We start from the raw sequence: 68,331 nt of genomic DNA, 5'->3' as shown, positions 1-68,331 counted from the left end.
GATGTGTCTGTCCTTTTCCCATAGAATGTCCATAAAATTCCCAGAGGCCCCTGAGTCTATCATGATGTGGACCTCCTGTACTCTGTCGTTCCACGAGAGCAAGGCCTTCAGAAAGAAATGGCGATTACAACCCTCAAACGTTTCTAAAGAGGAGACAACTAACCCTGAATTACCCGAGGACCCTGTCTCTCTAGGCCTCGGGTTCTTTAGTTTTCCGCATTCTTTGTTTGCTTAGGCTTCACTGGACACTCTCTAATAAAATGGCCTTGTTTGCCACAATACAGGCACAACTTGTTGTCTCTTCTTCTCTGCCTTTCTTCTGCACTTAAAGGTCCTCTCAAAGTACCGATTTGCATAGGTTCGGGGTCATCGCTACTCTTTTCAGGATCTGCCTTTCGCTCTTTATACATGACCAGCTTAGTGTCGCCTTTACCCCTTTCTCGTCGCCTCTCACTGATTCGGTGATCCAATTTAACTACTAAATCAATTAAGGCTGGACATGATTCTGGTGGATCTACTACCTGAGATAAGGCATCTTTCAAGTCATCCCTGAGGCCTTTATAAAACAGGGCACTTCTTTTCTCTTCAGGCCAACCCGCTTCTGCAATTAACCTATGAAATGATGTATGCCGTTATATCCTTTGTCCCTTGTTTTAAGGTCAGGAGTTCAGTGTCTGCCGAGTGCGTGAAAGTATGCCTATCAGATAGTTTTCTACGAAAGGCACTATAATCGTGTAGGAGGGGGTCGTTTCGTTCAATAAGAGGAATGGTCCAATTGGCTGCTGAACCACCCAAAAAAGAGATAACAAAAGCCACCTTGGCTTGTTCTGTAGGGAAACAGGCTGCTTTACACATAAAATGTAATTGGCATTGGCTGATGAATACGGCGAATTTAGCGGAATCCCCTAAGAACCTTTCAGGAGGGGCTAAGGGAACTGTTTGGGGGGTGGAAACGTGGATGACTGACGAAGACGCAATTGGACCTGCTCTACTTGGAACCGCCTCCACTCTTCTCTCTCTCTGTAAGGCGTCTACTCGGGATGCTAAAGACTGAGTCTCTGCCTGCAAGTTTCCAATCATGTTAGCCAAATCGGCTAATGTTACTTGACTCAGTTCCATGACGCTCGGGCAGAATGTGTATCTTTTTCTTTGGGCTTTGCGTTCTGTTAGGATCGTACAGGTGCTCACCTGTTGGTTTCTGCAGAAGCGCCCTGGAACTGATGATTAGGTCCACTACTTCCCCAACCCCGTACTGCGCCTATCAGACTCTAGGCAGCAATATGAGGTCTGGGGAAGAAGGGAAACAAAACAAGGAAAGTAAGGTAGGGATCTCTCGGCTTATGGCACCAACCAGGAGTCCTCGCACAAATGGAACTAGAAGGAAAGAACAAACAATAAATATCTATACTCTAGGAAAGGGAATAAGTCTAGAGAAAACCCCTTTATGGAAAGATACCTTAAAGCCACCCTTCTTCCTCTTAAGACAGGACGGGCTCCACCCTACTAGGGGTCTGAACTATAAAGGGACAGAAGAACATGTAATTACTATAATGTAAATTCTTCTGGTAGTACAAATGAGATAAACAGATCTTAATGCTTACTGGACTGGGTCAATAGATCATCCATGTATTAGGAATCCTGATATAAACAAGAACGGATCTCAGGCTGCTCTTCCCTCAGAGAAGTCTGTTTTGGCATAAAATCATAACCCAACAGGATACTGGAATGCGCAAACAGAAACGATAAGGAAAATAAAGCAGCGACTACTCGCTGTTACCGTATCCCCTCTGGCAGTTGCAGTGTCCTCTTTTCGTGACTTTTCCGATAAGGGATATGCGGTGTGGAAAATCAGTGCTAAACAAATAGAATCAAGTCTCTTCCACCGAAGGTGGATATCAGGAATGTTCCGGGAACAATTATTGCGGGCTCTTGGTATATTCCATAGTCACCCACAAAGACAATTGACAGCCCCGAAATACAAGCGAGTGACACCAGGTAGTCCGACCGGTCGATGGAAATCCAATCCAGTCGACTAGTGAAACCCCTGATGCACTTTACCTATTTTCGGAACTGCCTTTCACCCCGTGGTCCAAACAACGGAAAGATACTGGAATTGCTGAAGCACTCGCTAAGAAGGGACTGAGGGCAATGGATGCAGCGGCACAGACTATCTGCACAGCGCCGTGAAATCAGAACAAGGGAACGGGGTTCTTCAAAGTCGGGGACAAGACGTCCGTTCGGGAATGCTGAAGGCACCGTAGGACTCTGTGGCTTCTGGAACCGGAAATGACGCAAAGCCCATTTCCCGGCTTAAGTCAGGCTTTTTTTGGCTGCCTGACCTCCACGCGCATGCGCGTTAGGATCCCGTTGTCTGTAGCGGAATGAAGACGGCAATCCTGACAGCCAGACACTGTGATAGCACACCAGCCTGGTTATGCAATTGCAAGAAATTACCAGGTTGGAAAGAAAGGAGGAGGTTTAACAATCATTTTCAAAGAGACCCTTGAGTGTAGGTCTATTCTTCTTGATATTACAGGTTGTGAAAGCTTGCTTTTTTTCAATTAAACTTTCACTTACATTGACCTATTCTTGTTTGCTACTATACCGTCCACTGTGGCCCGCTGCAGTGTTAGTGCAGGCCATGCCAGGAATCATAGCGCCACATAGTCTTCAGACAGCCAATTTCATGCTGCTGGGGGATTTGGACATCCATGTGGATGTCAACACATGTACACAGGCTATACAGTTTAGACAAGACTTATTAACTGTACAGCTCGCTCAATCGGTCACGCTCAACTATGACGGTGAATGCTCCTTTCATAGTTTCATGGTCAGAAGATTTGCTAGTTTATTTTTGTATCCCCAGAACAGAAGTTCCCAAACCCTACACGGCTTAAGCAAAGTCCACCAGACAATGGTCCTAATAGAATATCACAAGTTGTGAAGCAGCCCTGGACAGTTCTGCCCCTAGGATAGACGGTACAGCCTCCGCCTCCCATTTAACCTTTATGGAATGGATTAACTTGAAGCTAGAGAAGCTAATCCCTAAGAAAGATTGTAAACCTCCCCAAGCTAGATCTAGTGTCAAATGGTTCTCACCAGAGAAAATCAAGAATTTACAAGGCATGAAAGAAAATGGAGATGCCAATATGATGAGGGAAGTAAGGAACTGTATAAAAAAGCTTTTACAAGTATCAGTATGTGATCCACTGAGCCAGATTAAAAGACTTTACCAGCAGGATCAGTCAGACCTTTCATCCTTCCAAAGAAATATATGCTGTTGTCAATTCCTTCTTAAAGCCTAATATTTCAGGGGCCTGTACCCCGTCCAAGGAACTGTGTGAGCAGCTGGCCAATTACTTTCTGGGAAAGATCAGACTTACTTATGGATCTTTGTCAGGAGCATCAGATCCCCACATCAAAGCCAAAGGCAGTGCTACAGTCGAAGAGCCTGTTGCGCAAGTCTCAATTTTTTCAACATCGAGTAACAATGATATTCTGACAGTAGCGAGTACAGTAAAGTCTGGCTCTCCTTTGGACCCGGCTCCGATAGATATCCTGTTGAAAGAGGGAGAAGCCTTTTTTATCTGCTCTTATGGTCATCTACAATTTATCCTTGTAGAGTGGAAGCGTTCCTGATACATAGAAACACACGAATATTCACCCATTGCTGAAAAAACCTTCTTTTGACCCAGACCCTGCAGAGAACTATAGATCCATTTTAACTACTTCCGGGGGTCAGTACAATTTTGGCAAAACTGATAAACGGTTTTCTTTCTGATTTTTGGGGATATTAACAACTAACTGCACCATACTCAAACTGGTTTTCGATCTGGTTGCTGTACAGAGACAGCTCTCTTATTGGTCACAGAGGACCTTAAAAAGACACTGGACCAGGGCAGGTCAGATGCGCTCATTCTTCTTTATTTGAGCGCAGCTTTTGACACAGTATCCCATTCAGTAATATGTTAATGACTAGAAGTTGGAATCACAGGAATGGCACTGAAATAGCTAATAGTAGCTTTCAAGCCAGTAAAGGGCCTTTCTTTTCGGAGACACATTGACTTGATTGTGGATTGCTCGATGGTTCTTCTCTGAGTCCTATTCTCTTTAATGTGTACATCTGCCCTCTATCAGATATCATTTGTGCTTTAGGTTTTGCCATGGTGTCCTACGCGGACGACACTCAGATTTTTGTCTCTCTGTCACCGAAATCTGACTCAACTTTTGAAAGACTTACACTACCTGTCTGGAACAGGTGACCAGTTGAATGGCGACTAGCTGTCTCAAGCTAAACGGAGAAAAAACAGAAGTCATAGTGATTGGAAACAACCCCTCACTTTGGGATCAATTCCTCCGGCCCCTGTGTCTGGGGGAGTACCCTCACCCCCAAACCAGAAGTAAAGTGCCTCTGAGTCATATAGGATAAATGTCTAACCATGGCCTCCCAAGCAAAGAAAGTTACAGGTACCTGCTTTGGCCTCTTAAGATCTCTTAGGAAGACGCTCTAGTGGCTCCCTATGGAATGCCAGAGGACAGTAGTTCATGGCCTTGTATTGTCCCATTTTGATTACGACAACTCTCTCTAACTAGGCAGCCCTTCATATGTCATCAAAAAGTTGCAGGTCACCCAAAATGCCGTGGCTTGAGCACTGCTGGGTTTACCTAAAATGCAATCAGTACGCTCGGCCCTCATTAAACTCAATTAGCTAACCATAAACAAAAGGATGGAATTTAACGCCTTATGCATCAACCACAGGATAAAACACTTGCCTGGCCTACATATCCTACATCATCTTATTACCCTGTATAGAGCCCCCAGAGATCTGAGATCGAACAACGTCTCCCTTCTTGCCATCCCTTCAATCAAGAGAGGAAGAGGCGGGGTCCCTTATTTGCATATTTGGTATCCAAGCTCTGGAACTCTCTTCCCATTCATCTTAGATCAAATTCAAACCTGTTAAGTTTTCGGAAGCCATTAAAAACTCAGCTCTTCATTTAAAACAGTATATTTTCTCACTTGCTCTGTTAGCACTATGAAGCCCGTTTATGGGTAGCTGTGTGCTCTATCAACCCATTAATCAATCAATCAATCACTTATTTGTAGAGCGCACTAATCACCCGTGAGGGTCTCAAGGCACTGAGCGGGGGGTGGGAGTGCAGCTACTGCTTGTACAGCCGTGTCTTGAGAAGTCTCCCGAAGGTCAGCAGGTCCTGGGTCTGTCGCAGCTGTGTGGGAAGGATATTCCATGTCTTGGCAGCCAGGTAGGAGAAGGATCTGCCACCGGTGGAGGTCATGTGGATGCGAGGGACAGAGGCGAGGGCGAGGTCGGTGGAGCGAAGCTGGCGGTTCAGGGTGTAGAAGGTGAGACGCTTGTTGAGGTATGCTGGTCCGTCATTGTGTAGTGCTTTGTGGGCGTGGGTGAGGAGCTTGAAGGTGATCCTCTTCTTGACTGGGAGCCAGTGCAGGTCTTTCAGGTGGGCAGTGATGTGGGAGTGGCGGGGTATGTCAAGGATGAGGCGTGCGGAGGCGTTTTGTATGCGTTGAAGCCTCTTACGGAGTTTGATCGTGGTCCCTGTGTAGAGGGCGTTGCCATAGTCAAGTCTGCTGCTGACGAGGGCCTGTGTGACCACCCTTCTGGTTCTGGTGGGGATCCATCTGCAGATCTTGCAAAGCATGCAGAGGGTGTTGAAGCAGGAGGAGGAGACGGCGTTGGCTTGCTGGGTCATTGAGAGCGATGAGTCCAGGATGAACCCCAGGTTACGTGCGTGGTTGGTGGGTGTGGGTGCGGATCCCAAGGCGGCTGGCCACCAAGAGTTGTCCCAGGCGGAGGGAGTGGATTCGAGCAGAAGGACCTCTGTCTTGTCTGAGTTAAGTTTCAGGCGGCTGGTTCGCATTCAGCTGGCGCTGGCCTCCTTTCCTTCGTGGAGGTTGGTTTGGCAGTGGCGGAGTTTTTGGTGAGAGGATCAGTTGAGTGTCGTCGGCGTAGGATTGTGCGAGCGGACGATGTTGGCGAGCGGTGCCTTGTAGATGTTGAAGAGAGTGTGGCTGATGGATGATCCTTGGGGCACGCCGCAGATGATCTTGGTGGCTTTGGAACGGAAAGGGGGGAGGCGGACCCTCTGGGTTCTTTCGGTGAGGAAGGAGGTGATCCAGTCCAGGGCTTTGTCGCGTATTCCTGTGTCATGTAGGCGTGTGCGTAGGATATGGTGGCAGATGGTGTCGAAGGCGGCCGAGAGGTCCAGGAGGATGAGGGCCGCAGTTTTGCCATTGTCCATTAGGGTCCTGGTGTCTGTGGCAGCGATGAGGGCGGTTTCGGTGCTGTGATTGCTGTGGAATCCAGATTGGGACGAGTCCAGGATGTTGTTCTCCTCGAGAAAGTGAGTCCGTTGCCTTTTGACGATCTTTTCGATGACTTTCTCTGGGAACGACAGAAGGGAGATGGGCCGGAAGTTCTTGAGGTCCTTTGGGTCCACTGTGGGTTTCTTGAGTAGGGCGTTGATCTTGTCGTGCTTCCAACTTTCTGGGAAGGTGGTGGTCTCGAAGGAGCTGTTAATGATCTTCCGAAGTTGACGTGCGATGATGCGGTTTGCTTTGTTGAAGATGTGGTGAGGGCTGGGGTCGGATGGTGAGCTGGAGTGGATGGTTTTCTTGGTCTTGATGGTGTTGTCGTCATTGACGTGGGTCCAGGAGAGCAGGTGGTTGGTGAGGCTGGGGGGCGGTGAGTCTGCAGTGTTGGCAGCTGTAGGGAGGGTCTGGGTGTTGAAGCTGTCATGGATGTCTGCGGTCTTGCGGGGAAAGAAGGTGGCTAGGAAGTCGCATAGGTCTTGCGACGGCGGGATGTCGTCGGAGCTGGAGCAGGGGTTGGAGAGCTCCTTCACGATGTTGAAGAGCTCTTTGCTGTTGTGTGCATTGTTGTCGATACGTTCCTTGAAGGAGGTCCTTTTGGTGGCTCGGATGACTTGGTGGTGATTGTGACTGGTGTTCTTTAGGGCTGCGTGGTTGTCCAGTGTCTTTTTGTGGCACCACTTTTTCTCGAGTCTTCTGCAAGACCGCTTGGATTCCTGGAGTTCGGTGGTGAACTAGCTGGCCTTCTGTCGGTGTGTCTGTTTGAGGGTTTTTTGATCTGGGCGATAGTGTTGGCGTAGTCATCGATCCATTGGCTGAGGTTGCTGGCGGCTGTGTGGGTGGTGTTTGTTGGTGGGTCTCAGGCGGGAGCGGTGATGAGCTGGTCTTCCGTGATTCCTTGTTCCAGCTGCGGTAGGAGATCCGTAGTGGGTGGTGGTGCGCGGTGGGTTTCTTGAAGGTGAAGTGGATGCGGCGGTGGTTGGTCCAGTGGAGTTCGGTAGTGTGGCTGAAGGTGACGTGGTTGCTGGCTGAGAGGATGGGGTCGAGCGTGTGTCCGACGGTGTGTGTGGGGGTCGTGACGAGCTGTTTGAGTCCAAGATTGGCGAGGTTATCGAGCAGAGTGACGGAGTTGCTGTCGTCGGCATTCTCGAGGTGGAAATTCAGGTCTCCGAAGAGGATGTAGTCTGTGGACACAAGAGTGTGCGTGCTGGCGATGTCGGAGATGGCATCGATGAACTGTGGCCGGGGCCCGGGATGGGTCGGTAAACGAGTGTTCCTCTGAGGGTGGTGTTGGGGTCAGTGTGGATCTGGAAGTGCAGGTGTTATCGGCGGTGCTGGACGTGTCTGTCGTGCAGGTCGAGACTCTGAGGGTATTCCTGTAGACGATGGCGATAACTCCTCCTGGTCTGTTGGTGGAGTCCCTTCTGGTGATCTTGTATCCATCTGGGATGGCTATGGCAATGTCGGGTGCCTAGGAGGGGTTCATCCAGGTCTCTGTTAGGAAGGGCAAAGTCCGGGGAGGCTGTGTCGAGTAGGTGCCAGAGTTCGACGGCGTGCTTGTGGACGGAGCGGGTGTTGAGTAGTATGCATCTGAGGTGGTTGCGTTCTGCTCTGACGGGTGGGGTAGGGCGTGCAGGTGTTCAGTGGCTGGTGAAGCTGCAGCTACGGCAGGTGAAGGGTCCGTGGGTGAGTATCGGGCTGGCCTGGAAGCAGTTTGATGATCGGCCAGTGTTAAGTCCGTGGAGGAAGCCGGCGTCGTATCGTCGTCGGGTGTCGTGGCTCTCTTAAGGGCCAGGGGGTCTGGCGCTGGGCGCGGTCCTGGCGCGGATGGGCGCAGATGGGCCAGCGGCACAACCGCACAGTGGTCGCCATTTAAGTAGCGGAGGGGCGGGCGGCTGGGAGGCTGGGAGGCGGGAGCGGGTGGGTTGCAGCGGGAAAAATGAAATAACACAGTGGCAGCGTTATGGGCAAAAGAAGCCAAGGAGTCAGGAATTAATAAAACAAATGAACAAAAATGCGGGACCCAGCAGGTAGAGGTCTCGAACCCTGCCTATGTGGGACCGCAGGGAAGAGTGCAGACGAGCAGAGCAGCCGGGGAAGAGCTGATCAATGACCGAGGGTCAGGGATCTATAAGAACTCATTATTATTAATAATCATAATAATAAAAATAATAAACTTAACATAGAAAAACACTAATATCGATGACCAAAATATAGGTGTTGAAAATATCTATTTTTACTTAGATCAATAACACAAATGCCTGAAAAAATATTGTTTCCTTTAAATAAACCTGTGAAATGTTGAAAATATCGACTACATTATTATTGTAGAAAATAAAGCCACAAAAATACAAATTACTATATTAACTATATTTATGTCAAACAAACAATAAACAAACACTAAAAACATTAATAATACTCCAGGGTAAGCCATTTAACCAAAAGTGTTGTACACTAAAGAGGTAAGATTTACAATTCCCACTCAAAACTAAATGGTTTGCTATTCTCGCTCCAATGTAATACATTTCTGGGAAGGGTCTTGGCAGTAAAATTTCTTATTCCCACTCCAATCTAGGCCATTTAAGGGAAGGTGTTGTACACTAAAGATGTACTATTCTCACTCTAATCTAAACCAGTTAGGGAAAGGTGTTGGACACTAAAAAGGTGACATTTACTACTCCCACTCCAACCTAAGCCAATTAGGGGAAGGCATGGGACAGTAAAGAGTTAAGAAGTACTTTTCCCTCTCGAATATAAGCTATTTAGAAAAAGATTAAGGGCAGTAAAGAGGTGCCATTTACTATTCCCACTCTAATTGTTCTGCAATACCAACATATTAAATATATATGTATGTTCTTATAAGGTTTCCTAAAATGTCACATTTGTTTTTAGTTCAATTAATTGCTTAATATTTATTTCTGTTATTTGTTATCCAGATTGTAATTATTTGGGAGTTTGTGGGGGTAGTTTATGTAATTATGTTTTTTAACTTTTTTTATTTATTTTCTTTGCAAAACTATTTAAATATACATTATAATTATGCTCTTTATTGGTCAGGTTTTGTTAGTTACTATATTAAATTGTTTTGTAAATGTAATTTTTGATAATTATGGGGGTTTTGGTGTATACTTTATTCATGTAATCTAAAAAATTGTTTACTGGATCTGTCGGCGGCTCTCGACACGGGCCCACATGAGAAACTTCTTGATAGATTGAGGAACACTAGTATGGGTGGAACGGCTCTGGCCTGGATGACTTCCTTCCTGAAAGACAGATCTCAGGAAATATGTACTATCCTTGAGAATGTGTTGAAGGGATAGTTATGTAAAATAAGTGCACTGCATAGGGTCTGGATAGTACTAAAATCTATGGGCCTCACTTACAATGAAAAGGTGTAGGGCAGCTCCGCAAGTATTTTAGCTGTGCTGCCCTATGCCAATTCAAAAGGGCAGGAATGGATTGTATTTATAAGATACTGTGCATTCCTGTCCTTTCTGCCAGCACACAATTTGGTGCCTAGCGCCACACAGGCACCCTTGAATCATGGTGCAAGGGTGTATTCATAATTAGCAGGATTGTTTTTGTGCCAGAAGGCTTCCTACGCAAAAACAACCCATGGAGGCTTGTTCCCCTTTCTATGTGTGCTACACATAGAAAGAGGAAACAATTGAGGAAGAGATATTTCTCCTCGTTACGCAGCCCATGGGGCAGCGTACAGTTTTGACGCATCCTCAGGTTTACAGATCCTTGTAAACCTGGGAAACAGATCCTTATAAATCTGGGAATGTGTCAAAACTCAGAGGAAGACCCACCGCAACGCCCATGGAACACCTCCTGACGCAGTATCAGGCAACACATCAACTTGCGCTGCATTGCCCAACACCATATCTTGGAGGCCATGGCGTGGCCTCATAGATGAATGTATGATGTTACAACGCAAACATTTACAACGCATGCCTTTTCTATGCAGTTTTTACATCGCAACATCCATTACAATGCATGATTTTACAACACATGCCATCACAACGCATTTTTAGAAACTACATTTACAACACATTCCATTACAACGCATACCATTACAACGCATATTACTTTTAGGCCAGTGAGTGCAACAGTAGAGTAGGTGTTGAATAGTGTAGGGGTAAGAATTACTATTTTCACTCCAGTGAGTGCAACAGTAGGGTAAGTGTTGGATATTGTAGGGTTAAAAAATGTTATTCCCTATTACTTACCTTATAATGCATTGTAATGGCATGCATTGTAGTGACATGCATTGTAATGACATGCGTTATAGTGACATGCGTTGTAATGGCTGCGTTGTAATGGCATGCGATGTAAAGTATGTTGCATTGTAATGACTCAGTTGTAAAGGTAGTGCGTTGTAATGACTGCGTTGTAAAGGTTGTTTCCCCGTGTAGATATGGGTCTGTACTCTGTGCAACCAGAGCATCATAAAAAATTACACACCGGCAGTGCAAGGAGCTTCTATTGTTGATTATTGCTATATTTGGGTGTTAAACTGGTACTAATTACTTGCAACCACAGATTGACAGTTTCTCTGGAGAACAATTATGGTTGCCCATGGTAAGGAGTACCAGGTTTTAGAAATTTTTGTTGGAAGGCAGTCATTACGCCTTAAAACTTTTGATGGGGGGTCTCGGCATCAAAAAGTTTGAAGACCACTGCACTAAGGTGATCATCTGGCTCAAAGTGAACTAGTTGAAATGCAATCCAGATAAATCTGAGTTTGTCTTATGTTAGGCCAGCCTGGAGTGACCAATTGAAGTTTATGGTGGCCAGAGGAGTCGTCTCCCCCTCTTAGCACAAACAATGGTTACAAATTTGGGCATTTTCATTAATAGTGCTCTCTCCAGGGATTGATCGGCTCTTGTTTTGGGATACTACGAATGCTAACAAAATTTCTTCCACTTTTGTCATCAGACACTAGGAAGATAGGGGTCTAAGCCTTGGTATCAGCAAGACTGTATTACGCAAATAGCTTGTAGCTGGGCCTACCCCGCTACCTCATCCAGGGTCTGCAAGTGGTGCAAAATACCGCAGAAAGGATCAAGTTCAAAGCCCTGGTGATATTTTTCAAAGCTCTTCATTGCACAGGAGCCAGGTACCTCAATAAGCGCGTAAACTGCTATATTCCAGCACAAACCTTAAGATCTTCCTCCTCCGATCTCGTCTGCATCCCTAAAGTATGCTTGGACCGCATGGTGGGCAGCTCTTTTGGGTTTTTGGGCGCTAAAGGGTAGAATAGACTTCCTTCCACGCTGAGAACCACGACTGACCAGGTAACTTTTAATAAACATCTTAAAACTTGGCTTTTCAAGAATTAGTTGAGCTTCAGAGCCCTGCCACATGCCGAGACACTGTTGTTGAGTAGCTGTGCGCTATATTAAATCCCTTTCATTCATTCAAAATCTATGAATATTCGTTAAAAGTTTATAATTTAAAAATGTGATTATTTTGTTTATATTTCAGGTTTTGAGGATTTATAGGAGATTAGGTGGGCAGTGTATTAAACTTTTAATTGTAATTACATTTTGAAATGTTGTTTTTGTAATTTTATTTCAATGTATGATGTCTCTGTTTTAATTATGATAGTTATGTTATTTTATTTTGTTGTTTTTTTTATTTATATATGGGTTTCCATGGGTGGTGTATTACATTTTAAATTCTAATTACAGTTTTTAGTTTTGTTCTTGTATTTGTATTGTAACTTATGTTTTATTAATTTGTTATTTCTTATTTATGTTATTTATTTTGTTGAGCTGTTCAGTTTTAGAGGGGTTTTGGATAGTGTATGAAAGTGTATTATTACAAAGTAGAAAAAATATTTATAAAATTGTAGGATTCATAGGGATCGATTGATGGGTGTTTCATTGTTTAAATAATCATTTTTTAGGGTGCAGGGATGGGTATTGCATTGCTTTATTAAATAATTTCATGGTGCGTGGATGGGTGTTGGACTGGCTTACTGATTCATTTTTAGGGCGATGGTGTGTGTATTGTACTGGACTACTGATTCATTTTTCAGGTACAGGGATGAGTGTTGCACTAGATTTCTGTTTCGTTTTTAGGTCACCGATGTGGGTATCGCACAAGGCCACTGATTGATTATTAAGGCGTATTGATGGGTTTTGCACTGAGTTACTAATTCGTTTTTAGAGCACCAGTGTGGGTATAGCAACAGGTTGCTAGTAAGTTCTAGAGTGCTTGAATAGGTATTGCATTGGTTTACTGATTCGTTTTTAGGGCTCTGGGAAGGGTATTGCATTGAGTTAGTGATTAGGTTTTAGTGCCCTAGTGTGGGTATTGCACTGAGTTAGTAATTAGTTAAAGCCTGGTTATGAGTAGTGCAGTAGTTTACTAAGTAGTTTTAAGGATGCGGGGACAGTTTTTGCACTGGGTTACTGATTATTTTTTAGGGAGCAAGGATGTTGCAACAGGAAGTGACTGGTTTTTGGGCACCGGTATACATTGGACCGGGTTATTATTTGGAGAACATTCTCCCACAAAACAATTCAGAGTTCAGTCAAAAAGGTAGAGATTTTCTTCTATGACACCAAAAAGAAAAAAGGATAAAAAAAATCACAGGTTATTAGATTTACTACCTGTAATTCTAAATCTCAGGATGTGCAAAAGAATCTGTCAAAATATTGGAATCTGATAAACTCAGATACGGGGATTGGTAAGGTAAGTGAAATCCCATGTTAGTGTAACCCATAGGAAGACCAGTTCACTTGGGATTATATTAGTTTACAGTAACCTGGGACCTACATCACTTGAAGGATGGCTACACGAGGAGAGGGGGGCTTCTTTATATTTGGTCATTGCAAGGCATGTAGAGAGAGTAAAAGTACTTGTTGCTATCATACTAACTTTGGGATAGTGAACCACATAAGCAAACATTTAACTTGTGCTTCACATATTTCTGTCTATGTGTTGAAGTGCAAAAAGAACAATTGATAGAATGAATAACAATGTAATACATTCACCCCCAGTACAGAGATGTGGGCCTAAATCCATCATTTGTTTGCTCCTCATGCCATTCCAGTTTGAGCCCAGCCATATGCAAATCAGTCTTGACCCTGCGCCTCATTGGTACAGTCCAGCCCGAACTGCCAAGCCAGGTCCTCCCTGGACTGGAAACAAGCATCCTAGGACCGGTTTCGGGGTTTCACCCCTCTTCAGCCAGGATAGCTTGATTCCAGTGGCATGAAGAGCACAGGACCCACGTCTGGGCATACCCTTCCCACCCGAAGTGACAAATGCAAAAACAACAGTTGATGGACAGAATGCAGAACAATGTCATACATTCACCCCAATACAGAGATCTGGGCCTAAATCCATCGTTTTTTTGCTCACATTGCCATTCCAGTTTGAACCCAGCCATATGCAAATCAGTCTTGACCCTGCGCCCAATGGGAACAGTCCAGCCCGAACTGCCAGGTTAGCTCCTCCTAGGACCGGTTTCAGGGTTTCACCCCTCAATAGCCAGGATAGCTTGACTTCATTGGCATTGAGAGCACAGGGTCAAGACTGACTTGTATATGGCTGGGTCTGAACTGAGGTGCAGAAGTGAGCTAAAGAACGATGATGGATTCAACCCAGATCTGTGAATGAAGGTGAGTGTCTGAAAAGTTTTGACGCTCCTTCCATCATCTCTTATTGTTTGCTTAGTTCACCCTAAGTTGGCAGGGTATGCCCAGACGTGGGTCCCTTGCTCGTTTTGCTATTGGATTCAAGCTAGCCTGGAGGATGAGGGGTGTTACAACTAAACCAGTCCCAGGATGCTTGTTTCCGGTTCAGGAAAGACCTGGCTTGGCAGTTCGGGCTGGACAGTTCCCATGAGGCATAGGGTCAAGACTGATTTGCATATTACTGGGTCTGAACTGAGGTGGCAAAGTGAGCTAAAGAACGATGATGGATTTAACCCAGATCTGTGACTGGGGGTGAGTGTCTGAAAGGTTTCAGTGCTCAGTCCATCATCTCTTTGTGTTTGCTTTATGTGCTGAAGTGCCCATGTTGGTTAAATTGTATTGGGAGTGCAATTTTTTAAATCAAGGAAGATAGTAGTGGGGCACCATATGGACATAGTGCATAATGGTGTGTCATACTTTCTTGCCAGACATTTTCTTGAATTTCATGGTTACAACTTTGATGAACTAAAATTCTTTGCTATTGACATGATAGAACCATCAACACGTATTGATCACAGGGAGAGATGTTTAAGGTGATTGGAATCATGTCTCATTATTGAAGTTGAGATAAACATCTTATGGGTCTGAACATGGACAAGCACCTAAGAAGCCACATTTGTGAAAACTAATGAATGATATTTAGAGTATTGATCTGATGGGTTTATGTATTGTCTTGATGATGTTGTGGGCCGATTGTAAGATTCACAAGAGAAAAGAATAAATGTTTTTTTATGGATGTGATTGGCTATCTGAAATTGACTAATGGCATTATCTGCTCCTTCAGTTTTTCATAACCCTTCCTAATCTACCTAGCCTTTTCCTGGTTATGACCAAGCCATTTGCCAGCCAAAATCACCTAAACTGTGAATCTAGTTGAAGAATAAATAAATGATTTATTTTTGTATTAAACACCCACTGGGGTATGGAGACAACATGCAATATTTTTGTTCCATAATCCCTGTACACTGATAAATGTTAGAATCAGGGTATTAGAACTGGTACTTATGTGGCCCTTTGAGGTCATTGTTATTGATTTGGGAATCAGATAGGACATCTTCACATAGTTAAGAGAAGATAAAAGAAGAACACTGTGCACTTATTTATATACAGCATATATGTCATTGTGAGGGTGTGATAATCTTTTGGTACCAGGCCAACCTGGAATGAATATAAACAATGCCTGACACGGTTTTGCTCTTATTAGAGCTCCTCAGAGAGGTGTAGCTTCGTCCAGACACAAAGATGCACCCAGTATAATTCAAAACAATACCCTTTCAGGCTTAGAGTGCTGTAAACGTTTCGCAAAGGGAAGCAGGTAACTTAGAGCAGTTCCCACAATTTGGTGGAGCGCAGCTACTTTATAGAGCCACCTAAAATACCAGCGGCACTCTAAATTTGCTCACCTCTGCCCAGGTGCGTTTTTAAGCATATGATTAGCACGGTACCACCCATGCCGAACTGGAATTCTTTCAGCAAAGTCTTTAAGCCTAGGATATATAGAGAATATATATATAGAAAGGTAGATAGATAGATAGATAGACAGTTAGATAGATAGATAGATAGATAGATAGATAGATAGATAGATAGATAGATAGATAGATAGATAGATAGATAGATAGATAGATAGATAGATAGATAGATAGATAGATAGATAGATAGATAGATAGATAGATAGATAGATAGATAGATAGATAGATAGATAGATAGACAGACAGACAGACAGACAGACAGACAGACAGACAGACAGACAGACAGACAGACAGACAGACAGACAGACAGACAGACAGACAGACAGTAAGACAGACAGATATATTTTTGTATTTTTGAATATATTTTGGCTCATCCAGCGCTGGGAAGCATTTGGGAAGCCATGCACATTAGAAGTACGTATAGCATATTAGAACATTGGAATGTTGGGAGCTCCATTGAAGACAATGGCGTGCTCCCTGCTTCTACGGGCCAGTAAAGGCCCGCAGAGCAACATTCCAATGTTTTACCAAGGCCTCTCGTAGCTCCAGGGGTAAGCTTCGAGAAGCCTTTGTTTTATTTGTTAGAACATTCTGTCCTCTAGTGGCAGAATGTTCTAATAGCCTTATAGCCCTTTGTAGCAGGGCTATACCGGCTATTAAAGTCCCTCACCCTTGTTAAAGTCCCTCGCCTTCGGCTCGGGCCTTTAACGCAGAAGCGGGCCTTTAATAGCCGGTATAGCCCGCTACAGCGGGCTGTAAGGCTATAATATAGTATAGCATTTTGTTTTAATAGAATAATTTTGTTATTCATTTATTAATTTTTTTTAATATGTTTTAATAATATGTTTTTTAAGTTTTTGATGTTTAAAATTACTTTCAATTAACTATATTTAATATGTTTTAAATATATCAAATATATATCTATATATATAGCGAATGTATATATTGATATATATAAGGAGAGATATAGATAGATAGATAGATAGATAGATAGATAGATAGATAGATAGATAGATAGATAGATAGATAGATAGATAGATAGATAGATAGATAGATAGATAGATAGATAGATAGATTTTTTCAGAGATCATTCACCAAGAGATAAAGATGTTTCCTCATTTAATATATGTTAGTATTTTCAACTAATGTTTTTTATAGTCTTATATTTTAATTACATTCGTTTTTATTTTTTATATTAAAATGAAAGTGTGATTATATTTTTATGTAGGTATCTAATTTTTAATTTTTTAAATCTTTTATATGATGTATTTTTGTGTATTTATATATATTTTGGCTCAATCAGCGCTGGGAAGCCCTTGGGTAGAAATGCGCTTTAGAAGTCCGCATAGCATAGCATTTTTTTTTATAGAATAATTTCATTATTCAATTATTTTATTTTATAATATGTTTTATTAATATGTATATCAAGTTTTTGATGTTTAAAATTATTTACAATTAACTATTTTTAATATTTTTAAATATTTCTTTTTAAATCTATATTTTGGATTTCAGTACGGCTTTATTTTTAATGTTAACTTAAAATGTTTACATTATTATTATCTATATTTTGGGTTTTGATATTTTTAAACCTTAAATATTTTATGGAAGAATATATTGGATTCAATATTTTAGAAATTTTAATTATTTAAGTATAAGGTTGGCAATATTGTAGGTGTCAATATTTTATCTTCGAAATTGTATATATATATATCTCAATATTGGTTTTATCAATGTTCAGTAGTACAACTGTGTGATACACGTATCTGTAAGATTCTAACAACATAAAGTAACTGATATTTCCGGATCATATGCTTAAAAATGGCCTACAAGTTTGTGTAAGATTCTTATAAAATAAGGTAACTGATTTTTCCCGATCATATGCTAAAAAAATGACCTTCATTATTGAACGATGTTCTTAGCATTAGCCTTAAGGTTCTATTTAACATTGTAAGTAATAACTCCGTTTAACCATATCATCCGAAAATATTGTCATTCTCAAAAAATGTAAGTCTCACAAAAACCGGAAAAATCCTAACAATACAAATACATTGGCACCGGCTGATTGGTTGGTGGTAGGGTCTCAATTTCATCACGCACATTGCTCATTGGGTCATCGATTTGTGTTTTTCCGCGTGTTGGATGCAATATTCAGACCTGAATACACTTGAGCTGACAGTCTCATCTCTGCATGATGGTTCATGATCACTTCTAAAGACACCCTGAAGGATTGCTTTGAATAGTCCTCTGGATATTCTCTTCTTCTTTCTCCCCACGAGGAAATAGATGTAGGGGTTGGCACTGCTGTTGACAGTGGTGCAGAATATGTGAGCAAAGATGATGGTCAAGTAGTTGAAATAATTGTGTCGGATGACTCCGAAGTAGAAACACACCCCTAAAAGTCTTGTGGGAAATGTGGTCAAAAGAAAAACTACAACATTAATTAGTATAACTTGATACAGCCTCATTGATTGCCTCTTCCTCAAGCTTCTTTGTACCTTTATAATCAGAGCAAGGCTGGAAAGAATCATGACCGGACAAATAATTCCAAAGTTCAAACTCAACAAGAAGACCATCACAGCTGTACAGTGAGGGGCAGACACATAAAAATCTCTTTCTGTGCACAAAAGACACTCTATCATTGTGACTGCAATGGCAAAGATCCATAGCAAAGATGCCACAATGGTTGACAGATGCTTTGCTCTGTGGCATTTGTACCAGATGGGGTGCAGAATTGAAAGGCATCTCTCTACACTGATAGCTGTCAGAAGCAAGAGGCTGGTATTGTAGCCAAACTGGAAGAGGATCCCAATATAAAACAAGGCAACTTCATTAAAAAATAAAATTGTTTCCCCGGCTGCACTAGCCGGAATATAAACAAGAATAACTGTAGTGCAGAGGAGAAGGAAGCAGTCAGCAGCAGCCAGGTTCAGAATGTAGACAGTGAAGGGGTTCCTTTGCATCCCTAAACAGAGGAACCAAAGGACAATCCCATTGCCAGCTATCCCAAGGAGGCAAATGATCTGTGAGGGCAAGGACATTGTTAGTAGCATAGTTAAAGTAATGTCAGTTTGGTTAGTTAGTAGTCCATTGGTATCATTGAAGGGCTGAAAGTTGCTGTCCGATATCATATGGGCCACAAGAGATTCTGGTTTCTATAATGTTGCCTGTCAAGAAAAAGGAAAATTCAGCCATATTAATGCTATAGTATAATATGAACTTTCTGCATCTGGATACTGTTCACAAAGCCAATACATAGAGAACCCTAATCCCACTGGTATGGTGATCATAATCACTAATGTCAAGAGATTCAGCACAACTTCATGAGCTGCCAGTGGCTTTTAGCAGGACGTTGTGCCTCAGGGAAGTTATGACTCAGAATTGCCCAAATTCTACTATATTCTGCCAACTCTAGGAGTGACAGGCAATGTTTATTACTCACCTCCAAAGGGGAATCAATATTATCCAATTTACTATGATTTACTCGCAAAACTAAGTCATCAAACTATACATTTTCTTGCAAACTAAACAATTTCTTCTTCCTATATTATATTGTGTTATGAAATTTGTTGTGGTCCTCGGGTGCGAGAGCGCTAGCTCCTGTAGCCTATCGACAAAAAGCTGCACCCTCGCTACACTAAAGGGAAATAATCAGATTTACTACCTCGTGAAGATGTCCGGAGGCACCCGGAGTGTACTGGCAATGTGGGGTCTGGTGGTGCAAGCTAATTTGCCCGACCACTGAGGAAAACTTGTGACTTGCTCTAGCTGACGAGCTGAGGCTGCAAGCCTGGGGCTTTGATGTGGACCTGTACCCTTGCTGTCCGAAGCCTGGCTTAAGGACCCACTCTTCGTGGGCAGTGCTGGCAGAGGAAGCGCACTGCTCCTGATTAGCCAAGTGGCTCCTCATCCTGCCTTGGTGCAAGCTTGTGCAACACCACGCACCGCCTGCACCGGCGCTTGCCTCGTCTTGCTGTGGCGCCAGGGAACCAGTGTGGAATATTGGGAACCTATCACTCAGAAAACCCTGCAACCCTCGTCCTAGCAATACCAAGCTCCTTCGCTAGTTAGCTCATATCAGTTTTCAGAGGCAAACCATCTCTGCAAGAGATCCCGGGCACACTCTGCGGCTGTCACTGTTTCCCTTCCGGACATGTCACCACCTGTCACTCTCCTCTACTAAGTGAGTTTCTTATCATCTATGATGGGTAAAATAGACAACAGGCAAACTGAAGTCTAATTTGACAAGAGACAATCGGTGGCGCACAGTAAGAATCATGCTGTGACCCTACAACATATGCCTGACACTACTGTTGTGGAAATGTTTAAAGAGGTAAAAGGCAGCCTACAATCCATTGATGACAGGTCACCCCCCGAGCACACTCCCCGTGAGTGAGCCCGTCCCCTGGTGCCACCTCTGCCCTGAGCTGTGCCCTGCGCCCTCTGTTGTGCCCCGACCGCCGGATCCGCTTGGTCTGCGGATCTCCTGTGCCCCCTGCCACCAGCTTGCTTCGCCGCCTTTTCGTTTTTCCCGCCGTTTTGCCCAGCCCCCTGTGCTCCCCCCCCCCCCTCGCCCAGCCCCGGCCGCGTTTCCCGCCACCTCCCCGCCGCTGCCCCCTGCGGCCCCGCCCCCTTCCCTCGCTCGCCCTCCCCATTTGCCACCCCGCTCCCCCTCCCAGCTGCCCCTACCTCGCTTCGCCCCCCCACTCTCCTCATATGGCAGAGTGGCCAACGCGCAGCGTGCACGCGCAGCGGGCGCGCCGATTGTGCGCCGAAGGTGCACCGAAGGTGCGCCAAAGATAAGCCCGTCTGCGCCCGTCCGTGCCTGGCCCGCGCCCAGCGCCCGAACCCCTGGCCCCCGAGGACCCCAGCCCACCCGCCAGACGTACGACGCCGCCACCCTCAACGCACTCAACACCGGCCGAACCCCGGGATGCTACCAAGCCACCCCGAGACGCACCCACGGACCCTTCAGCTGCCTCGCCTGCAAGTTCACCTGCATCCGGACCTGCCCCGCACCAGCACCCGCCAAGCCGAACACCAGCAGCAACCACCTCAAGTGCATCCTGCTCAACACCCGCTCCGTCCACAGACACGCCATCGAACTCTGGAACCTCCTCGACACCACATCTCCAGACGTTGCCTTCCTCACGGAAACCTGGATGAACGACTCCTCAGCGCCCGACATCGCCATCGCCATCCCAGAGGGATACAAGATCACCCGGAGAGATCGCGACAACCAGACTGGAGGAGGCATCGCCATCGTCCACAAGAACACCATCCGCATCACGACCAACACCGACGACACCCTGACTACCGCCGAACACCTACACTTCCAGATCCACACCGACCCTAGGACCACCCTCAGAGGCACCCTGATCTACCGACCCCCGGGACCACACACACCATTCAGCGAAGACATCGCCGACTTCATCAGCCCGCACGCCCTCCCCTCCGCTGACTACATCCTCCTGGGGGTCATCAACTTCCACCTGGAGAACAACAACGACCGCAACACCACCACCCTGCTTGACAACCTCGCCAACCTCGGACTCAAGCAGCTGGTGTCCACCCCCACGCACCTCGCCGGACACACACTCGACGCCGTCTTCTCATCAAGCAAAGACATCGCCTTCAGCCACGCCACTGGACTCCACTGGACGGACCACAGCTGCGTCCACTTCACCTTCAGAAGAACCACGATCTACCACCACCGGCAACAGGATGCTCGAAGAAGCTGGAACAAGATCACAGCCGACCAGCTTGCCGCTTCCCTGAGCCAGCACCCTCCAGCCAGCTCAGCGAACCCTAGCCAGGCCGCCGACAACCTCACAAAGTGGATCAGCACCTGCGCGGACGAACTCGCCCCACTGAGGATCCTGCCCAGCAGACCCGGCAGCAAGAAGGCCCCATGGTTCACCGACGAACTCAAGAGCTCCAAGAAGAACTGCCGAGCCCTCGAGAAAGCCTGGAGAAGGGAGCCAACACCGGACAACATGACCACCCTCAAGCTCGCCACCCGGAAGCACCATCAACTAATCCACGCCACCAAGAAAACTGCATTCAAGGACCGGCTGGACAACAACGCACACAACTGCAAGGAACTCTTCAACATCGTGAAAGAGCTCTCCAACCCCAACGCCGGAAACAACGACATCACCCCATTGCAAGACCTCTGCAACTCCCTCGCCTCCTACTTCCACAACAAGATCGCTGACATACACAACAGCTTCATCCCACAAACAACGCCCCCCACGACCGCACCAACGCCCCCCACTACCACCCTCAGCGCCTGGACCCCGATCAACACAGAAGACACCATCCGCACGATGAACTCTATCCACTCCGGATCTCCGACCGACCCCTGCCCTCACCACGTATTCAAAAAGGCCGACGCTGTCATCGCACCCCACCTGCGGGACATCATCAACACCTCCTTCGACACCGCCACCTTCCCTGAGAGCTGGAAGCACGCCGAACTCAGCGCTCTACTAAAGAAACCAACAGCGGACCCCACCGAACTCAAGAATTACCGCCCCATCTCGCTCCTCCCGTTTCCAGCCAAAGTCATCGAGAAGACCGTCAACAAGCAGCTGGCCGCCTTCCTCGAGACGAATGGATCCCTCGACCCCTCACAGTCTGGCTTCCGAGCCAACCACAGCACCGAGACCGCCCTCATCGCTGCCACCGATGACATCCGAGCCCTGCTGGACAACGGAGAAACAGCGGCCCTCATCCTCCTAGACCTCTCCGCGGCATTCGACACTGTCTGCCACCGCACCCTAGTACAGCGCCTCAGCAACGTCGGAATCCAGGAGAAGGCACTGGAATGGATCATCTCCTTCCTCGACGGAAGGACACAGAGAGTCCGCCTACCACCGTACAAGTCAGAGGCCACCGAAGTCATCTGCGGCGTCCCCCAAGGATCCTCACTCAGCCCCACCCTCTTCAACGTCTACATGAGCCCCCTTGCGGCCATCGCACGCCAACACAACCTCAACATCATCTCCTACGCCGACGACACCCAGCTGATCCTCTCCCTGACCAACGACCCCGCCGCCGCCAGAGCCAACCTCCACGAAGGGATGAAAGACGTAGCCGAGTGGATGATGACCAGCCGCCTGAAACTGAACTCAGACAAGACGGAAGTCCTCATCCTGGGCTCCTCGCCCTCCGCCTGGGACGACTCCTGGTGGCCCCTCGCCCTGGGCACCGCACCCAAACCGACAGACCACGCACGAAACCTGGGCTTCATCCTGAACTCCTCCCTCTCCATGACCAGACAAGTCAAAGCCGTCTCCTCGTCCTGTTTCAACATCCTGCGCATGCTACTGAAGATCTTCCGGTGGATCCCCACCGAGACCAGGAAGACGGTCACCCAGGCCCTTGTCACCAGCCGACTGGACTACGGCAACGCCCTCTACGCCGGAACCACTGCCAAGCTCCAGAAGAGACTCCAGCGGATACAGAACGCCTCAGCCAGACTCATCCTCGACATCCCCCGAAGCAGCCACATCTCCGGACATCTGAGAGACCTGCACTGGCTCCCCGTCAACAAGAGAATCACCTTCCGTCTCCTCACCCACGCACACAAAGCCCTACACGACCAAGGCCCGAGCTACCTCAACAACCGCCTCAACTTCTACGCTCCCAAACGCCATCTCCGATCAACCAGCCACGCCCTCGCCGCCGTCCCCCGCATACGAAGAGCGACAACAGGAGGAAGGTCCTTCTTCTACCTGGCCGCCAAGACCTGGAACTCCCTCCCGACCGACCTGCGCCTGACCCAAGACCACCTCCCCTTCAGGAAGAAGCTCAAGACCTGGCTGTTCGAGCAGTAGCGGCCCCCCCCAAGCGCCTTGAGAACCTCCGGGTGAGTAGTGCGCTTTATAAATGGCTTTGATTGATTGATCGAATACTCTCACAAACCGGCTGAACAGATTCCAGGAGTGAGTCAATAGATATGACAACAGAATCTTGCAGGCTGAGGCTAGAAAATCTGATCTGGAACACACACAACAGAGATCTGACCATGCCTTAGCCACAGCCAGTTGGGAATCGAAAGTTATTAAAGCCTAAAAGGAGGATTTGGATGGCAGATCCTGTTGTAGCAATGTCCAGATAATGGGCATTCCCGAATCCACTACTGGCAGCAACGGGAAGGGCTTCGTCGAGAACGTGCTTAACACTTTGTTTAGCCGGAGCAAGGTACCTAAACCTAGATCTGGTCAAAACCCAAGACCAATTATAGTTAACTGCTGAACTACAGGGACCTCATATTGCGTTGAAACAGAGAAAGTCAGACTGTCTTTTTATTCTGATTTTCCTCCAGCAGTGCAGTAGGCCCGCACTCTTTTAAGGAGGACAAGAAAATCCTTAGACCTATTGAGATTAGGTACTCCAAGCTGTTCTCTGCCAAGCTATATCTGGAATATAAGGGTAAAACCCACTTTTCTGTACCACCGGGCCCTGCTCTTGAATTTATTGAACAATTTGATTCACCCTGAGGAGCCAGATCTTCGGAGTCTGCTGGCCCTGCCTCTACATGCAGTTGATAATTGCATGGTCCCTCCATCCTCAGCGACAACAAACGAATGACTGTTTTGTTCCTGTTCATCTGGTGCTTTATCTGAGCAGATGTGGATTGTTACATGTCATGCCTCGCTTTGTTAACATTCTCAATTTTTATGATTTGTGAATAGCTTCATGCCGTATTTCTGCAGGAATTTATGGTTGTATGCTAGCATTTTACTGTGGGTGACTTGGGGGGGTCTCTAGGCAACTCCCCCGAAGGCAGCAAAATTGATAGTCTTACTTAATTATACAGGTATGAGCTCACCTCTAAGAGCAGTGCCGGCTCCCTAGTCTCCCCCCCCCATGCGCGGAGCACACTCCTGCTATTTGTTTTAGTACGTGACTGGATTTTTAATACTTGGTCATCTTGGAAGGGGTTTTCGCTGCTGTTTGGAGTTGGCGGGGGTGGTGGGTGGTTTTGGACTGTTGTGTATTTGTTGTTGGTTTCACTTTTCAGTTTAATTTTCACAGCCATTTTGACAGCTACAAGCATTTTATACATGGCCAGCATTCAACATTGATTATTGAGGTGGTCACCATAAATGTGCACTATTACCAGAGCCTGCACTGTTTTCGACAATGGTTCCGCTTCTCTCTTGGAGCATATGCAGGGTGAATAATCCTCGCAAGGCCCCTCAGGTGCTGGCATACCTGGACCAGCATAAGATTGATGTCACCCTGCTTCAGGAGACCCACTGCTCTCCTATGGGTCATCCCTCTTTTGCCTTTTCATGGGGCACACATCGCTACTTCTCCTCATACTCAACCTATTCTCGGAGATGGATATTCACATTAGAAAGACAGTACATTTTACAGTGTTAGAACACATTGCAGATACAGCAGGAAGAGTGGTTGTAACTGCTACCGTCTAGGATGTGCAGCACTTACTACTTGTTAAAATATATATGGTCCAAAAGTTGATGATCTAGATTCTTTTGCTGAAGCCTTACGACTGTGCTCCAAATACAATAACTGGCCTATGATTTAGGGTGGTGACTTCAACTTGACATTCCCTTTGATTTATGATAGAACCTCTGTGATGGCATGACTCACATCACAAGCTAGTTCTCCACTCTCACACATAATGTGGCTCTGAGATCTTCTGGATGCCTGGAGGGCATTCTTTCTCTCATTCACTGAACATACATTTTAATCTCAAGTGGATGACATGTCTTTTGTCTTGACATGTAGTTGCTATCCTGGTCACTCAGACAAAACGTTAAAACTGTTGATATACCTCCTGCACTCTATCAAACCACTCCCCAGTGATGATGCATTTACATAACACCTGCCTCTAATACGAGCTAATGCGCCTGTAAACTAAGGCCAGCTCCAGCAATCACTGAAGGAGTGAGTACATAGATGAAGTTAAGCTCAAAATCCTATACTTAGGTTGTGGTGCCTCTATGAGACGATATCGGGAGGGTAATAGACCAGGTAAAACGCTCACCTGGATTACTAGGAATGAGAGTGAGCCTGAACAGATCACCCTCCTGAGCTGCGATGGGCTAGGGTGACATCAGATGTGAGCTTCATACTCGATGAGTGTAGGCGTTTTTATTAACACCTTTATACTCCTATGATGTCCAGAGAAAAGGAGGAAGTGGCAAGCTATCCTGACCAGGTTGCTCTTGCTTGGCTTGATGGGGAGGCCAAGGAAATTTGAAACTCTCCGATAACGCAGGAGGATACTAAAAATGCCGTATAGAGTTTCCCTATTGGGAAGCCCCACAGAGGTGATGGGCTGCTGGCAGCATTTTTAAAAATGTATTTCGATATTATCACCCGGGCCTCCTGGATATGTCTAACTTTACGATCGGTAAGGAAAGTCTTCCCCCCACCACAACGGGGGCAGCTATAATGGTGCTATTGAAGCCTAACAGAGATCCCAATATCTTCTTCATACAGATTCAATACGGATAACAACATTTTTGCAAAAATCTTTGAGCAATACTTGCAGCCACTTTAAGCATGTTTACAAAGGGAGCACAGGCACTTTACTATTGCATTTAATCTTACACCATTATTGGCTATACTTCACAAAGTTGTCTCCTAGTAGTCTGCCGTTGCTGTCCTTCTTGATGCTGAAAAAGCATTTGATTCACTAGAGTGGCCGTTCATGTTGCAGGTTGTGCCAGGGAAAATACTTCCTGTCATTTATTATTCTACCATACACAAACCCCAACTCTAGAGTTTGCATGAATAATTCCAATTCATGATTGTTGTCGGTAGAGGCACTTGTCAGGGTTGGCCACTATCCCTTGATATTTACCCTAGTAATAGAGCAACTGGCCTGCTTTGTGAAGGAACTGTACTCCTATAGAGGGATATGCCCCAGAAGCAGATCATTATCATATGTCTGTATGTGGATGATGTGATATTATATACTCAAAGGGCAGAGAAGAAACTTTCTATCATTATACATCTTTGGGGAGGCACTCTGGGCTGCATATCAGCTTGTCCAAATCCAAGGTGTTCACACTCACCGATTTTCACTCCCACCCATCAAGAATTACCCCTTACAGTGGAGTCTGGATGAGGAATAATATCTAGGCATCTGGGTAACAAATGACTACGCCGACTTGTGAGAAGGTATGGTGAGAGCATTGTCCAAGGAGATACAGTCCTCCAGTGAATTCTTTGAGAGTTGAGCATCAGAGTTACTCCAAATCCTCGACCATAAAATTAATGATGACTGCTTTATCTTATCACCTACGGGTACCAGGCCCAACTCTGAAAGGCTCATAAAAGTAGGGCATGATGGCCTCAGACCCTGCACCATAGGTTGCCACAGAGACACATTCACTCTGATAAATCTCAGTCATTTATTTGATCTGTTTGTGGCTCAGCCTTTCGTAGATGAAAACGCCATCTCCACAGCTCTTTAATATGTGAAGCCCTAGATTGATGTAAGCTCTGCCAGGTTCGGCTTTGATCAAAAGAAACCCCCAGATAATTAAAACACTTCACTCTATGGATTTCTGTCTCCCCCAAAAAGAAAGTCCTAGTTTTCACATTTCTGCTGCCTCAACTCACTGTGAAACATTTTTTAAAGTTTGTTTTAAGAATAAAACTCCCCATAAAATTATAAAATCCATCGAAAAGAAGCTGGAGACCGTTAGCGGTCCTCGCCATTAAGACTGCGTCATCCGCATACAGCAGCATGGGCAGGGCTTTTGTCTTAATACCTCGATGCACAAGCCCATTGCTTGAAATATTGGGCAACAACCCAAGTAACACCAATGCACCTATGAGTTGGGAGAGCTGTTATATATACTCAATTGATTCTGGAATTAGTCTGTTCCCCACCACACGCAGTTAGATAGGATGTGAATGTGGTGGCATTGACCTGCCACGCCTGGTCGGATTTGGCAAGGAGATTGACGCTTGAAAGGCCATGTTCACTACCACTGCCTTTGTAGGACTACCCATTCCTCCCACCCAAGGCTGTTAAGGGACTGCTGGAACAAATGGAAAAAATGGGGATTGTTACAATTGGTGACCTATTCTAGGACAGTACCTTTCTCTTGTGGCACAGCTTCTGTAAATGCTGCAGCCTTTTGATATCCTTTTTTTTTTTTTTTAAATCAATTTGTATGACTAACATAACAGCCACTCTACCGGAATCCAAAAAAGATGGGAAGACTCTTTGGGCCACCAGCTGTCTGAAAAGGTATGGGCATATTGCTTTCCACAAGTTAAGGGCACTCTTCCACCTTCTACAGTCATAAACTGATACAATTTAAATATCTGCAGCAATCTTACTACACTGCTGAGTGTATTGCCAAATGTGTTGTTGTTGTGGAAAGCACATGTATGAGGTGTGTCTTAGCAGAAGCTAATTTTATATATATGTCTTTGAATTGTCCCTCCATTTTGGCATACTGTCAGGAAGTATTTACCATTCTAGCTGAGATATTTGTGACCCCTCTTGATTCATCTCACCAGGTCGACCTACAGGGTGATATGATACCTCTGCATTACCCACTACATGCCGGGGGCTGGAGTGCATCCTACTGGCATTAGCCAAGTGGCGTGTTGCTATGGTATGGATGCAAAGAGATCTCCCGCAATAAAACAATGGCTGCTAAATATAGCCTACTGCTGTGGCATGTCGGAGCAATATGCCAAGGAAATACATACCCCTGCCTATCCAAAGGACACATGGACCCCATTCTGATCCAGTGGCGGCTCCTCCGTTATGGTGGAGGAGCGTCGCCCCACTGATCCGCAGCAAGAAACATAAAATGATAATAACTCATGTTATTATCATTTTATGTTTCCTTCTGCTGCGGCAGCTTTCTGGGTGGGGCAGTGCTGCTCCGAGGACAGAGGAGCAGGGGAGGACTGGTTTGCCCACTTATAAGTGCACATGACTGTTGGGTCAGCCCTCTCGGGCCACCCAAAACAGTCATGCACACTTCCCATATTCACCATGCCGGCTGAATTTAAACCTGCATGGAGAAATTGCCTAGGCCCCCATTTCCTGGCTGAGCGCCGATCCACGGCGCTCAGACCAGTCACAACGCTGCATTGCAGCATTGCGATTTGCTATCGTGAGCCTGTGAGCCGGGTGTTTCCTGCTGATTCATGTATCCTGCTGCAGGACCGAAGCAGGAAGAGTAGGACAGAGGAGAGGCGGCCAATGGCCAGCCATCACCAGTAAGTAGTTTATTAAAAAGTTTTTTTCACCTGCCCCCGCCCCGTCCCCCTACCCGAATCTATTAGCAGCCGCTACTGTTCTGATCCTACCTCGTGTATGTGACAAGACAGCCTACTCCCATCACTCCCTGGACTTTGAATCGACAACCTGACGTGTTTCACAGATATGGTTACTCTGTGCTCCTGATTACGACTGGTGTATATTGTATCCCCCATCTCTTTATTGCCTTGTATTCTTCCTTTATTGCACCTGATGTAATATGATGCTGAAACTAATGCTTTTTTGTTTCTCTCTGTTTTAATGTTTCATCTAAAAAACTGAATTAAAAAAATCTTATAGCTCTCATATAGTGAGTAAGCCAACTAATGACCTCCTCATGGAGGGGGGTGGTGTATTGGTGGGCTTGCCAAATATTCTCCTAAAATGGGATCACGGGTGATGGTTTTTGTGTACCGTAACATTGTTTAACATATGGTATGTAGGAAATGACCATCTTTTTTGTGATTTCCCCCAATTTTAGCCTCATCTGTTTTGTTTTTCTGGACTTAAATCTCTGTGCATTTACCCATGTTAGCCAGGAGTAAAGTGCCAGTGCTCCCCTTTTAAACATGGGTAAATTGGCTTACCCCAATTGACTTATTTAACGTGCCTACAAGTCCCTAGGTCATGATGTAATAAAATGTACCCAGGACGTGCCAGTTTGATGCAATCTGTGGACTGCAGTACTTATTGTACTATCCACAGAGTGGGCCTGGGAGCATGGCTTAAGGCCTTCCACGTGTAGCCTGACTGCAAAATAACCTTTTTGACACGCTGGAAATCTTATTTCTAAATAATAATGTCATCCCTAAGTACTCCCTGTTGTACAAAAGGTAGGGCACCTAATTTGTAAACCTGGAACATGTACGAAATTAAAATTGGCATGTTCCTCCAGTGATTATGCCCCAAATGTTATTTCCTGAATCATAAATTATTAACTTTACTGTGTAACTTTTAAAAGAAACCAGATACAATGGTCATTCAAGGATTTTATTTTTTACATTTATTAAAAATTCAATTTAATGATAAAGTCAAATTTCTAAAAACTATTAAGTAACTTTTAGAAAGTTATACTTTCCATACCTGGGCTCGCTAGCATTTAGGCTGGACCATTTGGCCTGCCAGTGAAGTCCTGAGAATGAGATGTGAAAACTGCTCCTGGAGCAGTGACAATAGCCTGGCTAGGGAGAGGTGTTATTCTCTCCTTGCAGGAAGGACTGGAGGGTGTTTCATTCAGGAACTTCATTAACTTGTAAAGGTCAAAGGAGAGTCCTGCCCATTGACAAGCAGAGTTAAGGTGAAACCTGCCCTTTGTTCCCCCAGTCAGACTGATACTAGAGCCAGTGGGAGAAGTACTGCTTCAAAAACCAGTGTAGATTCAGCACAGGGGAGTAGTATACTCATTTTCTTGGACACACCTCTGGGTAGCCACACAAGCTCTGCACATGAGAGGTTGGGCTCCCTCGTCTTTGAATTTGGGAGTAAGATGCATTGTGGGATTGTTTGCACTAGGGTAAACATGAAGTGCTGCAAAAGTGGACAGGGGAGCCCCTAGGAACTTTTGCTCCATTGGTATGGAAGGATATAGAAGTCGACCCACCCATATACTGGTGCCAACCATAAATGTGGCTCCCAAGGACACTACACAGTACTCTTTCTGGACCTGCATAAAATCAAATGAAGACTGAACTTTGCTTGCTGTAACATGGGAGGAGCTGGTAATGACTGGACCTGCTCCCTCCTATCCTCAGGACGAAGACGTGGATTCCAAGGGTCAGTGGGCTGAGCTCCTGTGTGGCACCAGGGATACAACAAGCTGAAAATCATTTTTTTCTGGAAGATAAGGAGACAGGTTCTTACTGGACCCTTCAAAGCCATGACAGGATTGAGCCCTAAAAATCCTAAGAGTTTCCTCTAAAGTTTTGGAGCCTTAGGAAAAGAGCTGAGGAAAAAAGAGACCAATCCTGCAAAATTGTGACTCCAAATGTTTACCGAACTTCCAGACTGCCGGGGAACTGAGACCAACTACCCAAGTCAGTTCAGTAAAGGTGCGATCTGCCTGGCTGCCTGGACTGAATTAACAGATCTGTCTCACTTGGAGTTTTTCTGCAGCAGCAAATGTGTTTCAGTTGGACCTTTTTGAAAAAGTACCTGGCCTAATCGAGTCCTGTTAGCATACAACCTGCTTCCCTGACCCACTAGAGCAATCTAAGCTCCAAAAAAGAGTCTGCGTCCCAACATAGAAATAAAGACTGGGCATAAGTGCCAAAAGTATTCAGCTGAAGCAACAACGTCTCTGTGTGTGAAATTTGACTTTTCCCCTCCTGAGCTTTTTCTGCTAAAACCAACACCTTGAGCTGGACCTGACTCAACGCCTATCTGACATTGGTGAGACCTTCTTGGATACAGCCTGCTGCCTAGCCCCACTAAGAGATTATGACTTCCATTTTTCAAACAAAGTCAAAAGGTAAACTCCTGGACTGGGTTATCCCGCTTGGTGGATCTGACCTTGGGATGCTTCCCAGCTGGCCTCAAAGTGCACCTAGGTTCCACTCTACCACAACCAGAGACTATCAGTGCTGCTTAGCACTTTTAACCCTAATATTATTTTATTTAAAAATTAAAAAACTCATGTCGCCTATGCCTCTTATTAGATTTATGTTGTGTAGTAAGAAACTGGCTCCATATATACTGCACCAAAGTGAGGTACAGTGTCCCCAAAGGTAGGCAGAGGTTAATGTTAGATAGAACCTTACTCCCTAAATGATAGCTTGGGCGAGCAGTAAGACATTATCAGAGGACAGTGTTAAGCATTTGATGTACACACTCAGTCAGCAAATGAATTCACACACTCAAGAACTGAACTCCAGGCCAATTGTTGTTGTATAAAAATATACTGTTGTTTATTTTTAGAACCAAGCAAGCCTGGCACCGGTAAGTATTAAATACTTTTCAGTAATAAGTTGCTGGCTACAGGACAGTTGAAAAATGCAATAGGAATTTTACTTTGTTTGATTTACAGGGGAGCAGTAGTATGCAACACTTAGCAAATGCAGTACATTGAAATGAATAGGCTTTTTCAACAAGTTGCAGGTAAATTACTTTTGCAATACTTTTTCTAACTCAGTGCTGGATGCCTAGATTCAGCACTGGGACATTTCCTGAAAACAGTTGAGAAAATGCGTTTTGGTTATTGTTTAGATTTTTAAGGAATATTTCAAGCTTTCAAAACTCCACACAGTCATTTTTTCGAAAGAAAATTGTCAATGTTATTCGACGGAAGAAAAGCAGGCTATCGGTTTGCATGTAAGTAAACGACTGTGGGAGTTAAGGTTCTTGGGTTAGACTCAGGGGTCCCCCAGGGTCAGTGATGTACTGAGATTGCACCCTCAGCGGTACTAGGGCATCCGGGTGCAGAGTGTTGAGGCCCAATGTTATCCTATGAAGGATAGGGGGCTTCCGGTTGGTGGCTGCTGGCTAGCAGGCCACACGGCTGTGGGAGCAAAGCTCCTAGGGTTTAGCTCAGGCCAAGTTGGAGACCAAAGTAGCACCAAAGGTCGGCCCTCAGCGGCACTAGGGCAGCCGGGTGCAGGGTGCTGTTTTGAGGTCGGGTGCCCTGTTGTTTCCAATGGAGAACCTCCGGGACAAAGAAACACTGCAGGCTCGGGGATGAGGATCTTCTGGGTGCGACCACCACTTCGAGGGGTAAGTTGGGATGTCGGGGGTTGATTAGGCACCGTTGGTTTGGGCACACAAGGCCGGGGGCGTCGGGTGCAGGGGTGCCTTGGGATGTCGGATTTTTTAACCCGCTCTGGTCGCGGTAGGGAGGGTCCTCTGGATTGAGGCTGCAGGCATCGTCAGGAGGCTTGAGGCAGGTCAGGGGTCACCGGATCATGGGTCAGGATCGCCGGGGGGAACTCCTCATGGTGTTGGTTCACTCTAGCTCGGGCTGGGGTCAGCGGGTGCAGAGTGTGCTGAATTTGCGGTCTCTGGCTGGTACCAGGAGCTGCAGTTTAAACACATCCGGTGTTCTTGGGATATAGAGTCCTTGAAGTGAAGGCAGGCAGGTAATCCGGGGGTTGTGAGGTTGCTGGCTGCAGGACACGCCGGGATTTCACAGAGGCAGGTTCGAGGGGAGACAGGCCTTCTCCTTCGTGAACACTGCCCATCATGGGGGAGGAGGCTTGGCACCTGTTCCCAGGATGTGCATTGTTGCAGGCCCCTGAGAGCAGCAAGCTCTCGACCCAGGGGTCCAGAAACATGTCTGGTGATGGCAGCCTAAGCAGCCACTCAGTCAGGTCACTAGGAGTTTGTCGAGTTTCAGGGGGCATCTCTAACATGCCCTCTGTCGTGCATTTTATATTAAATCCCACACTGGATCAGTGTGGGTTTAATGTGCTGAGAGGTTTGATACCAAACTTCCCAGTCTTCAGTATAGCCATTATGGTGCTGTGGAGTTCGTAATGACAAACTCCCAGCACCATGTACTCTTAATGGCAGCACTGCACTTACAGTGCCCAGGAATGGACTTGGGCACTGTAGGGGTACAGGGCTCATGCTCCTGTACCCTCACCACTGGCATAGGGCACCCAGCTAGAGAGGTGACTGATGTATGCCAGGGCAGTGGTTTATGGGCATGGCACACAGGGATGTGTGCCATGTCGACTTTTCACTTTGTTCTGCACCAAGGCACTCAGTCTGCAAAGGCAGTGTGCGAGTGTCAGGGTACAGGGCCTCTGAAGGTGGCACAATAAGTGCTGCAGCCATTAGAGGCCTTCTCTGGTCACAGTGCCCTTGGGTATCTGTGGTACCATTTACCAGGGGCTGACATGTGGCCAGAGATGCCAATTGGGTTTAGGCATACCATGCAAGAAAGAGGGCACTTTCTCACATGTGTTGGTGTTATTTTGTTTATAACAATTAACTGTACATTTCTAATTTGATTTGAAATTATTATTGTATGGTGTTTGAACTGTCTGCTCTGTGCCATAGGTTCCAGGAGGTTGAGCTCAGGTTAATTTAGTGACTTTTAGTGACCCTGATTGTATAGTGTTATTATTTCTTGAGGTGGGCAACTGCACACCCAAATAAAAATGCCCTTTTTCCATGGGTCTTCAAATATTTGCTGATCTTTAAGACCATGTCTTTGAACCTGCGGCATGGAGTTGCAAAGCTGTGAGGACAGACATGAAATATTTAATCAAATCATGTGTGTTTAGCTGAGTCAGCAGGTAAATACACATGCGGTCCAGACTGGTCTTGATGGGCTCATTGACTGCCACGAGTCGAAGAACTTGGAGGGTAACCTGGCATAGTTTCATGTAGGGCTTTGTGTGGCAGGCCCATGGTTTTGAAGTGTTTCTGTGTTTTTATGGACAGCCAGTGAAGACAGAAGTGATGAAGCCATATCAAAAATTGCAGCTTATGAAGTAGGAAGAATCATTATTTGTGTTTCCCCTTGAGATTCCTCCTTTTCATCACAAGTCGGCTGACTTAGAAGGCACCACAGCACTGTCATATTATCTTATTTTATGTCATTCAATTTTATGTTGCACTTTGCAGCAACAGCTTTTTTCATGATTTCAGAGCTAGTTTAAAGGGTTGTGGTTCGGTCATCAGAGGATCTACTGGAAAAGGTGGGATCAAGTCTATTCAATGAAAAGAAATACAGGATTCCTGCTTAACGAAAGTAGTTGCGATGATCTGGTTAATTTGGGATTCAGAGACGGCTGGTGGATGTTAAATAGGGTATTTTGACTGCATGGTAGCAGAAACACGGCAAATGTAAACATTTCAATACTTTTGAGAAAGTAGAAATATTCATTATGAGACCAGTCTTTCTGGCCAGTGTCTTTACTGAATTTGACAGGATGGTGGCTCCTAAATGACCTGTGAGTTGTGATGCTTTTTTCTGGATGACAAGTTTTTGCAAGTGAACATGTGTCAGATGCTTCCAAAAATGATTGGCTAAATAAATGGTATTGTCAGGAATCTGGGTCGGAGGGTCCCAGGGCAGACATGGATATATGGGCCCAACTGCAACAACTGGGGTCTTTCAACAATCGGGTCTTGACGCTTCCATACTGTTGCGCCCTTAACTGGGAACCGAGTACCCATTTGTAGCGCTAGACACTCGGGGAGGCAAGGGAGAGCAATCCAAGGGGTACTCAGGATAGGTGCTCTGGGCTAGAGACTAAGCTCTCAGCAACGCAACAACCACTAAAAAATCAAATAAGCAAAATAAAACTTTTTTAAAAAGTGTAATCAATTAAAAAAGAAATATTTTAAAAAACTTTCCACCTTATCCCACTACAAACCTAACAACCAGGCAAAAATATTGGAATGAAATAAAATGACCTTTAAATATATTACCATAGTAAATATATGTCATAAAAAAAAAACAACATAAGAAATAAATAAACAACAAAACATTAAAATAAAAACTAATAGCTTAAAAATTAATGAAACGAAACATAATTAAAAACAATATTGATGATATAAAAATTATGTAAATAACTTCTAAAACAATATTATCTTCAATATTCTGCTCCACAGTATTTTTAAAATCACCACATTTTTCAAACGATATTCGTGCCAATCAATATTTTTTATACAACACTTCGTTGACATATTTTTTTTTCTCCATTTGTCCCACCCCAAACTGAGGCACCTGCTGCACTTTTATTGAGGATTACAAGTGAGCACCCTCAACCCCCAAGCTTCCCAGGAACCTAGATAAAGGGAGTGGAGTGGTTCTTCATGATACACCAGGACACTGGCCATCCCCGGGGATGACTGGAAGCATGTGGGATAGGAGCTCTAGGTGCTCAGGAGCATGCTCGACCCCAGGGACCCTGGCCTTTCCAGGTAATATTTAGAGATGGTGATTGGGTGCCATATTTTCCCCTTTCCCACTTGGTCTCCTAGGGAGCTGGTCCTCTCTGGGTTCTAATTAATGAAGCAGAAAATGCAATTGCGTTTTTCTAAGCCCTTTTATGTCGGGGACCTCCTGGCCAGCTACCTCTTAAGGAAAAGAAACATTCATCAATTTCTCTGGCTCATTTGGACATTTTTAGATGAGTTGCCTGCATTTTGCTCCTGGTCCGAAGCTCTAAAAAACAGGAATGTTCATTTTAGGCCTCTTAGACTCTAAATGTTTGAAATCTTCTGTTGAAGCTGATTTGTAACTGCTCTACCTCCAATAAGGGGATGCTCAGAGCCTGTCCTCCAGCACCAAATAGTACCAGTAGTATAATAGTCCACTCGCCCAGTCCCCATCCGGGTGCACAAGTGTGTACTCACCTTATTATATGTAGCCTGCCAGAGCCTCTCATCCCTGCTGTGCAGAAACAGATCTTACTCAAAAGACAAGAGTTGGCAGTTCTCACTTAAATCCATTTTACAGGAGCTTACAGTAAATGTCACCATTCTTCACAGCTATTGAAAAAACAATTGGTACCCAAATCGTTTCAAAATAATTTATATGGAGCATCAAGAGCCTTCCACATTAGGAGCATGTTAGAAGATGCAATTTTTATGAAAGTGGCACATTGTGCCAGTATAACAGAAAAAGAGGGATATTCACTTCTGCTGGTTCAATCTAAATTTCCAAACTAGTGTCCTCCCCAGCTCGGGTACTCACAAATGACTATGCCACACACGGATCTAGTGTAACATGTCATTAGTCTTCTGCGTGTAACCGCAAACTCAATGTTCTAACACTGCATTCAATTCACTACACTCTAATGCTTATGTCACAGTTTTACAGAGTCCATCAGGAGGTACAAAGGTTATGTCATTACATACTCACACAACACCACATCTCCCCCTTTGTTAAATAAAGATGACAATTTTTACAAATATATACCATTAGAGCTCTTCAGTGAGTCTTATTGGTGCATGGATTACACGTCCCAACCATGTCTGCGTAAACTGGGGATGAGCAGTAGAAATGTCCATGACTGGCATTGGTGATGGAGAGACACCAACAGTTAGGGGTTCTTCACTTGTCTTTTCAGACTGCAATGACATTAGTGCTGAGGACCAATGAGTCACATGTCTGAAATGCGAGAAATCTTGTGTAATATGCTTCCCAGGATGTTGGGCATCATATGCCCTTTGCTGGTCACAACATGAAATGGTTTAGCATCGAAAGGAGAATCAAACTTTCGTCTTCTATGCCGACAAACAAGAATTTTATATCCATTCATGAAGGTGACATCTTGTGCAAGTCGACACTTGTATGCGTAGGCTTTCATTTTTCTCTTATGACCCAAGTGTTTCAGGTATGTTTCTTCCTCAGTACTTGCATTCTGTTGGTCCATTGAGGTAGCTTGGTTGTTATGGCTCTCCGGAACATCAAAGTTGCAGGGCTATCACCTGTGGTCGATTGAGAGGTTGAGTGGTAAACTTGCAGAGTGGAATTTAGAGTAGCTTTGAGGTTGAGCTTTTCTAGTGCTGCACACTGGACAGGTTTCTTTAGAGTACTCATGAGATGCTCAACAAGGTCATTGGCCTATGGCCACAGAGGCGTGCTCTTCTGATGTTTCACATTAAGAATGTCTTTGAATTCCCAACTGCTGAAAGGTGGGCTGATGTCAGACTTTAAAATCGTAGGAACACCCCAGGTCATGATGGCACATTCTTGTGTGATAAACGAGAGCTCTTAAAACCAATGGAAAATGGGAATGTTCAACAACGATCACCAACAGGTGATGCCCATTGTCATGAGGACTGAAGAAGTCCACTGCAGATCCTTCACATGCATGCCTTAGCAACTCTGACATGTTTAACGGGTGTTAGGTGGTTCTCAAGGACAGGCAGTTGCATAGATGACAGGACTTTAATTTCTTTTCAACCCTTTCATCGTGATGAGGAAAAGAGACTCTGTCTCGGACAGCTCGTTTGGTGACAGCAATTCCATGATGTCCTTCATGGGTCACTTCAATTATCTATTGTAACAGACTCTCTTGAATGGCTATTCTTGACCCTTGTACAATAATACCTTCTTAAGTATTCGACTGTACATCTTAAACATTTGTACGCTTTTGATATTCTCTATCGCTGGTAAGATTTCAGGGGTACTGGTACCAAGACTGATGTGTAAGAATGTCTCTCAGTTTCAGCATGTCACTGTCCTGACTTGTGGCAGTGATAATTTGTTCTATTGAAATGTCAGCTGGACTTCACTATGAAACTTAGAATGGGTGCTAGGGCAACATAGAGGCACTTGTTAGAAGTAGTCAGCAGGGTTCTGATATTTTGCTAGATGTTGCGCGATACAGTAATTATACTCTTGCAATTCCAGACCCCAACATGCGCAGAAGAATTTTTGCTTTTTGGATTGCCAATGATAGTCAATAATGCTCGATGATCAGTCACAAACTTAAAGCGCTTTCCATACAAGAATATGTAGAAATGTTCACAAGTCCACACCATTGCCAAGCTCTCTTTCTCAGGAAGTGTATGCCACAATCCATCTTTGAGCATTTGGGTATTCACTGTGCTGTGCAAGAATGGTGCCTAACCTGCCAAGGCTAGCATCAACAATGACCTCAGTATGATGCTTTGCATCAAAATATACCATTTCAGTTGCGTTCTCAATAGCTTGCTTGATTTATTGGATCTGTAGCTGATGACACACCAAAACGTAGTCTCTAGTAACAGAACAGACCAACATGTGTGGAAAAGGTTGTAAAGAACCTGCATGTTTCCTCGAGTTCCAACTGTTGATATCCTTTATTCAAGTCCAGGCGAGAGAATACCTTTGCCCCATTCAATTGTGTTATCATGTCAGCAATGTGCAAACCCGGACGTATTTCTCTTTCAATGTCCTTGATCACTTGGTGCATATTCATGGAGATGCGTACAGTTACTTCATTGTCACTTTTTTCGGTGCTACCACCATGGGAGAAACCCATGGAATTGGACCAGTAAAACGCTTAATGATATCGTACTTGAGTAAAGATTCGAGCTCTTTTTCGACAGCTTCCTATAAGTGAAAGGGAATTCATCTGAGTCTTTGAGCAATAGGACGGATGTCCTCATTAATGTGTAATTGAACGTTCATAGTTTTGAGTTTTCCCAACCCATGAAACATTGAAGGGAATTGACTTACTATTTTGTGATGAACATTCATGTTGTAGTTCATGGATATCAGTCCCACCATATAAGCAGCTGTGCTGAAGCTGAGTAAACAGGTGCTTGATGTCGTATCTTTAAGGACATGACTGGGTGCTTGTAGTTGTTTTCTTATGCTTCGAATGATCCTTGGCTTTTTAGTGGCGTCAATGCAGCCACGTATACACTTTAGTTTTCAGTGGGTGTAAGTTGGGGCACTGGAGACAGTTCATTATATATTTGTCCTCAGGCATAACATTAATCCATGCACCACTATTGACAATGGAAGGTGTTGAACAACCATTGACCTTCGGACAATGTTTGAATGACTTTCGTGTTTTGTCCTGTCAATTTCTCTAGGACTGATGTTTCTCCTCACAAGCAGCCAGTCCAACATGTGCATGCTTCTCTGAGGTGAACATGAACATGGCACACCCCTCTTCTTCACTTTTACTTGTTATTGACATGGAAAAACATTTTGATGAAGATTAAGATTCAATCGACTTCGTTTGATGTCAATTTCCCTCAGCTGAAGGCAACCACTTGGCCTTATGGGCGTGCATCGAATATAGCTTCTGGAACACTCAGGTGGCCATTTTGTCTTCACCCCATGACTCACCTCCTTTTTCATTTGCACTGCACACCATCACAAAATGGTTCTCCTCTTCATAGTCTTTGGAAATCTGTCCAATGGTGTCATATTTACAGTTGTGTGGAAATGAAAATCCTCATCTGAAACACAACTTCTTTGTGCCCCTTAGGTGTGTGTTTTGGCTTATTTCTCACATTCATGACTGACTCACTCTGGGCATCTCCAGCTTCAGTGTTAGCAGCCCGTCGATCAGCAAGCTCTTTATCTCTGGCAGCCATGAGAATGTGATTCAGGTTAAGAGTTACTCTCAGCATTTGTCCTCTGAACAAATCTGAGAAGCATTTATCAATTACTCTGAGGCAAATAGCTTTCACTTCATTAAATTAATTAAACTTACAGTGTTTGATGAGCGTATCCATCTCAACAAATTTGTAGATGGTCTCACCACCTTTCTGTCTTTCTTGACTGAAGATGTGTCTTTTCTATTCTGCATTCCCTATTGGATTGAACTTGAGATTTGAGGCTAGTTTGATTTGACGGTATGTAATTTCATCAGCTCGTAGCATTTTCTTTATGACTTTTTTTACACTTTCTCCAGCAAGATTTTTAAGGTACTTGATCATTTTCTTGCTATCTTCTTCTGCAATGACATCAATAAAATCATCAACTGTCTTTATCTGTCACATATATTCAGCTTTTTGGCGGTATTGAATGGCGGAGGTGGTTTAACGAAGGTGGCAGCATTGTAAACATTTAAGAGATTGGCTGACACTGAGGGCTGAGTTACTCCCGACACCACCTGCTGTCCGCTAGGACCTGCTTAACCCAGATCATCTCTAAGGCCATGTGGAACCTTGCCCTCTCTCTTGTTCTCCATTATTGCCTTTTGCTTTTAGGGGACCTCTGGACTTGCTCTGAGCCACCACCCAGCAGCTTTCATGGCATGCCGCTTTGGGTATGGACAACTCAGTAAACACAACCTGTGCACTTCTTCTGGGGCCACTTCACCCAGCTCTCTTTGCTTCGCTCTGGTAAGTAGATGTTTGTTCCTAATATTTGAATTACTTTGTTATCATCTCCTTGTGCTGTCTGACACAGGGTTGATCTCTGCCTCCAGCCTTGTCACCCCGTATGTATGAATGACTTTGAATTGCATAGTAGTGCAGTACCTGTTTGTGCTACCTTCCTGGCAGGTTCTTGGCCACTGATGTATAAACCTTTCAGTGATGCTTTCATTATCATCAAATGCTTTTCACAGAACTGGGGCTGCATTTTGACTCCACATACCTCAAATGTCACTTCAGCACTTTGATGGGGGCACATGTGGCACGCACAAGCAGTTTGCTGGACCCCTGCAAAGTCTCTGGGAGAGCACTGTAGATTATGCATCCCCTATTTTGTCGCCAGTTCTAGCGTCCTCCCCAGCCCTGGTACTCGTCAATGACTATGCCCCAAACAGAGCTTAGTATAACTTGTCTTTATTCTTCTGCGTGTAGCCGTGAACTCAACATTCTAAACATTCAATTCACTATGCCCTAATGCTTATGTCACAGTTCTACGGAGTACATCAGGGGTCACAAACATTCCGTCATTGCGTACTCACACAACACTACAGTTGTCATGCTGCATTTTTTTAAAGAGTTTTATATAGCGTGAACTAGACCCAAAGATATTGAGTATCGGAGCGCTTTACATGGCACGAGTTTCATTACACAATGACACATTCATTTTCTGTTAGGCACGGGGAGATTAATTGATTTGCCCAGAATCACAGGATGTTGAGCGTCATTGTCGAGACTCAAACCCAGTTCCCCAGCTTCAACATTGACCGCTCTAGGCTACATCCTCTCCCCATTGCTTGGCTTTTAGTAAATCTGGGCCTTCATTTGTCTTGAGGGATGTGTTGGACATTGCCTTTCTTAGAGGAATTTCCTAAAACTTCTTGTTTTGCTTTTTCTTGTCCTGGTTTCTGCTGATTCTCTTTCCATGACGTTGGGACTGTGGGCACTTTCCCACTGTAATGCAATGTGAAAGCACTCACACCTTTCCTGCACATGCTGGGAAGTGGTGCCTACTTGATTGGTTTAGTTGTTTTACCCGTGAGTGCCTTGTACAAAATTACACCACATGCCCAGGGCAGGCACTGGCAGATGGTGGGACGCAGCACTGATTGTGCCACCCACCAGAAGAGCCTTTCAAATATGTATCAAGCCTGCCATTGCAGGCCTGCAGGTGCACAGTCATGCCTATTCTCAGGATGGCATTTTTGACGTATTAGCCAACAATGAGTGGGACTATCAGTAAAGCACCCCGAGGGTAAGCCCTGAGGGGTGGAGCAAGTGGTTGGCGAAAGGCAGGGCAGGTACACATGAGTGTTCCCGTCTCAGGTAGTGAGGAACCCCCATATGAATTTTTCGTACGTTGGAGCTTAGCTCATCCCATAGGACAGAGCATGAGTTTTGCGGATTCTCTTTTAGAGGTCTTAGGGCCATGGGCACTTTTCCACTGTCAATGAAGTGTGAAATTGTGCGTACCGTTTCTACACACATTAGGAGGTGCTACTTACCTTGTGCTTTTAAATATGTCTCATAATTGCAATGGCAGGCGTGTGTGTGTGTGTGTGTGCACTTGCGCCTATGATGTGTTTAAACATGTGTCAAAGCCTACCATTGCAGGCCTGTGTGTGTGCAATTGCACGTATGCTCAAGTTAACCTTTCTAAACCACTGGCCCATCCTGATGGAACCTTTCACTACCACTAGAATACGCCTGGTGTAAGGGGTGAAGCAAGCGGTAGGTGAAAGGCAGGGCAGGTACACATGTATGTTCCCTGCCCAGGTAGTGAAGAATACCCATGTATGTTCTCACTCCCTATGAGGTTTGCTCTTCCCATAGGTTAACATGGGGGAATGTTCGAAATTACTTCAAGCTGCAATAGTGGCTTACAGTGGAGCAGCCTCATAATGTTGCTTATCAATGGATTCACAATGACAAACCCTCTCCTGTGGTAAAGAGGGATTTATCATTGTTAACTTAGAAATGCCACTTCTAGAAAGTAGGCATTTCTTTGCTTTAACACTCTTTGTGTGCCTTTTAGTTTGACTCCAGTCCACAGTGCAGGATGGGGGAGCACATCTGTGCATTCCCCAGAGACAACTATAAACTTTGGGCATGCACCTGGAATAATGGACCTCTGCCATTTTACGGCCTGGCTGGATAGAATGCAGGAAGAGTTTTTGGCACCTGGAACTGCGTGGTGCGCACTGCTAGAGGAATCTGTTGTGCACAAGGAGGATTACTGCCATTGGATGGGACCGTGCACCCTTCATGAATAGTTGCTGGCCTGAGCTGACAATCTACTGCTGTGTGGCACCCTGAAGTGTGCTCTCCAGGGGCTTGTTGTCTTGCCCCCTGTTCTCTGGTGGAGATCTCGGGGACATCAAAGACCTCCTGCCAGGGACCCACACAATCTGCATGTGACACCTGCACAGCTGTTCCCTCTTAAGGGGCAACATCTACTGCTGGATCCCAACTGATAGTGAGGTATGAGTGTGTAACCAAGAATTGTGCCTGGGGAATTGATTTCCTTGTGCGGAGCTCTAAAAAGTATTGCCCGAATCTAAGGAGTGTGGCCCTGCATCGTGGGGCCTCAATGTGCATAAGCTTTTTGTTTTGTTGGTGGCTAGCGAATTTACTGGTTTACAGGAACCCACATGGTCCACTTCATTCATCGTGCTGCATCTCTCTCATGCGACACACCGACAGCATGCTCATTGCGTGTGTTGTTAGATTCATAGGTTGTGACCCTCGGAGGTGTGGACATACCCATAGTAGTGACTCATTCCACCTCGTGCTGCACTGCTGAACATGTGCCTGTTTGTGTGACCAGAATTGTCTGGTGCGACTCAGAACAATGCGCACCAGACGTGGTGCCTCATTTCCAGGAAGGTACAGAATTTGCAACTCTTCGTTGTGTGTGACCAGAATTGTCTGGTGTGGGGCAAAACAATGTGCACCAGATGTTGTGCCTCATTTCCAGGGAGGTACGGACTTTGCAACTCTTCATTGTGTGTGACCGGAATTGAATGGTGTGACTCAGAACAACGAGCACCAGATGTGCCTCATTCCCAAAGAGTTATGAAATTTGCGACTCTTCGTTCATGTAACTGGAATTGTCTCTCGTGACTCGTACCAACACACACCGGACATTGTGCCTCATTGCCAGGGAGGTTCAGAGCAGCGGATTTGTGTTCTGTGGTGCCTGGTTTGCCCAGGGGCTGCTTTGATCGAGGTGTGTCTGACGGGGTGCCTCTTTCTTCCGAGAGGCTCCCTGCTTCATCCATCCATTCAATCTTTATTTCTTTTGTGCCCTCAGTGCAGCAGACCAACTGCCCTCTCCTCACCCTGCACGACAACTTTGTGCTACCAGGTAGTACTGCCCAGGCCGGGGGTGGTGAGAGTGACTGACTGTGCTAAAGAACGCTTCCGAGTGGGATCAGAAGCGTGACCACCCCAAGTTTTCGCAGAACTTTGCTGCTGCCGGAAGGCACCGTGTGGAATCCCTTCAGAGAACAACTGTCCCCTCAGCTTGCTTCAACTCCACATACCATGGGCTAACTTCCCGAGTATCGGCCAAACCCCCATTAGTTGACAACCGCCTAATTAGCCCTGCTATCTGCCTCCACCTTTTTCTGTGGGACCCTGATTACGTGTAACTCTGGCTGCGTTGGCCTAGGATCCAGGGGAAGGTTTTCTTTATATCCAGAGCCCTTGGGTGTAGGTTAGTCAGGGTAAGCTGACTGGTGGATGAGGGCTTGAGCCACAGGGTCTGCATGTGCATTATCAAATGACCTGCTGGATATCAGTGTGTCCGTGTTTGTGTGTGTGAGTGAGCCCCATACGGGCCTGCCTCATATTCATGGCACCATGAATCAGTGCTGAGTTTGTTGGAGTGACTGGCAGTAATTACCTACACCGCACGTCAGTGTTGCTTTACACATTAATTCCTTGTCAAAATACTATTGCTTTTGCCATTGGTTTTTACTCAGCAGCCTTGACCTACGGTGATGCTTAAAAGTGTTGTAATTATCTGTATGTACACATTTCTGATATTGTTGTGATCTGGAGTGCTCCTATAACTGTGTGGTATTGAATTATATTAATTGCCGGGGTAGGGTTCAGTCTGACAACATTTCTCGTCGCATTAGGGCGCTGGGTAGTAAAGTAGGAGCTTTCCCAAGTGTGCATATTTCTGATGTCATTTTAACACAGTTAGGCCTAGTACTGCTAGTAATATTTCCTAATGTAATGTATGCCCCGTAATACATAATGTTCATGTGTTAAATAATGTGTGTTGAATACAAACTTCATTTACATACACCACGCAGGAAGTCTCTTTTGTGATGTTCAGTGTATCTTTTGTTTGAGAGTGCTGTGCCAATAATTTACACATTGCCTCTGTGTAAGCCTGGCTGCTCAGTGCCAAGCTATCCAAGAGTGAGCATAGGTTATACTGTGAGTGTAAACACCTACCCCTGACGGGAGTAGTAGGTTCTGGCTAGGGCCTCAACTAAGCCAACCAAAACATGCCAGTTCCAACAGGAGGTTACTCAGTTGAACTTGCATTTTGTTTTTTCTTACCACCAGAGTGACATCTGTATTGTACGGAGTCCTTATATAATGTAACTGGTTTGATTGTAAAGCTCTCTGACACCTTTAGGTAAAGTCTATATATAAAAAGGCATAAATATTGTTGCAAATGCACAAAATTACATTGCACCCTGCTTGATAGTTGAATACATGGCAATAAATGGTTTAAGTTTCATGGTATTCACACCAATGTTTCCATCAACTTATTTCTGCTTTTTGTGTGTGTTTGGAGTGGGGGGAGGGGGGTCATCTGGAGGTTTACTACAATCATCTGCCATTTCCCTGGCCTGTGCTTTTCTGTCGTCGACGTTGTCACAAGAAGCTTCTTTAGCTGCATCGCCCCCAAACAAGTTGGAGATGGCTGGCATTCTCCCTCCCCCAACCAGGAGAATAATGGATGCTCATACACATCCACACTCTTCCTCCAATTCTGAAGGTGGGAAAATGCCGAAGCTACAGTGTTATACAAATTGCATTAAGCGTTGTGGGATGTATACTGAAGAAATGCAGCCTTTTGATTAGGACACTTTATACAGCAATTGTAAAATTGTATATTTTTAATATTGGGGAATACTAAGGTTTGAGCCGCATCGACATCGATGCATGTCTAAACCGCCACCAAATTTGCTTTGTGCAAAACTTATTTTTCTGTTTTTACAAGCAGGACTGACACAACACAAAAGCAAGTAAAAAGTCCGAAATATTTTGGCTTCTCATACCTAACATGGGGAAACTTGGGATGTTTGCACATAACCAACTTTTGTTCTCGGTGGCAATATCACATTGATTGTCACATAGACAGGAATCATTGTGTGTATATATATATATATATTCACTGAAAAAACCATAGGTTTCAGGGGCGTCATAGTTAGCTGGACATTTCCCTCGTACAAAACCCTAGAAATTCCCCTGTTATAGTTAGTTCAGCTAACTATAACTCGCGCCCCCGCAATGCACTGCTGATGACGTCACATATTACATCACACATGACATGATCAGTGACATCACTGATGACATCACTGATAACATCTCAAATGACATCACTGATGACATCATCCAGTGAATGTGTGTTTTTCTGAAAAGTTTAAATATGTTTTATATATTTATAGTGAAAGGCCTATGGAAGAATGAGTGGGTGTATAAGTGTGTGAATGGATGATTTTCTAGGTGCGTAACTGACTCTATAAGTGAGTCATTAAATGTATCTTACTGCAGACTAGTGACTAAACTGTGTGAATGTCTGTATGTGTCTGTGTGTTGGTGTATAAGTGGCTGCATGGTTTTGTGAATAGCTATATGAGTGTCTATATGGGGTATTGATTGGTTGTCTGAGTATCTGTATGGGTGCCTGAGTGTTTGTGTGGGTAGGGTGTGTGTGACTCTGTGCATAGATGCGTGAGTGGGTGATTCTATGGGTGCATGGTTTTAACAGTGCAACTGTGATGGACTGTATGGTTGGGTGAGTGTATGTATGGGTGTGTTAGGGATTGAATGTATATCTCAGTGGTACATGTGTGACTAACTACATATGTGAAAGGCAGTGTATATGTGTGTAAGAGTATATAACTATCTATATGTGAGAGTGTGTGATTGCGGGAGTGGCTGTATGGATGAGTGTGTGCTTGTATTAGTAATTGTATAAGAGTGTCAGAATTTGTTAGTATTTTTATGAGTAAGTGAACTTGAGTGTGTTTAACTGTATAGGTGAGTAAATTGGACTGTGTTTAATTATTTGCACAACTGACTAGGTGTGTCAGTACCTCAATGGATGATTGGCGGTGTCTGAGTCTATATAGGTGTATAAATGCATATGATAGTCTTGCACGGAGTGACTGTAAGTATGAGTGACTGTACAGGTGAGTGAGTGGAGGTGTATGTAGACCTAAGAGTCAATGAGTGGGTATGTAGTTATTGGTATTGGAGTATCTATGGTTTTCAAAATGGCCGTCTGAAATTTTGAGTCGGTGTATCAAAGGTTATATTAGGGTGTGAGAAGATGCACTAATTTATCACATGGATGACGTCATCAGTGATGTCATCAGTGATGTCATTTGAGATGTCATGAGTGATGTCATCAGTGATGTCACTGACCATGTCATGAGTGATGTAATATGTGACGTCATCAGCAGTGCATTGCGGGGGCGCGAGTTCTAGTTAGCTGAACTAACTATAACAGGGGAATTTCTAGGGTTTTGTACGAGGGAAATGTCCAGCTAACTATGACGCCCCTGAAACCTATGGTTTTTTCAGTGAATATATATATATTTTTTCATCAGGAAACAAAAACACGTACTCCTCTGCCCATGCAAGCAGGCCCAACCAGCCGGGAACCAGTAATAATCCTTTATTCAGGATAGGTCCGGTGTGTACATCCGTGTGCTCTTTTAAATGTGGCTTCAAAGATACTGACAAGCTGTGCTATTCAAGCATTCTGTATAAAGAAAGCAGTGGGTCTGATGAATCAGCATTTTATGCAGTTGTTAATGCATTATCAAAATCTTTTTTTTTTTCAGGATCACAAGCTTGTTTCTTCACACTGGATTCACTTTACTTATTGTGAGGACCACAACTACCATAGTCCTTTGCAATTGTCTCTATACAACGTTCACATCCTTCAGTGCTGTGTGTTCGATTCATTAGTCTCTTTTAAAATTACATGTACCACCATACCCATATCGTGCCTTTCAAAGATAAAATACCATTTACGGCCGAGTCATGTGGCATCAATGTAAAATTAGACATCAAGTCACTCTTGTGGGTGGTAAAGGACTTGCCTGTATTTAGTTCCATCTGCATGACGTGCAAGTGCTAAATACCCCTACAAACCCGGACTGTTCAAGGAAGTTTACCAAATAGGGGCGGTCTCTCAATGGTGGCCCTGCCAGCCTTACTCCGTGTCCATCCTTGGGTTCAGCCGGTGGGCATCCCATTTGAACATATTCCATGACCAAGGCAAAGTAAGGGACGCCCACTCCCATATATTTCACCAGAAAAAAAGATGTACTCCTCGGTCCGTGCAAGCAAGCCCAACCAGTCGTACACCAGTGATAATCCTATATTCAGGCAAGGTCCTTGGCATAACGCCTTTCAACTCCTGCGAGTCTTAATATATATATATCCGCTACTTTCCTTAGTTTCATCAAGTCCGCCCGCTTCTGGTGCCGGTCCCCAACAGTACAGACACGGACCGCGGTTTTTATTTACAAATCTCGCGTGCTAGTCGCCATAATGTTTCGGCTCCACCTGAGCCTTGTTCACATATATATATATTCACTGAAAAAACCATAGGTTTCACACATGTTATAGTTAGCGGAAATTTTACTGATAAAAAACCAATGAAATTCCCCCGTTATAGTTAGTGCAGGCAACTATAACTCACGCGACCGCAATCCTCTGCTGATGCTAATACTGTATTTAGACACTTATTTGCCCATGTCTTCTTCCATACATTTTTAGCTATACATATATTGCAAATATTTTTTTTTCATAAAGACACATATGTCATCAGCAGAAGATTGTGGTCGCGTGAGTTATAGTTGCCTGCACTAACTATAACGGGGGAATTTCATTGTTTTTTTATCAGTAAAATTTCCGCTAACTTTAACATGTGTGAAACCTATTCTTTTTTCAGTGAATTTGCAAGGTTTTTTAAATGCTAATTCCTAACTATAACTTGTGTGAAACCTATGGTTTTTTCAGTGAATTTGTACGGTTTTTTAAATGCTAAGTTACTTTACGCCATTCGTGGCGTGCGCGCCCACTTAACGCACTTCGTTCCGTGCGCGCACGGTGCGCTTCGCGCACCGTGCGCGCACAGTGAGCACGCGGTGCGCTTCGTGCACCGCGCGCCCACTTTACGCAGTTAGTGCCGTGCACGCACGGTGGGCACGCGGTGCGCTACGCGCACCGCGTACCCACGTTACGCTAGATGGGCCATGTACGCACGATGCGCTTCGCGCACCGTGCGCACATGGAGGACATATGATGCACTTCGTTTTGAAAGGTAATATTTTAATTTTTCGTATATTTTATAAGCCATGCACAAATGGTGCACTTCGGGCACCATTTGCACACGGGGTGGAGAGAGTGTGGATAATTTTTTTTTTTATTATTTTTTTTTTTAATATTTTAGTTTATCTCAGCAAATGGCGGCCGCCGCTTCCTGGTTTCGGCCGATTCGAATGTTTACTAAGATCTAAGAGCCAATCAGAATCGCGCTCGCGCACGCCACCGTACGCGTACGGTAAGCGTACCGTAAGCGCACCGTAAGCTGGCTCAGATATATATATTGATTTAAAGGCTATTTTCTCAGAATCTACTGAACAGATTTACACCAAACCTACAAAAGGCACTTCTTTGACCGGAGGACTACCTCTCTGCCAAATTTCTAGTAATTCTGTTCAGCCGTTCGGGCTCTAGCCCTGTCTAAAGGTCCTATGGAAAAATGCATGGGAAAAACGCGTTTTGGGACCCCCCTTTTATCTCAGCCCCCGCTTGACGAATCCCCCCGAGACTTTCAGGGTAGGAGCGGAGCGTAGCGCCCCACCTATTGTGAAAAATTTGCGAGGATTCGTCGACCGGCGCCAAAGTTATTCAAAATAGAATGTTGCGGATTTCCTATGGAAACGTGGTCCTAACTATAACTACCTACTGGCGACCGCCAGTAGGTAATATATATATATATATATATATATATACATATATATATGTTATCTACTGGCGGTCGCCAGTAGATAGTTATAGTTAGGACCGTGTCTCCATAGGAAATCTGAAAATTCTATTTTGAATAACTTTGGCGCCGGTTGACGGATCCTCGCGAAATTTTCAAAACTAATGGGGTGCTCCGCTCAGCTCCTACCCTGGAAGTCTCTGGGTGATTCGTCAAGCGGGGGCTGAGAAAAAAGGGTGGTCCCAAAACGCGTTTTCCCCATGCATTTTCCCATTGGACCTTTAGTCGAAGGTACAGCCCGAACGGCTGAACAGAATTACTTGAAATTTGGCAAAGAAGTAGTCCTCAGGTCAGGCATGTGCCTTTTGCATATATGGTGTCAATCTGTTCAATAGTTCCTGAGAAAATTGCAGTTAAAAGTACATAAATATCTATAAGCGCGCACCGTGCGCGCACCTTAACGTGCGCGAGCGTAATTGTGATTGGTGGTTACATGTCAGTCAACATTCGAATCGGTCGAAATCAGGAAGTGTTGTCCGCCATTTTGTGTGTGACAGTGAAAAAGAAAGGTGGAGAACGTGAAAAGGGGGCAGGGTACAGAGTTCCTGACCCCCTAGCTTTTGTCAGAGGGCCCCTGAAGGACCCCGAAGGGTGAAAAAAACATTTTTTAAATCGCGAAGTGCGCGCACCGTGCGCGCACGGCGGGAAAAAATCATTAAAAAAATAGAATTAAAAATCAAATTTAAGTGTTTAGATGTTAGGTGGCTCTGAAAGGAGCTGTTGTGTTAATTGAGGAACAGAGGAACAAAAAAATGAAAAAAATTATGGGGTGCCGCACATGTACTGTTGTATCTTGCTCTCTATTAGGGGAATGCTGGTGTCACCATAAGAGAGAAGAGCATTGCACGCATTGCACCGTATATACACCCTCTTGAACAGAGGGTGTATATCCAGAGGAACAGAAGCAGGTGAAACTGCCACCGCAGATGAAGTGCTCGGCTGAGCTGCCGATGATGTGCTTGGCTGAGCTGCTGCGGATGTGCTCAGCTGAGCTGCTGGAGGGTTGTCTCTAGTAGCTTGAGCAAACGCCACAGGATGTACTCCTTTAACGTGCCTGATCATAGTGAAAATACTATAAGAGTATTTCTTTTTAGGATCTCCTCTTGATAAGACAACACCACAAATAGTGCAGGTGACTTTTGGAGCATTCACCTTCTTCTGCCCCACTGGAAATGTAAATAATTGCCATATAAAAGAGTCTTTCTGTTTCCTCTGTCTCACAATGGTCTCCTGCTCACTCCCAGAAGATGACTGCTGCTCTGCCATTCTCAAGTACTGGAGTACTGGAAAAGCTGCTCAGCTCCTTCTCCCAGGGAATCAGAAGAAATAATGAGGGGAGTGGGTGTGGTGTTGGAAGTTTCTGGAACTGAAACTACTATAAACCATTGAAAAGTGTTGTTTCTTAATTACATGATCTGAAACTATTATAAACCAATGAAAAGTGTTGTTTCTAAATCAAATGACTTGCCGTGCGCGCACCGTGCGCGCACGGAGCACGCACGCATTCGCGCACGGAGCACGCGTGTACGGAGCACGCGCGTATGGAGCACACGCGCATGCGCGTACGGAGCACACACGACGTACGCATGCGCGCGTGGAGCACGTACGCATGCACACACGGAGCACGTACGCATGCATGCACCGTGCTTGCACCGTGCGCGCACGGTCAAAAACCCCCCCAAATTTTTTTTTTTAAAGTGTTTATAAGTTTATAGAAGATATTAACTATGCTGTTCAACTTTATCCAAATAAAAAAAAAAGAGCTGAGCCATTCCATATTACAGGATAAAGTCAATCTATAACTATATACATAGGTAACTTATTGTAAAATAAATATTTAAAAAATATAATAATACATTCATAAATTAGTATTTAAAAAACCTTACAAACTCACTTAAAAAACCATAGGTTTCACACACGTTATAGTTAGGAATTAGCATTTAAAAAACCTTGCAAATTCACTGAAAAAACCATAGGTTTCACACACGTTATAGTTAGGAATTAGCATTTAAAAAACCATGCAAATTTACTGAAAAAACCATAGGTTTCACACATGTTATAGTTAGCTGGACATTTCACTCGTACAAAACCATTGAAATTCCCCCATTATAGTTCAGCTAACTATAACTCGCGCGCCCGCAATCCACTGCTGATGACGTCACATATTACATCACTCATGACATGGTCAGTGACATCACTCATGACATCACTGATGACATCTCAAATGACATCACTGATGACATCACTGATTACGTCATCCATGTGATAAATTACCACATCTTCTCACACCCTAATATAACCTTTGATACACCGACTCAAAATTTCAGAGTTTCATTCTCAAAACCATACATACTCCAATACCAATAACTACATACCCACACTCACACCTAGTCAGTCATGCAAATAATCACACTCCCATTTACTCACCTATACGGTTATACACACTCAAGTTCACTTACTCATAAAAAAAGTACCACATTCTTACGCTCTTATAGAATCATTGATACAAGCACACACTCATCCATACAGTCACTCTCACAATCACACACTCTCACATCTACCCACTTATATACTCTTACACGCATATATACTGCCTTTAACATATTTAGTTAGTCACAAATGTACCACTGAGACATACATTCAATCCCTAACACACCCATACATACACTCACTCAACCATACAGTCCATCACAGATGCACTCTTAAAACCATGCACCCATAGAATCACCCACTCACAAGTCTATGCATAGAGTCACACACACCCTACCCACACAAACACTCAGGAACCCATACAGATACTGAGACAACCAATCAATAACCCATATAGACACTCATATAGCTATTCACAAAACCATGCAGTCACTTATACACCAACACACAGACACATACAGACATTCACACAGTTTAGTCACTAGTCTGCAGTAAGATACATTTAATGACTCACTTATAGAGTCAGTTACGCACCTAGAAAATCACCCATTCACACACTTGTACACCCACTCATTCTTCAACAGACCTTTCCCTATATATATTAAACATATTAAAATTGTTCAGAAACACATACTCAATGGATTATGTCATTTGAGATGTCATCACTGATGTCATGATGAATGGAAGAGCGCATCTATTCAAGATGAAAGTATGGACCTCATCTCCCATAAGGCAACGTTTTGCCTCATTCAGAGCAGCCAATCACTGGCACACGATAGAGCCAAATAGGAAGGTGGGGCCTGACATGCGCTTTTAGACTGACAAACCGCCGAAGAAGGGATTTGCCCGAAACATGTCCGGAATACAGTCTGATGCTACATTAACTGTCGAGTGCAACTGTTTTTATCGTATAAAGCTGTGGGGAAAGCGCATCTGTGTTCGAGTGCATCTCGTTTTGGACTTCCCATGTTTATGAATCTATGAGCGGCCGTCCTGCCGCTGAGTTTGCACCGCCTCAGAAGCAGGGGACCACGGAGCCATGAGCACGGAGCTCCGATTGTGGGGCACAGATGATGTATTTTAAACAGCTGCACTTCTCAGGGCTCATGAAGAGCTTACAGCATGAATGGAAGAGCGCATCTATTCAAGATGAAAGTACGGACCTCATCTCCCATAAGGCAACGTTTTGCCTCATTCAGAGCAGCCAATCACTGGCACACGATAGAGCCAAATAGGAAGATGCCTGACATGCGCTTTTAGACTGACAAACCGCCGAAGACGGGATTTGCCCGAAACATGTCCGGAATACAGTCTGATGCTACATTAACTGTCGAGTGCAACTGTTTTTAGCGAATAAAGCTGTGGGGAAAGCGCATCTGTGTTCGAGTGCATCTCGTTTTGGACTTCCTATGTTTATGAATCTATGAGCGGCCGTACTGCCGCTGAGTTTGCACCGCCTCAGAAGCAGGGGACCACGGAGCCATGAGCACGGAGCTCCGATTGTGGGGCACAGATGATGTATTTTAAACAGCTGCACTTCTCAGGGCTCATGAAGAGCTTACAGCATGAATGGAAGAGCGCATCTATTCAAGATGAAAGTACGGACCTCATCTCCCATAAGGCAACGTTTTGCCTCATTCAGAGCAGCCAATCACTGGCACACGATAGAGCCAAATAGGAAGGTGGGGCCTGACATGTGGTTTTAGACTGACAAACCGCCAAAGAAGGGATTTGCCCGAAACATGTCCGGAATACAGTCTGATGCTACATTAACTGTCGAGTGCAACTGTTTTTATGGAATAAAGCTGTGGGGAAAGCGCATCTGTGTTCGAGTGCATCTCGTTTTGGACTTCCCATGTTTATGAATCTATGAGCGGCCGTCCTGCCGCTGAGTTTGCACCGCCTCAGAAGCAGGGGACCACAGAGCCATGAGCACGGAGCTCCGATTGTGGGGCACAGATGATGTATTTTAAACAGCTGCACTTCTCAGGGCTCATGAAGAGCTTACAGCATGAATGGAAGAGTGCATCTATTCAAGATGAAAGTACGGACCTCATCTCCCATAAGGCAACGTTTTGCCTCATTCAGAGCATCCAATCACTGGCACACGATAGAGCCAAATAGGAAGGTGGGGCCTGACATGCGCTTTTAGACTGACAAACCGCCGAAGAAGGGATTTGCCGGAAACATGTCCGGAATACAGTCTGATGCTACATTAACTGTCGAGTGCAACTGTTTTTATCGAATAAAGCTGTGGGGAAAGCGCATCTGTGTTCGAGTGCATCTCGTTTTGGACTTCCCATGTTTATGAATCTATGAGCGGCCGTCCTGCCGCTGAGTTTGCACCGCCTCAGAAGCAGGGGACCACGGAGCCATGAGCACGGAGCTACGATTGTGGGGCACAGATGATGTATTTTAAACAGCTGCACTTCTCAGGGCTCATGAAGAGCTTACAGCATGAATGGAAGAGCGCGGATCACTGACATAATATCGATTACCAAAATATCGAGTACTTAAAATATCGTTGCCAAATTATCGACTACAATATTATCGACTCACCATACTTATTTAAGAAAATACTAAAATATCGAGTACACAATATCGTCTTTACAAATTATCGTATATGATTATATCGAAGTTAAAAATATAGTTAACAACATTATCGTCTACTCTTAAATTACTATGTAAATGTTAAAATTATCGAAAACAAAAATATAGACAACCAAAATATAGTTAATTTCGCTATATCGACTATCTAAAAAAATATTTAGATAATATACTTTAAGCCCAACACATACATTAACATTGTAATACATAATAAAACAGGATCACTGACATAATATCGATTACCAAAATATCGAGTACTTAAAATATCGTTGCCAAATTATCGACTACAATATTATCGACTCACCATACTTATTTAAGAAAATACTAAAATATCGAGTACACAATATCGTCTTTACAAATTATCGTATATGATTATATCGAAGTTAAAAATATAGTTAACAACATTATCGTCTACTCTTAAATTACTATGTAAATGTTAAAATTATCGAAAACAAAAATATAGACAACCAAAATATAGTTAATTTCGCTATATCGACTATCTAAAAAAATATTTAGATAATATACTTTAAGCCCAACACATACATTAACATTGTAATACATAATAAAACACCTAAATAACATTAAAATTTTCCTTCTAACATATACATTTAAAAATAAACATTCCATAAACAATATGAATACATTTCACGACATAAATAATTTTATAATTATTATACATCCATTAAACCAAATTTAAAAATATATTTAAAGCATGTAATAATACAAATAAACAATTACTTACTACTAATAGTTGCTAATTAGCGTTTTCCTTACAAGGAAACAAACAGCCAGTAGATAAAATAAAAATTCACGTGGACCAATGAGATGCTCACATTTCAAATTAAACCAATGAAATGAAGCAACTAATTAATTGCACACTATAAAACCACTACATTTCAACATCTCTTTCACACTACAAACTGAAAAGAAGAAATAAGACGAAACTCTACTCAACTATTTCCTGAAAGAAGAATTACAATCCTAAAGAAAATTTAACAACTACAGAAAGTAAGTTTTACTCTATTTATAAAGCAACGAATCTACAATTCTACAGCTGAAACTATTTCTATTAATGAATGTACTACACTTGATTTAATTACATTCATTTCTCCTCTATAGATACCTCCTAAAATTACCGAAATATTTTGGACACCCCCACAACTCTAATATTAATCAATGTAAGTATTGTTTTACTTTTTCCTACCGACCTACAACTATTAATTACAAAAAATTATTCTAAAAAATATTTTTTCCTTATTTCTCGCCTCTACAGAAAACCACTGAACCATCCAAAACTACCTTCTACGCAATCACCTACTGGACCAAACACATAAGTAAGTATATAAACCTCAATCATTAAACAGCCTAAAATACGCATCCAGAATGTTACTTTCCCCCTTAAAACAGTAGCACATTCAAAATAATGTATCCAACTATTAACAATATTTTTTTTTCTTATCAACAGATAATCTATCTCCAAGATTAAACTGAAAGCTTGAAGTCAGCTAATTAACATCTTTCAACACATCAAATTAAACATTGTAAGTATATTCACTAAAATGTAAATATATTTAAAATATCTATAACATTGTTTATATTTACAAAATATTTTTTCATCTCCCCTAGCATAATACAGAACAACATGACTGAAGGTGCAGAATTTATAACATCTCAAAAAAATAAAATGTTGTTATGTTATATGGGTTATGTATATACACAAGAAAAACAAAGTGGTCTGAAAATGTTTTGGAAATGTAGCAAATACTACTCAAACAAATGCTATGGTAGAGCTATTACAAAAGAAATCACTGTTCTTTCTGTAAAAGAACATAATCACCCCCCCAATATTACAGAGATAGAAGTTAGAAATGCTCTTGAAAACATTAAAGAAGCAAGTACTAGCACTGATAAACCCACCACCCAAATACTCAAAGAACAATTAATTAAAATACCACACCATGCATCAGCACAATTACCCCCAATTGATTGTTTAAAAAGAACTATAGCTAGAAAAAAAAAACTAACTACCAAAACTTTACCTACCCCTAAAACATTTGAGACAGTAATTATTCCCCCAGAATTAAGCATAACTCACAGTAATGAACCATTTATTTTTTTTGACAACAAATCTCCTGATAAAAGAATAATTATGTTTGCTACTGCAAACAATTTAGTGAAATTACAACAATGTGACACTTGGATGATGGATGGAACTTTTAAAGTTTGTCCAAAACCATTTTACCAGCTGTACACAGTGCATGGATTGTACCACCATTCTAACATTCCATTCATCTATGCCCTCTTACCAAATAAACAGCAAACAACATACATAGAAATATTAACCAAAATTCAAGAAGAAACCAATAATTATTTCCCACAAAAAATAATTATTGATTTCGAATTAGCCATGATCAATTCAATACTAAAAAATTATCCACACACAGCAATCCAAGGTTGCTATTATCATTTTAACCAGAGTCTATGGAGACATCTGCAAAAGTCCACCCTAAGTGTACAATATGCTACAGATAGTACTTTTGCCTACCAGGTTAAAAAACTAATAGCACTAGCATACGTACCTGTAACAGATGTAGCAGAACACTATAATATTCTCATTGAAAGTCCCTATTACAAAAAGAACGAAGACAAATTAAGCCAACTTCTAGACTACTTTGAGGACACCTGGGTGGGAAGATTACATAGATCAGGACATAGAAGACAACCAAAGTTCCACATTCCTTGGTGGAATGTATACCTGAGTACCTTAAATAAACAATCCAAAACAAACAATAGTGTTGAAGGATGGCATAATGCCTTCCAAGCAACTACAAGCAGAGGGAAACCTACCCTACAAAAACTGCTGGAATCTCTACAAAAAGAACAAAGCTACCAAGAATTACGGATGCAACAATCTGTGACTCAAATAGGTCCTAAATTAACAAAACAAACCAAACAAATGTTTGATCTACTACAAAGTCAAGTAAACCTATACCCATCAACAAGTGGACTAGACTACCTATCACTAATAGCCAAAAGCATTTTATAATTAACATACACACAGCTAATAAATGAAATAGGTCAATACAATAAACTATTGCAATCATAAATTAATACTATTTTTTCAGAAATAATATATAATTGTCAGAAACATTTCATTTTCTTAGAAGAAATATATATGTACAATTAAATATTAATTCTGTAAATGTAATATATATAACAATAAACTATAATAACATTTCCCACCCAAATGTTCACAAAATATAACTTACCATTGATGTACCCATACAAGATGAATTCCACCAAGTAAAAAGAAAAAATAAACACATCCAATGTAAATCCATCCTCGGCCAATCCAAAAACGTGAAACATTCAAAAATCCGAAAAAAAGGTCAAAATTGTAACAAACGCTCCAGGAAATCCGGGTTAAAAAAAACAGTGTGATAACTTTATTTGTTCCATTAACTAAAACACACTTTAAAAAAAAAAAAAAAAACGTCTCTCTTTTCATCATAATATCCAAACCCTCAAAAACCCGAAAACAATTTAAAAATCAAAATAAACGCTCCATGAAATCCCGTAAAAACTTAAAAAGTGTGTTAACAATATTAATTAAATCAAGTAACACACGCTTTAAAAAAAAAAAAACGCGTGTTGGTCTTCGAAAAACACATCGATCAACATTTACCTGAAAAACAGAAGAAAACATACCCACCCACACAATCACACCCAAATACATTTAATAAATACAATTACATCATTTAAAAACAACACATATTTAATCACAATATTTACTTCGAAAACTACGTCACTACCAGTAAACAAACAGACGTAACTAAATCATTACTAACACGTCAAAAACACCCAAAACATTTTAAATTATCTATCAATACACTATAAACATCCTAACTACCCTAAACATAAGTATTTAATAACACTTAATACTTAAAACACCCCTTACCTTGCTCAACGCGAAGCAGCTTCCAACCGCGAGCTTCCTCATTCCAAAATGACCCAAAATAACATGAACAGGTTACAAAATAATCCCATTCAAATGAAAATCCCTGCTTAAATCAGTGTAAATAAATTGAACACATTATAATCATATAAAAATATCACATAAATGTATCAAAATTTTTTGAAAATTATTTTCTAATAAATAATACCTTTAAAAATTATATTCATAATAATTATAAAAACATTATTATTATGATTATAATACAGTAATTTATTTTCACAACTGTACAAACACTAAGAAAATGTTTATATTATTTAACATTTATTAACAAAATGTACATGTTACAAAAATTAGTTTTCATATAATTATAAAATATAAAAATTAATAATATTAACATTTCCTACAATAATATTATTATTAATCATTAAAAATACATTGCATAAAAACATAATTTTTATCATGTACTAATTATGTACAACAACAAAATCAAAATGAAACAATAATCTTCAGAAATTAAATATGCAATGATATTTTTTATGTATATAGCCAACCAAAACATTATTATATGAATACTGTAAGAATGTTTTTTTGCTAACAATGTTAAAAAGTAATAAATGTTATGTATGTTTTTTTGTTATTATCAATACTTCTGTTATGAAATGTAATAATATGAATACATTTTATTTTAATTTAAACATTTGAAAAAGACACAAATGAAAGCATATTTCCTGTATCTCTACTAATGTATACTCCATTCTGTAAATAAAAAAAAAAATCATCTGACTAGTTTCTTTAAAAAAAATAAAGATTATATAAAAAGATAAAATGTGTAATTGGATTTCCTAATTTATAACTCTCACATATATAATGTAGCTAATTTTTTTTTTTTTAAATGTAAAAATCACATTTTTTATCCTCAATTACATCCAAAAGCATACTTCATTAACACAATACATATACATTCAGCACACTAACCCTATACAAATTACTATTCCCATTTCACTTACATTAAAGTCAGGAAAACTGCTGGACACTAACCCTATATAATTTACTATTCCCACTCCAGTTAACATAAACTCAATAAAAGTGCTGGACAGTAACCCTATATAATTTACTATTCCCACTCCAGTTAACATAAAGTCAGGAAAGGTGCTGGACACTATCCCTAAATAATTTAATATTCCCACTCCAGATATCATAAACTCAGAGAAGATGCTGGACACTAACTGTATATAATTTACTATTCCCACTCCAGTTAACATTAAGTCAGGAAAGGTGCTGGACAGTAACCCTATATAATTTACTATTCCCACTGCAGTTAACATAAACTCATGAAAGGTGTTGGACAGTAGCCCTATATAATTTACTAATCCCACTCCAGTTAACATAAACTCAAGAAAGGTGCTGGACAATAACCCTATATAATTTACTATTCCCACTCCAGTTAACATAAATTCAGGAAATGTGCTGGACAGTGACCCTATATAATTTACTATTCCCACTCCAGTTAACATAAATTCAAGAAAGGTGCTGGACAGTAACCGTATATAATTTAATATTCCCACTCCAGTTAACATAAAGTCAGGAAAGGTGCTGGACAGTAACCCTATATAATTTACTATTCCCACTCCAGTTAACATAAACTGAAGAAAGGTGCTGGACAGTAGCCCTATATAATTTACTATTCCCACTCCAGTTAACATAAACTCAAGAAAGGTGCTGGACAGTAACCCTATATAATTTACTATTCCCACTCCAGTTAACATAAAGTCCGGAAAGGTGCTGGACACTAACCCTAAATAATTTAATATTCCCACTCCAGATATCATAAACTCAGGGAAGATGCTGGACAGTAACTGTATATAATTTACTATTCCCACTCCAGTTAACATTAAGTCAGGACAAGTGCTGGACATTAACCCTATATAATTTACTATTCCCACTCCAGTTAACATAAACTCAAGAAAGGTGCTGGACAGTAACCCTATATAATTTACTATTCCCACTCCAGTTAACATAAACTCAAGAAAGGTGCTGGACAGTAACCCTATATAATTTACTATTCCCACTCCAGTTAACATAAAGTCAGGAAAGGTGCTGGACACTAACCCTAAATAATTTAATATTCCCACTCCAGATATCATAAACTCAGGGAAGATGCTGGACACTAACTGTATATAATTTACTATTCCCACTCCAGTTAACATTAAGTCAGGACAGTTGCTGGACATTAACCCTATATAATTTACTATTCCCACTCCAGTTAACATAAACTCAAGAAAGGTGCTGGACAGTAACCCTATATAATTTACTATTCCCACTCCAGTTAACATAAACTCAAGAAAGGTGCTGGACAGTAACCCTATATAATTTACTATTCCCACTCCAGTTAACATTAAGTCAGGAAAGGTGCTGGACATTAACCCTATATGATTTACTATTCCCACTCCAGTTAACATAAACTCAAGAAAGGTGCTGGACAGTAACCCTATATAATTTACTATTCCCACTCCAGTTAACATAAACTCAGGGAAGATGCTGGACACTAACTGTATATAATTTACTATTCCCACTCCAGCTAACATTAAGTCAGGACAGGTGCTGGACATTAACCCTATATAATTTACTATTCCCACTCCAGTTAACATAAACTCAAGAAAGGTGCTGGACAGTAACCCTATATAATTTACTATTCCCACTCCAGTTAACATAAACTCAAGAAAGGTGCTGGACAGTAACCCTATATAATTTACTATTCCCACTCCAGTTAACATTAAGTCAGGAAAGGTGCTGGACAGTAACCCTATATAATTTAGTATTCCCACTCCAGTTAACATAAAGTCAGGAAAGATGCTGGACACTAACCCTAAATAATTTAATATTCCCACTCCAGATATCATAAACTCAGGGAAGATGCTGGACACTAAGGTGCCGATCACGATCCGGCAAAAACCGGGTACGAACCGTCGGACGGAGCATATTCTCCGTCCGACGCGTACCCGGTCGTCAAAATATACAAACATGGAATTACGATTCGCACGGGTACACCATTACCGTACGAATCGTAAAAAAGACCGACCGAACAAAAAACACCTACCAATGCGATCCGGGAAAGCGCCGACCTGACGTCGGGACGCACGCAGCCAGCCATTCACGACCCAGGAATCACGATTCGCACCGACGTCACCCCGCACGGTGAATATTTTGCGGCAGCCAAAAACTGCCGGGAAATCAGGACGACGCGAACAAGGACCACCAGTACGCGACGGACAGACGGCGACGCGAACAAGGAGGACCAGTACGTGACGGACACACAGGACGACGCCACCAAGGAGGACCCGTACGCGACAGGACGACGCGATCAAGGAGGACCCGTACGCGACAGGACGACGCGAGCAAGGAGTACCAGTACGCGACGGACAGACATGGACCCGAACCTACGAGTCATCCCTGCCCTCATAGCAGTACACCTCCTCTACAGGTTACGACGCAGACGCCGCAGAAGGTCAGAATAACTAAGGGAGGGGGGAAAGTGGGGTGGGGTGGGGGTGGCACGACCAGGGCAGGCCACAAAACAACCACATGAGTGACACACTACACATGGCCTGGACATACCTGACTCCCATGCCCTGGTCACCACGAGGGGGTGGGGGCGTGTCCTGATAATCCAGCGACCGCCACAACGGAAGTCCGTCACCACGCGAACCGGCAACACAACCAGACAGGTACGTCCCGTACCCACGCCTGAAGAGCGTGGGTACGAGTCGGACCACGCCCACACACGTCACCCCAACAATGGCGGGACGGATCGCACCCACGTGGCAAAGGCCTGGGTACGGGCCGCACAAACATCACATAGCGTGGGGACGGATATGTACGGACCCTACCCCCACCCCGTATGCAAGGAGCGTACCCCCCAGCCCAACAGTGCAAGTACGACCCGTACCCCCACCCGCGGACGTACGGAGCGTACCCCCAGCCCAACAGTGTAAGTACGACCCGTACCCCCACCCGCGAATGCAAGGAGCGTACCCCCCTGCCCAACAGTGTAAGTACGACCCGTACCCCCACCCGCGGACGTACGGAGCGTACCCCCAGCCCAACAGTGTAAGTACGACCCGTACCCCCACCCGCGAATGCAAGGAGCGTACCCCCCTGCCCAACAGTGTAAGTACGACCCGTACCCCCACCCGCGTATGCATGGAGCGTACCCCCCATGCCAACAGTGTAAGTACGACTCGAACCCCCACCCACGAATGCAAGGAGCGTACCCCCCTGCCCAACAGTGTAAGTACGACCCGTACCCACACCCGCGGACGTACGGAGCGTACCCCCAGCCCAACAGTGTAAGTACGACCCGTACCCCCACCCGCGGACGTACGGAGCGTACCCCCAGCCCAACAGTGTAAGTACGACCCGTACCCCCACCCGCGGACGTACGGAGCGTACCCCCAGCCCAACAGTGTAAGTACGACCCGTACCCCCACCCGCGGACGTACGGAGCGTACCCCCAGCCCAACAGTGTAAGTACGACCCGTACCCCCACCCGCGGACGCACGGAGCGTACCCCCAGCCCAACAGTGTAAGTACGACCCGTACCCCCACCCGCGGACGTACGGAGCGTACCCCCAGCCCAACAGTGTAAGTACGACCCATACCCCCACCCGCGAATGCAAGGAGCGTACCCCCCTGCCCAACAGTGTAAGTACGACCCGTACCCCCACCCGCGTATGCATGGAGCGTACCCCCCATGCCAACAGTGTAAGTACGACTCGAACCCCCACCCACGAATGCAAGGAGCGTACCCCCCTGCCCAACAGTGTAAGTACGACCCGTACCCACACCCGCGGACGTACGGAGCGTACCCCCACCACACCAGTGTCAGTAGACACGTACCCTCACCTCTAATGCAGTGTGCGTAACCCCACCGTGTATGTGCCAAGCGCACATATCCAGTAATCGGAGGTGTGTGTGCAGAGTCCACCCAGCAGTGCCCTGAGACAGGAGTGGTGGGTGTGGAGTCCTCCCAGCAGTGCCCTGAGACAGGAGGGGTGGGTGCCCATCACTCCCAGCAGTGCCCAGAGACAGGAGGGGTGTGTGCAGAGTCCTCCCAGCAGTGCCCTGACACAGGAGGGGTGGGTGCAGAGTCCTCCCAGCAGTGCCCTGAGACAGGAGGGGTGGGTGCCCATCACTCCCAGCAGTGCCCAGAGACAGGAGGGGTGTGTGCAGAGTCCTCCCAGCAGTGCCCAGACACAGGAGGGGTGGGTGTGGAGTCCTCCCAGCAGTGCCCTGAGACAGGAGGGGTGGGTGCAGAGACCTCCCAGCAGTGCCCTGAGACAGGAGGGGTGGGTGTGGAGTCCTCCCAGCAGTGCCCTGACACAGGAGGGGTGGGTGCAGAGTCCTCCCAGCAGTGTCCAGACCCAGGAGGGGTGGGTGCAGAGTCCTCCCAGCAGTGCCCAGAGACAGGAGGGGTGTGTGCAGAGTCCTCCCAGCAGTGTCCAGACCCAGGAGGGGTGGGTGCAGAGACCTCCCAGCAGTGCCCTGAGACAGGAGGGGTGGGTGGTGAGTCCTCCCAGCAGTGCCCAGAGACAGGAGGGGTGGGTGCAGAGTCCTCCCAGCAGTGTCCAGACCCAGGAGGGGTGGGTGGTGAGTCCTCCCAGCAGTGCCCAGAGACAGGAGGGGTGTGTGCAGAGTCCTCCCAGCAGTGTCCAGACCCAGGAGGGGTGTGTGCAGAGTCCTCCCAGCAGTGTCCAGACCCAGGAGGGGTGGGTGCAGAGTCCTCCCAGCAGTGTCCACACCCAGGAGGGGTGTAACACATGTGTGTGATGCCACAATTACCCACATCCATACTGCCTACAAGGGAACATGTCCCCATGAACTCATGTCAACTGACTCCACACACAAGTACAGTGATCACCAAGGATGCCACGATTGTTGCAGGTGGAGACATGGCCATGCATGCATGGCCAAAGTAGAAGGGCTCCGTCACACACACAGCTCATGTACACACAGCTCTGCGCTAAACATTGGGAACACCCTGCAGGGAAGAAACTGGGTACACAGAGTAAGGAATACACCCTGGGACAATTGAACCATGCAGTAACTGCTGACATGACCTAAGGAAGTTAGCCAACACCTTGTGATGGCACACAGATCCTAGGGTGGCCCCAAAGAGCAGAACACTACTACAAATCCCACACACCCAAAGCCTTAAACACCACCCAAAACAATGTAGCAGCCCCACCAACACCAATACCACCATAGCAGGAGTGTGATAATGAAAAAAAAAATAAGCTTTAATCAGCATGAGCACAATGTCCGTGGATCAACGGCAGTTCAAAGTCAACAAAGGCCATAGGGCAGTCAATTATTCCCAGCTGCATGGGGGACACAGTGGGATGTGTGTCCCCTACCTTGCCTGCACAGTCAAATGCCATCGTCTTCCATACTGGTGAGGGCATCAGGGGGGGGGGGAAGCAACAGGCACCGCAGGGACATCAGGGCAAAGGGGCGGCGTTGTGGGTGCAGGGATGGAGGACTCAACCACAGGGGGTGTGTCATGGCCAAAGGCGGAGGCCAGGATGGCACTACACACCTTAGCAAGGTCCTCCAGGGAGTCCCCTGCACCCGAAGTGACCTCAGGCCCCAAGGAGGGGGGGGGTTCAGAGGGATGGGTTGCAGCGCCACCGGGGGAGGGTGGAGACAGGGGGGAGACTCAACCACCCTGACCGAGGACTTCCTTGACCGCTTGCGTGGTGGCGTAACTGTGGGGCTCAGGGACAGAGCGGCCATGAAGGAGTCCTTGGGGGAGATGTGGCCAGGAGAGCTGAGGGGAGGGGATTTGGAGGGAGTGGATTGTGTGGAATGCGGACTCCCACTCTGGCTGCGTGTCACACGTTTGCCCCCCGACCCAGTGGGTGTGCCTATCTCACCCTGTGTGTGCGTGTCAGGAGGAGTGCGGTGGACCTTCCCTGCTGGTGTGGTGCCTGTGTCTGTTGTGGTGGGTGCATGCCGACGTCTGGGTGTACGTGGGACAGGCATGGAAGTGGGAAGTGTGGATGGGGCAGGGGTAGGTGGGGGGAGGTCGCGCTGCAGGAGACCCACTGCTGCAGTCAGTGTGGAGTCTAGGGACCTCAGAAAGTTGCGTTGGTCAGCCTGCAAAGAATGAATGCCCTCCAAGAATGCCTCGATGTTGGTGAGGGTTTTCCCGTGGGAATGGAGGACATTCAGGATCGCAGCCTGACCAACCTGCATTTGCCGCTGGATGTCCATAGACTCAGCATTGGCGGCAGCAGTGGAGACAGGGGCAGGGGGTGCGGTGCCTGGCAGGAAGGAGACATGCGGTGACCGGGCACGCTGGGAAGGGACACGAGCAAGTGGGAGGCGGTTGGTGGGAACTGAGGGGGCGGTGGCAGGTGTTGTTCCACTGTCAGCTGCTGGTGCAGCCTCCGCCAACCCTGAGACATCCTCCTCGGACCTGTCAGCTTCGTAGTCTGATGTGCCAGTCGACAGGTCCTCGGCCACACTATCCTCCGCCTCTGTCCCACTCGATGTGCCAGCCCCGATGTCACGGCTGCCACTGGTGCTCGGTCCCTCCGCCTGGTCCGTGTCCATGTCTCCCTCTGTGTCCCCCGACGATGCTGTGGGCAGGGTGGAGAGACAGAAATTAATCAGACACCTGTACACATCTGTCACATGAGTCCAATCTACATAGTCAACATTGCATAGCCTGAAGAGGCAGATCCCTAACATCTGCAAAACAAGGTACCGATGTAGGGCATGAAACACAGTTGGTTGAGCCACCATGCCACTGAAATACCATGGAGAGCATGAGACAATAGCTGATGACAGGAAACGGAGTCTGACATAGCACCCAGGCCCTGGGGACAATCCTGCACTGCCTCTGCACCACACAGCGTTTGTGAAAATACCTATGACCAGGGACAATATCCATGAACTTGAGACACATGCTGCATAGGTAATGCTGCAAACATGCCCAACATAACTCGGTCACTGCACCTTGCGTGTGTGTCCAGTAACATCACACACTGTCCAGACCCAGCAATTAGGAATCAGGATTTGACACATAGGCATTGCCCGCCCCAAGCAACCCCCACACGATGCTAATTGCTGAGACCCAGGTGGCACCAACATCTCATAGTCTGGGTGATAAACACAGTGGCAGGCAAAAGGCAAGATTGGACGCAAAACAGCAAAGGTGCGCCTGTACAAATAATGAGGTACCAGTGCCCATCCTCAGATGAGTATAACAAGACACACAGGCACTGGCAACTGTGAGTATGAAGAGGGACAATCAGGTCAGGCTGCACAGTGGACACCTGTACATAATAGCACGTCTATATACATGGTGACAGGGGACAATGGCACAGAGCACAACCTACGCTGTAGACAGTGAGAGTGTCCACGTTGATGATGACACAAACAACACTGAGGATAAGGTGCCCCAGGGGACAGTATTGGGCACGCAACTACATGCTACTGAATGGGAATGACTGCTACACACGTCACCATCCCTGCACTATGCGTAGCGCACACTCATGCACATCATGTCACAGGCCACTACATAGGACATGCGCGCTGTAAGGCATGACACATGAGAGACCAACTCCCATGTCTGGAGCCAGCATCAGTGCCAACTGACATGGAACCCACATGCAGTGAACTTGACAGTTCACAGGCAAGGTCCCACAACCTGTTACCCACCACCACCACCCATGATGCTACAGTCATTGTTCTCGTGGACAAAGCGCCAGCCTACATTACCTTGTGAAGGAGTGACTACACACAGACCAGGGAACACATTGCAAGGAGGGGAAGGGTGGCAGGGGCGCTGCGCTACACTTGGGCAAACTGGATGGGCACAGCACCTTTAAACCCTGCCAGTGAATTAATGCCACTGTGCCCTTACAAATGCCGGTGACACACAACAAACGCACATGTACCTACCCCCTTCCGCCTGCTGCATCGCCTGTAAGCGCCTCTCCAGGTCTGGAAAGACCACCGGCAGCACACGCCTGTGGAGGTGGGTCAGACGGCGGCGGCCGCGGTTCTTGTGGCTCTCAGGTGAGTCCCCCAGCAGGAGCCGTGCAATCCTCCGCGTCCAGCACCGGATATCCTGCCAGCGTTTCCTCACCTGGGACAGGCTCCGCCTCCGACCATCCACACGCCTCACGGCACTGACGGCGGTCAGCCAGATCTGCTCCTTGGCAGAGGCGCCTACCTGTGAGGAAGTACAAGTGACACCACATCAATACACCAGCCACATGTCACAGAGAGACATATGTGAACATAATAGCTGGTTACTACATGGCATGTAATGCAGCCAACGCATTGCACCTCTGTCATAGGGACATCATCCTCTGGTGAGGGAAAAGGCAGTACGTGCCATAGTGGGTACTCAGGTGGAATGATGGCAATGTCACAATCA

At 44.6% G+C, this 68,331-nt stretch overlaps 1 protein-coding gene across 1 annotated transcript; it reads right to left on the bottom strand.

The window, feature by feature from the left end:
* Positions 1-17,632: 17,632 nt before the first annotated feature.
* Positions 17,633-18,664, bottom strand: LOC146854025 (proto-oncogene Mas-like). The gene has a single exon (XM_085650980.1). It carries the CDS (start codon positions 18,656-18,658, stop codon positions 17,633-17,635), a length of 1,026 nt encoding a protein of 341 aa, XP_085507106.1. The 5' UTR covers positions 18,659-18,664.
* Positions 18,665-68,331: the final 49,667 nt, after the last annotated feature.

Source organism: Triturus cristatus, chromosome 4_1 (genome assembly GCF_964204655.1).
Source record: "Triturus cristatus chromosome 4_1, aTriCri1.1, whole genome shotgun sequence".
NCBI lineage: Eukaryota > Metazoa > Chordata > Amphibia > Caudata > Salamandridae > Triturus > Triturus cristatus.
The sequence above is the reverse complement of the archived record's forward strand: the minus strand, read 5'-3'. Positions and strand labels throughout refer to the sequence as shown.

Coding starts and splice junctions, on each gene's coding strand:
- LOC146854025 (XM_085650980.1), bottom strand. CDS start 18,658: ATGATATCGGACAGCAACTTTCAGCCCTTCAATGATACCAATGGACTA.